This window comes from Lathyrus oleraceus, chromosome 5 (assembly GCF_024323335.1).
Source record: "Lathyrus oleraceus cultivar Zhongwan6 chromosome 5, CAAS_Psat_ZW6_1.0, whole genome shotgun sequence".
Classification (NCBI taxonomy): domain Eukaryota; kingdom Viridiplantae; phylum Streptophyta; class Magnoliopsida; order Fabales; family Fabaceae; genus Lathyrus; species Lathyrus oleraceus.
The window spans coordinates 404,025,163-404,097,251 of record NC_066583.1 but is presented as its reverse complement, the minus strand read 5'-3'; the positions used below and the strand labels follow the sequence as shown (position 1 = coordinate 404,097,251).

The following is a 72,089-nucleotide window of genomic DNA, read 5'->3' as shown; positions in this document are numbered from 1 at the left end:
GTTTATACTTCCTCAAACGCTGGAATAGCTTCAAAACATGCTCAACATGTTCCTCTTCATCAATTGATTTGGAAATCATATCATCGACATAAACTTCAATCTCTTTATGCATCATATCATGAAAAAGAGTAGTCATTGCTCTTTGGTAAGTTGCACCAGCATTCTTAAAACCAAAAGGCATCACTCTATAACAGAATGTTCCTCAAGGTTTAATGAATGTAGTCTTCTCCATATCTTCAGGTGCCATCTTGATCTGATTATATCCGGAAAACCCATCCATAAACAAAAAGACTTTGAATTTAGCAGTATTGTCTACCAACATATCAATGTGTGGCAGGGGAAATCATCTTTCGGACTGCCTTTATTCAAATCTCTATAATCATCACACATGCAGACTTTTCCATCTTTTTTTGGCACAAGCACAATATTGGCCACCCATTGTGGATACTCGGCGGTCACAAGGAAACCAGCATCAATCTGCTTTTGCACTTCTTCTTTGATCTTTACAGCCATATCAGGATGCGTTCTTCTTAACTCCTGTTTGACTGGCGGACATTCTGGCTTCAACGACAGTCTATGCTCCACAATATCAGAATCCAAACCAAGCATGTCTTGATAGGACCAAGCAAACACATCTGAATACTCTCGAAGAAGATCAACCAACCCCTTCTTCGCATCTGGACACAGTCGAGACCCAATCTTGACTTCCTTCACATCATCCTCGGAACCCAGGTTGACTAACTCAATCTGCTCTTCGAATGGCTGAATGGCTTTTCCTTCATTCTTAAGAAGACGAGACAATTCATCACCCACTTCTTCATCACTTTCCTTCTCGGCCTCAAATCACAGGGAATTCAAAATTTGGAGAAGGAGAAGGATCATTGTATTCAATGGGGTTAGAAACCAACCTACATAATGATTTGATATTTTGATTTTAGAGAAGTGAATTGTGACCAAATATTATGTAGATGGACAATTATATTGTTTATTTATGTTTTTTGTGATTACCATTTTCAAAATAAAGGAAAAAGTAAAACAAAACATCATAGATGTGGATGAATAGAACTGATTTTATTGATGATCAAATTTGAAATGCCTAACAATGTTCACTTCCCCCTTAGGCATATGAGAAGGATTTTTAAAACAAGTAAAAGCAATTGTTACAAGCCTTTCCATGCGTCACAAAATTGGTGCAGTCTTCTTCTTCGTCATCCTCTAGCACAACAGCTAAGTGTTGTTCATTATCATGAATGAACCCTCCGCTACGGAAGCTAAGTCGCATATCCTCTGATCTAGCAGTTGATGAACCTTTCTAAAAACCCAGGCCGGTTCTGTTCTTGTTGTCGGAGACCTCTACCAATCGCCCCCATTGGTCGACATTAGCTTCTTCAACAATCTTCCTTGCTTCTCTCAATGAGGACATATGTGCCCCAACTCTCTTTTCAGAAATAATAGATAAGGCTTAGAATAGAGTTCCAACCTCATCCTCAGCTTCAACGTAAGAGAAAGATGACAGGTGGCTAACCAACAACGCCTTTTCCCCGCCAACAATAACAAGCTTTCCATTTTTGACCAATTTGAGTTTTTGATGCAACGTGGAAGTAACAGCTCCCGCCTCTTGAATCCATGGCCTTCCCAACAGGAAACTATAGGCCGGGTGGATATCAATTACTTGAAAAGTAATTTGGAAGTCACTCCGACGTATCTTCAACGGAAGGTCCACTTCACCAATCATCGTTTTATGTGAACTGTCAAAAGCTTTGACGATTACACCATTATATCTCATGGGCGCTCCTTGATATGATAACTTTGAAAGAGTTTACTTTGGTAGCATGTTCAACGAAGACCCGATGTCAACTAATACATTGGATAAAGCGTCATCTTTGCAATTCATGGAGATATGCAAAGCCAAGTTATGATTCCTACCCTCCTCAGGGAGTTATTCATCGCAAAAGCTGAGATTATTGCAGGAAGTAATGTTAGCCACAATATGATCGAAATGATCTACCGTGACATCATGTTCCACAAATTCTTGCTCTAGAACTCTTTGCAATGCTTCTCTATGCACTTCTGAATTCATAAGCAGAGACAATACTGAAATCTTTGAGGGGGTTTGGAGCAACTGTTCCACCACATTGAACTCACTTTTCTTTATCAGCCTAAGTGCCTCATCATCATCATAAGTCTTCAAATTGCTGGATTCACGAGACTGACACTTTGAAGTGCTAATCGGATATACTACAGGAACTTCCACCTTCTTACCAACTGTTGAATCTTCTACATCTTTTGGGAACACCGACCCAAACACTCGACCGCTATGGGTCACCTTAGTAACACCAGTAATGCTCATGATAGAACTGGTTGTAGGTAACGGGACCTCTTGACCATCCTTCAACATAGTTGCATTATACTGATATGGAACAACCTTATTAGATGAATACGGGATTGGACCCGCTAACCGTATGATCAACGGCGATACTGATCTTTGACTGATACTGTTACTATTACTACTATCATACTGAATCACCACCCTCTTGGGGTTCTTAAACAATGGAACTATCACATTCACATCATCATCTACATGACGGGATTGAACAATCTGAATCATACCCTCATCCATCAACCGCTGGATGTCTCTTTTCACAATCATACAACCCCTCAGGTTGACACTGCAGATAGCACAACCATCATGGTCATGCTCACAATCGCTTACCATACAAATGTGCTTATGTATCATCACCAAAGACCTTCTAATGAAACGAACATCAAACACTTTGAACTCCCTAGGACAGTTGTCTACCATATTAACGGATGAATTCCCATGGGTTGGTAGTAGGTTTGCTTTCACATTAGGTGCACGGTCCTCAAAGGACACCATTCCATTTTTCACTAGCTTCTGAACTTCGTATTTGAGCGGATAGAAGTTCTCAATGTCATGTCCAGGTGCTCCTTGATGAAAAGCACAATGGAGGTCATGCTTGTACCACCATAGAAGTGGTTCAGGAATTTGTGGCGGATTTCTGGGTTGTAGCAAGTTCTTGAGAACCAGTGATGGATAAAGCTCTACATAGGTCATAAGAATTGGTTCGAAAGAGACCTTATTCCTCTCAAAAGTTTGTTGCTGATGATTATTGGTATTGTTATTGTTGTAGGTGTTTGCTCATTGTTGTGGTTGTTATTGTTGACGTTGTTGTTGTTGCATTGGTGTTGATTGATTTGTTTAAAATACAGAAATTACAGAAGATACTTGGTGATGATGTTGATGGGGTGGTTGACTTCTTTTGGTCTGAGGCCTCCTCTTCCTCCCACTAATGATTGTGTTGGCTTCACTGTCCTTCTTCTTACCAAAACTGTTGACGTATCTCTTGCTAGATGATACCTCCTTCTTCGGCAACCGTCCTTCACGGGCACCTTCTTCAAGCCTCATCCCCATATTTACCATTTCGGTAAAATCATTGGGGGCACTGGCGATCATATTCTCATAATAAAATGAGCTAAGGGTCTTCAAAAATATCTTAGTCATCTCCTTTTACTCTAAAGGAGGGTTGACCTGAGCAGCGAGTTCTCTCCATCTCTGTGCATACTCCTTAAACGTTTCCTTGTCCTTCTGAGATAGTGGTCTCAACTGATATCGGTCGAGAGCCATATCAATGTTATACTTGTACTTCTTAACAAATGCTTCTCCCAAATAGTTGAAAGTGCGGATGCTTGCACTATCCAATCCCATATACCATCTTAGCGCAGCACCTGCCAGACTATCTTGAAAGTAGTGGATTAACAGCTGATCATTGTCTGTTTGAGTAGACATCTTGCGGGCATACATCACCAAATAACTGAGCAGACATGTGTTCCCTTTGTATTTTTGAAAGTCAGGCACTTTGAAATTCACCAGAATCTTCACATTCGGCACCAGACATGATTCAGCAGCACTCTTTCCAAACAGGTCGTTACCTCTCAAAGTCTTCAACTCCTTGCGCAGCTCAAGAAATTGATCTTTCATTTCATCCATTTTTGTCATAAACGTTTGGGCCCTCAGATGACTCGGAATGATAAATGGTGTCCTCTACGTGAGGTAAGGTGTGTACTACAGGCGGTGGTACAAACATGACTAGACTAGATGCCGGCATAGAAGCAAATGTGGGTGCAAAGCCCTCAGGCATGAAGTTTGGAGGCATTCCCCACGGGAATCCGGCAGGCATGACAGGTGTGAAATGAGCGGTAGCAGCAGGCATGGTAGAGGTAGTTACCTCTGAAATAACAGTCCTCTTAGGAGGAGAAGTTGCGGGTGTTGGAGACGACTGGCTCTATGCAGCTAGAACTGACTCCATAATGACAGTCATGCGAGCGATCTCGTCCTTCAGCTCTCTATTCTCTTGCTCAATATGTTCCATAATTCTAGAGTGATTGACGCGAGTGTTGTACCGATGAGTCAGCTTGGCTAAAGCTCGGAAGAAACACCAATGAGACATCTGGCGAAAGAGAGTTATGCAAATTATGCATGAAATGCAATACTTGTTTATTTTTTTTTATTTTTTTCAAGGACCTTACTATATCATTGGCAAATATATATATTTTTAACAACAATTGCAATAATTTGATACGACTAAAAACCTCTTTTCATTTATATAATTGGAAGGATTACACTGAGTACAATTTCAGAAACCAAATGAAAAATACAAGAGGAAAGGAGACTAGTCATCCTAAGGATCCCTAACAACAATGTCAGAAGATCTGGCTGCAGGTGCGTACTTCCTTCGAATGCGTCGAATCTTGGTCTCAAAAGAAGCCTTCATCTGAGTCTTCTCGAGGACAAGCTGATCAACAATATTCTTCCAAGCAACGGAAGGTAGAGGCATGCTAAAATATGATTCCTCTGGCTCTCTCTGTCTCTTTGTCACTCGGTCTTCAAGTAGCTCAATAAGTGCATCTTTGTCCTTAGACTCATGTTGCAACCCCTCATTCTTTTTTCTCAAAGCATTAAAACGCTCTTCCCACATATCCTTCTCTTGCTTCATCTTGGCGATTACGTCTTCCATTCCTCTACATCTTGATTAGGGAGAGTTAATGGCTCAACCACAATCATAGACATAGGTCTCTCACAAGGATAAAGCATCTTCAACTACAAAGCTCTCATCTTTACCCAAAGAGTGTAAGCTTCCAAAGCTACACAATTGTACGGACCAAGCTCAGACCTTCCTTTCCTATGCACATTATACCAAGCATGCACAATATTTGCTTCAAATGTTGGGGATCTTTACCCTCTTGATAGAAAAGACCTTCTAACAAAGTGTTATTAGGTTTGTCTCTCAAGGGGAACCCAAGTTGACGACGAGCCAAAGCAGGGTTGTAGTTAATTCCTCCTTGTGTACCAATGAGAGGCACATTAGAGAATTCACCATAATAATCAATAATCTCCAAGATACTCAATGAAGAATCATACGAAACCATATCATCATTAGTGAGACACATAAGTCTCTGAGACCACCGTAGATATTGTTTGATCTCCATAAAAGCAGGTGTCTGAGGCAAGTGCGAAATAAACCACTTGTACAAAGGAGGAATGCAACAGACAATAGTTCATCCACCTTTATAATTCCTTAGATGCAAAGAGAAGTACATATCACCCAATAAAGTAGACACAGGATTCCCAAACAAGAAGATTTTAATGGCGTTAACATCAACAAAATCGTCAACGTTAGGGAATAAAGCTAATCCATAAATGAGCAACACAAAGATAACTTCAAAAGCGTCCACACTACCGGCTTGAGCAAAGGCAGTTGCTTCCTTGATGAGGAAATCAGATGGTAACCCAAACAATCCTCCTTTCTTCACCCAATGAGCCTCTATCTCAGACTTCTTCAAGTGAAGAGCTTCTGCAATAAGATGAGATATGGGAATCTCTTCCAACCCAATAAATGGTACTCTACTAGAAATAGGTATCCCCAAGAGATGGGCATACTCCTCCAACGTAGGCACAAGCTAATAATCCGGAAAAGTGAAGTAATGGTAGAGAGGGTCATAGAACTGCACCAATACACTCAGAAGTCCTTCAACCACATCAGCAGACAAGATAGACAGAAGTTTCCCACGACGTTGTTTGAAGTCCAAGGGATCTAATACAAAAGATTCTAGCTTCCTTAACTCTTTCAATTCAGGACACCTGAAAATGTACTTCTTAGTGTTCCTTTGTCCACAATCCATGGTCTGAAAAATATTTGCAAATAACATCTCAGTTCCTTGATATTCTCATGTGATAAATGTTATGATGCGTATGAATGCATGAATGCAACAATCATAAATAAGGAATCACACACAAGGCAAACAAACAATGGTCATGGGATGAATCAAGTCATTGTCAAGATCAATCATCCATTTTGGTGGATTATGATTTACACCTTATCAACACCCAAGTACCATTGATATTGACAAGACTTGATTGAATCAACCAAGAATCAAGGGTTTGTTGTGAATCACGAGCATGGAGTCTGAGTAAGAACCATCCCAGATGAGTGAAGTAAGGATAAAACCTGTAGATCATGTTCTAAAACGTTCTGAGAGTCTTAATTTCATCTATCGAATATTACAGGTTAAGATGACTGACTCATCGACCCATAATATTCACAAGAGAAACTTGTCTGAGTGTAGTATCGCGTAACAGCTGTGATCAAGTCTACACTTGAACAGTCTCCGCACTACATCCTAAAATAGGCCAAGAGGGGGTAAATGTTCTACGATCCTCAGCTTCTTGGACCCAAATTAGAGATAGTAATGCCTAATCACAAATACTTGTGTGACATTTCCAAATCCAAAAGGGTCTCCACTGAGCAGATGGATCTCAAGCCAACTTGTTAAGGACTACTCCCCATAAATCGAACATGACTATACCATCCTCCTATATTAATTGCACTCAAGTCCGGGTTAGAACTTATCTCACTACTCAGAGATCACCAAGCACAACAAGCAGATTCTATCATACAAATAAATATACATACATCACATACATACAATTATATACACACAAAAAAGTAGGATAAACCCACTGGAGACTACTCCCCAGCAAAGTCGCCACTTAATTTCTGTAGCGGTAAATTCATGAACATCAAGCTATGGATAAGCAAGACATCAAATAACAAGATTCACCGTTGCGCTTATATTGTTTCCAAGGGAAAAGGGAAAAGTACGAACAAAACCCAAAACTAAGAAGTTTCAAATCAAAACTAATAAAATGCCAGAGATTACAGGTAAGGGGGTTGGTTACACAGAGGAAAGGTGTTAGCACCCAAAGTGTCTTAGGTACTCCTAGGGAGCCCTTTCTTGTGTGCATATATATTTTGTACAAAATGATGTTTACAAACAAATAGAATGGGGGGATGAGAAAAGAATTCATTAATTATATTTTTGTGTTTGACAAGACCTTCGAACTTGTGTCTACGTACCAACATAAAAATGAGGGATCAAAACCTCGTAGTTCGTGATACAAATTTCAAAGTGGATGCATTGCTTTTAATCAAAAATTAAGTTTGAAAGGCAGAAGGGCCTAAAAATAGTTTGAATGAGTTAGTTTTTTTTGGCTTTTAAAATTTTAAGTCAAGTATAGTTAATTTTATTTACAAGTTTGATTAAGAAAATGTTTGAAAATGCAATGGCATAAGGCCAAAGTTTCTAATTTGCAAAGGGTCTAAGTTTTAAAAAAGACAAGTACAAACGAAGAAGTTTTTAAAAGGAGAGAGAGATTTTGAAATTAAAGAGATGGGTAGGAAATGAGGGACTAATCCTAAGAATAAATCTAAAAGTTAAGAGTTGAAAAGATCTAACCAATGGGGTGCAATCCAATAGACAAGAATGTCAAATAGAAACCCCAAATTCCCTTGGACATTAGAATCAGGAAACAAACAATGCACACAAAATTAACTTGAAGAGCAAGGCATCAAATAAATATAGCCACATCCAAGCTTTACCCACTCCATGATCTTCTTCAAATTTGCCCATGTAACAGATGAATTCCACAAAATCACAGGTTCAAGGTAACAACTTCACAATGATCATGTTGTAGATGAACTCATATGGATCTTCAATGATGTATTAGATGAAGTTTCAGATTACAAGTAGTTGGTTACATGAAAGTTGGCGTTAGCCAAGTCCTTTGCACAGGGAGTGTTTCCTAAATGCTAAGTCCAATTGTCTCAGATCAAACCAACAGTCCACACAAAATGTTTTTTAGGGTTTTTGTTCTTATTATGTACATTAATGGCCAAAGACCACACAAGCAAACACAATATACAGAATCACAATATATCACAAAATATGGTCCAAGTGGACAAAGTGAAAATGACATTAACATACTTATGTTGATTTTTCAATCAACTAGCCTTAGGATATTGAGATATCATAGGTCAAATGAAATGGATGCATAAAGAAGAGGAATTAGATGAAGTGGGAGGGGAATGGATCAAAACTCAAATTGGACAAAGGAGGACTTTTACCAAATTAAGATCATTCATTCATTTTGGAAGATGGAATGTACATTCCATCAATCCCCTAAATTTAATGATTTAACCTAACAAAGTCAAATCAACATTGACCAAGGCCCAAAAACACAAGTCAAACATACACAAACAATCAAAATGGCTCAACACAAGTATTTGGCATTTATTTAATTTTAAAATACTAAAAATAATTCATTAAATTAAATATGGTTTGTCAAATTCCTAAAACCTCATTAAAACACCAAACAAATGGCCATGAGATTTATCATAGGTCAAACAAGGTCAAAGGACCTTGGAGAAAAAATTACAGAATTTTTGGAAACTTAAGTATTTTTAAACAATTAAAAATATTCACAAAATCAATTAAATCATGAAAAATATTAATAATGATCCAAAAAATAATTTTAATTCAAAATATGGAAAAGGATTTTATTTAAATTTTTTTGGTGAAACTCTCATTTTTTTGAATCAATATTAAAATTAATATGAATTAATGAAAATAAAACAAATTAAATGAAATTCAAATAATCAAAAAAAATGTGGACCACTTGATCTCCCTCATTAATTGAGGTGGCAAATCAAGTGGTCTAAAATGTGCGTTCCATGGTGCACTTGAGTCAGCGCGCCACACCAATGGTATTCAAAAGCAACGCGCAAGATTAAAACAATTTAAACAAGATCAATGGCTCAGAACCTGTCTAGCACACCACCGGTGCTGGAACTCCGGTCACCTTCTCAAGCGAGGCTCACCGGACTGGTTCAGTCATCACCATCACATAAATGAAAAAGGAGGACATTATCTGAAAGAAGAAATGGTGTAGAGCACGAATCTAACCTCAATTTTAACTAACTCCACGTATATAGAAATATATGAGGAGTTGAGTTTTGAGGTGTATCAACTGAGTTGCTTCGATTTGACCTCAAAGCAACTCAATCTTCTTGCCTACATTGGTAGAACTTCAGACAACCAAAGATCCAAGAGAATTGAGTGAGAATCAAAGAGAAGAAGATTTCTGAAAAATACCTTCAATGTTAGGTAGAACTGGATCTTGCTTGCTTCAAACTTGACTTGATCACACTCGAGGAGCTTGCAGAAGTGGTTTCGCAATGGAACAAAGCTTTGGATCCTGGAGTTTTTGAATCTCTAAACAATGAGATTCAAACACAATTTTCAAGTTGAAAATTCTCAGGTTTTCCTTTGAATTGTGAGGGTTTGAAAAGAGGGGGCAAAGCTGGCGCACAAGGTCTGTTTGAAATGAGCTCAGAGGCCATGTATTTATAGCATTTGGGATAGATAATTGCACACTTGAAATTTTTTTAATTTGGCAATGTCATGCACAAGCTTGCATGGGCATGTACAGGCCCATGAAGCAATCCACTTTGATCCAATTCCAACTGTACTAAAGTTCAAATGATGCTTGAATGGCAAGGCAATGCAATGTGAAGTTTTGGACATTTGATTTTTCCACTTGATGTAGACCTGTTAAGACCATGCGCAGCCATAGTAAACCTCATCCAAAATACATGAAATATGACTCTTTGGAAAGCTTATATCAAGGGGAACAACTTTAATGTTGGACACCTTTCCATTTGGAACTTGGATCAAGTTGAATTTTGAGGTGGAAGTTTGGAAATTTCAACATGTTGAAAATTTTCTAAGTGTTAAGTCATCAATCTCAATATTCCACCTTTCTTAACTTTTCATGTGAGCTCCAAATGAGAAAAATGCCTTCATAAAAGTTGTATATCTTTCAAATACCTTCAAAATGGTCACCAATTTCATGTCATTTGGATTTATAATGATAGAGTTAGGCATTTTTGAAGTTGAGGAAAATCACTTGTTCAATGGTATAGGGCAAAAATGACCTATAATGTATCCTCATATCACATACTCTCATAAAAGTTTAATTAGATCCCACTCCAAAAATAAAAGTTGAATTAGACATCTTGAATTTGATTGTGCAACTTGGAAATCTTTCATCTCGTAAAAATTGTGCAAGTTATTGTCTTGGGAAGTTGACTTTCAAATTAGGGTTTAGACAAAATGAACTATAATGTTCCAACATAGAAAATGACTTTCCAAGAAAAACTAGTTCTAGGTCTAAACATTAAAGTTGTTTGTAATGTAATTTAGGGTAACATTTATCTTGGAGTAATTTTCATATGGTGAAAATTGTCGGAAATAGGGTCTACGGAGACCCAGTTTTGATTAGATGAATTCATCTGGCCAACCACCATCAACCAACTTGCTAACTTCCAATTCTCTTGACTTTTTAGGCTCATGGTAGATCATATATGCATAAGATGATGAATTTTGAAGTGTACCTTGATAAATTTGATCAATTGGTGAGGAAGCTTGTTGAAGAAGTTACTCAAGATACCCAGACAAACTAGGGTTTCCAAGGCAAACTACCTCCAAACTCTTGAAGAAATACTTGATCAAAGTAACATATGAAGATCATGGTGACTCATATCTGATGCTTTGAGACATTCTGGATCCATCCTTGGTTGTGCTTTTAGCCATGAGTGTCTTAAACCCTAGGTATGAGCTTGCTAGATCAATGAGGATCATGCCCTACCTACAAAAGAGTTAGGCAAATGCAAAGACATATTTTTGGTATTTTAGTTAGTAAAATAATAATATACAATTATGATACAATCACATAGTGCTTGGTGAACTCTCCCAAAACAAACCCAAAGAAAGAGGGGTAAGGAGGATGCCAAGGTATGATCCCAATGCTAATGCATATGATGAGGTTGCATGAGGGATCTTAGGGTCAAAATTGGGGTCTTATAGATAGTAACCTAAAGTCCATGAATTAAGAGAATCAGTTTTTAGGGGGTTTTTCCTTTATTAATGTCTTTAAAAGAAAAAGAAGTCCAAATGGGCAAAGGACAAAAGAGCATAAACATAAACAAAGGTCCAGTGGAGAAAGAGAAAATGATATGAGACGCTAACATAAAAGCATAAAGTGAATAACAAAAAATGACAAAAAATAAAGAGCATAAGATAAATGAAATAAAATAAAGTTAATACAATAATATGTTAGAAAGTTGTGTTAGTAATCAGAAATAGAAAGACAATTTGTCATTTTTGGGAGAACACTCAACTATTCACCAATAAGTATGAAAATATGGACCTTTATATCACCATGTGAAGGGCTACAACTTGGATAAAATCAACAATTATGCCACTAGCTCTCTTAGGTGAAATGGAAACAATATTTTTCACACAATACCATAACTAGTAGGAGACTTACAATCTCACTTATTAAAATGACTTACTTTTCGATTTGGGATCAATTTAGCGTTATGTTAACCAATCGTAATTAGACTTATGTAGAAGTCACAACTATCTGAGGCCGGTCAATAGTAATATTTGTGTTAATCCTCGCTAGAGAAATGATATGTAAATTATTCTTCTAAAGCTATAACACAAAAAAAGGATGGATCAAGCACAAAGGCTATGAGAATGGTCCATTACATCAATCAACACTTCATGATACTTAGGATAATCTTATGCATCAATCCGAAGTACCTTAAATGATCCATGATCAATTAGGAGGTAGATTTGAAATGATGAAAATTCATCAAGTACCAATCTACACATCATGAACAAGATGGACACAAACCATCCAATTGATTCAGAGAAAAAAGGGAGAGAAAAAGATGAAGAAGAAGAAGAAGAGGACTAGAGAAACCAAATCCAAATTGGATCAAAGAATTGATCAAGTCATCATCATCAAAATCAATCATGATTGGACTTATGTAGAAGTCACAACTATCTAAGACCGATCAATAATAATATTTGTGTTAATACATGCTAGAGAAATGATATGTAAATCATTCTCCTAAAGTTATGCCAAACAAAAAAAATAGAAAAGTGGATGGATCAAACACAAAGGCTAGAAGAATGGTCCATTGCATCAATCAAAACTTCATGATACTTAGGACAAACTTATGCATCAATCTAAAGTACCTTAAATGATCCAAGATCAATTAGGAGGTAGATTTGAATTGATGAAAGTTCATTAAGTACCAATCCACATATCATGAACAAGATGGACACAAACCATCCAATTAATCATAAGAAAAAAAAAGGAAGGGAAAGAGATGAAGAAGAAGACAAGTGAAACCAAATCCAAATTGGATCAAAGGATTGATCAAGTCATCATAAAAATCAACCATCCATCTTGGTGAATTAGGGTTTTCACCCACTCAACGCCCAAGATCCATTGAGTTTTATAAAACCTATGATCAAAATAGTCAAGATCCAAGGCCAAGAGAAGTCAACAAAGGTCAAACACGCATAAAATGCAAGAAAATAAAATAAAATGCATCAAAAATATTTTTTAAATGAATTTTAAAAGGGAAATAAAAGAGAAAATCCATAAAGCCCTTCAAAACATCAAATAAATGGCTAAGAAAATTATGGAATATTAGAGATAAAATAGGAAACATAAAATAAATTTTTTAGAATATTTTAATCCATAAAATTATTTTTAAACTAATTAAAACAAAGGAAAAAAGAGGAAATCCAAGAAAAATAGAAAACCAAGAAAATAAAATATCAAAAAATAAAAATCAGATGAAGAAAAAAAAGAATTTTTTTTTTAAATATCCAGAAATTTTAAAAAAATTTCAAAATTAACCATTTTTTCAAAAATATTACACAAATGGCCATTTTTGGCCAAAATTACTACATAGGCGCCACCCTAGTTGGCACCTACCCTTAATGGGTAGGGCAAGTCGCCACTAGGAGTGGCGCCTACACCCATTCCATTTTTTTTTATATGTTATATTTTTTTTTTAATTTTTTTTAATTTATAAATTTATATTTTTTATTAATTATATTATTTTATATTAACACATATATATAAATAAAATTATTTACAAGATATATATATATATATATATATATATATATATTAATTTATATATATATAATTTATTTATATATATATATATATATATATTAAATTAATTTATAAGTAATTAATATTATTTGTAAATTTTTGGAAAAAAAATTAATTTATATACGTGTAAATAAATATTTATACACATGTAAATTAATATATATATATATATATATATATATGTGTATATATATATATATATATATATGTGTGTGTGTGTATATATATATATATATATATATATATATATATATATATATATATATATATATATATATATATATATATATAAAGATATGATAGACAATATCTTTAAAGATAAAGATAAAGATATAAAGATAATAAAACAGAAAATATTTTTATTATAATAATAGACAAGACAAATATTACAAAGATATGATTAATCACATATGATGCGGTCCCTGGTACGATCCGCACGGGGGAGGTCTAATTACTCGCCTAGACGGTTCACGTGGTGGTGGTGCTTCCCTATTACCACCCCTTGCCCTAACGCGTCCCCTTGCCATTTGCCGTTATGGTTGGGTCGAAGTCCCTTCAGTGCTGTAGGAAAGACGGGTCCCCTCTGTGCCCTCAAAGCTTTGTCTCGGTGGGACAAACTGACTACTGCTGGGTGCGCCCTCGAATTGTGGTCTTTGGTAGTTTAGGGTTGAATCGGGTTGGCCAAAGTACAATGTTTGTTGTGGTGTGTAGTAGTCCTGTTGGTAGTCCTCTTGTATACCCGTGTCGGGGCTAGGTGGAGGACTGGAAGAGCTCGGGACATTGTCGTGATGGAAGTGTTGGGATTGGTGGAAGTGGGGGGATTGATATTGTGGTAGGTGTTGGGACTGTTGATGGTGGTGGGAATGTTGAGTTTGTTGTTGGTAGTCTTCATGGTATTGGGGTTGAGTTTGTGGTATGTATTGTTGATTTGGTTGGGGGGTGGACATGTGTTGTGGTGGTTGTTGTTGGTAATATGGTGGTGGTGGTTTTTGTTGGTAATAAGGTGGTGGTGGTTGTTGTTGGTAAAATGGTGGTGGTGGTTGTTGTTGGTAATAAGGTGGTGGTTGTTGTTGTTGGGAATACTGTGGTGGTTGTTGTTGTTGGAAATATGGCTGTTGCATCCGGGGATCGTCCAAATAGAACGGGTCAGACACAATCATTTCTGGATTTGTATTTGCTCTATACCAATCCACATATTCCCTTGTCGGCTTCATTTCGTTGGGCGCCACCGGAAATTGTAGAACATAGTGGGCACGGTCTTTCCACATTTTACGAAACTCCTTAGCAAATTCCTTCCAATTTTGGGCATACCACTGGTGGATGACTTTTTTTAGATGCCAAGGTTCCATAGACATTGGGGGGCCTGGGATTTCTTGATGCATTCCGAATTGAAGCTTGACACGGTCACTTTGGTGCATCTCCACAGTGGTGAACCGCATTATGGCCGTTTTTGCTGTCCAAACAGCTGCATCTTCGGGGTTGGGTTGATGTTCCAATCCCAAATATGGCCTCCAAATAAACTGCAAAGAAAAAAGTAAATATGTTATTTATCGAGAATGCATGATATTAATAAATCAGTTAGAAGCTGAGTGATTTAGTGATAATACATCTTGTGCTCGGAGACGATCCAAGAGTTGACGATAAAATATAATTTTATTTTTGGGGGTAAGACTGTAATCCAGTCCGGTTGTAATGAACCTAAACAAAAAAAGATAAATAATATTATTTAAAAATATTTATAAAATAAATATACAAAATGAAATAACGCGGGGTATTGCTCAAAATTTTATGCGGGAGTTCAAGGATAACTTCTTGAAGCAACATTTGATAAACGCGGGGTATGCATTAAACCAACCTGGATTCCAATACTACCGCTGGGAAATAGTGTTGGCAAATTCTGATGCAGGGAGGTGGATTGATAATATCGACAGAGCGAAGTGGACTAGATCATACGACGATGGGGTGAGGTGGGGCCACATGACAACAAATCTTGTGGAATCAATGAACGACGTCTTTAAGGGCATACGTAACCTCCCGGTAACCGCATTGGTGAGTGCGACCTATTTTCGGATGGCAACGTTGTTCGTAACAAGAGGCAGGCGCTGGCATGAAGTGTTGCAGACGAGTCAGGTATATAGTGATGCCTGCATGAAGTTTATGAGGCAGGAATCTGCCAAAGCCAGCAGCCATCGGGTTACGGAATTCGACCGTCATGGCCACACTTTTAGTGTCAAGGAAACAATTGACCACAACCAAGGGCTGCCCAGACAAGAGTATAGGGTCATAATACCAGACCGTTGGTGCGACTGTGGTCAATTTCAGGCCTATCGTATGCCTTGTTCCCATGTCATTGCAGCACGTTCACACAGCCACTTCGATGCATTATCGCTAGTGTCTCCCATCTACAAAGTTGCAACATTGCTCAATGTATACGACAATCCCTTTCCGGTGGTAGCATTGGAGGCGTATTGGCCAGAGTATGACGGGGAAATTGTTTGGCACAACGAATCGATGCGGCGGAATAAAAGTGGTCGCCCAAATAGCAGGCGCATTAGAATTGAAATGGATGTCGCAGAGAAAATGCAGAGGAAGTGTAGCATATGTAGACAGCTAGGGCATAATAAGAACAAATGTCCATATCGTGGATCTACTTCCACAACTTAGTTTTCATATTCATAAATCTGTGTGCCAATGCTATTTATCATTAAAGTTTACTTTTTATTCCAAATAGAAGATGACACTTGAACAACAAACACAAACATCTAACATTACAACACCAATTACCTGAGAAACAAAAACAAACACTGGAACAAAAACAAGTACTAAAACAAGAAAAAGTACTAGAACAATAACAAATACAACAACAACATGACAGACAACCATTAAAATCTAAGAAATTACAACAGTTAACACTATATCGTCTGATCCATGCATCATTTGGATGCAATCAATGTCGCTTTCAACTTCAACCCACCAACGTATTGTTTCTCCAGTTTCAAATGAGAACCTTGTTCTAAGCCTCTGAATCCTTCTAATGACTTCACCAGGTTGGTAATCTCCCTCTAACCAAGACATCAAGGACCTTTTTAGTTGGTCCAACGAACGGATGTTCCAAAATTTCATCTCCATTGGGGGTTTCAAAGGCGAAAAAATAACATGCCCATCCCTTTTTAAGATTACTTGTTCAGGATCCGGGCGCCTTGATGATGTTCGCTGCCATGACGACGGTCTTGGAGATGCCATGAACTCAACTTGATAGAGAAAGTGATAAGAAATAGTGGTGAAGAAAATGCAAGGAAATAACACTTTATTTATAGGAAAAGATCTGGGTTGTACACCAATCTACTTAACCCTAATTAGTGTCGCACTTGATTAATTAGGGTTTCAATTAGGTCATAACTAACAAACTCTGATTATAACCGATCAATAAACCCTAATTATAATTGATAAATTAACCTTAACATGATTAACCCTAATTCTCCCAACAATTTATAAATAATAATATTTACTTATAAATTAAATTAATATATATATAAATTTTATATATATATATATATATATATATATATATATATATATATATATATATATATATATCTTGTAAATAAATATTATATATATTAATTTACATGTGTATAATATTATTTGTTTATGAATTAAATTAATATATATATAAATTAATATATATATATATATCTTATAAATAATTTTATTTATATATTTGTGTTAATATAAATTAATATAATTTATAAAAAATATAAATTTATCAAATATCAAATATTTTTTTAAAAAAAATTAAAAACAAAAAATATAACATATAAAAAAAAATGGAATGGGTGTAGGCGCCACTCCTAGTGGCGACTTGCCCTACCCATTAAGGGTAGGCGCCAACTAGGGTGGCGCCTATGTAGTAATTTAGGGCAAAATTTGCCCATTTGTGTAATATTTTTGAAAAAATGGTTAATTTTGAAATTTTTTAAAAATTTCTGGATATTTAAAAAAAAATCGAAAAAAAAATTAGAAATTATTTTGAGATTTTTTGGATAAAAAAAGAATTTTCTATAAATTTTTAAAGAAAATGAAATTTAAAAGAAAAAAAGAAAAAGAAATAAAAAAACAGAAAAAAAATAGATGCGTTAGATTTGATCCCATTAATTGACGTGGCAAATCCAATAACTATCAGGCTAGGGCACATGGTGGAAAATACCCAGTATAAAACATGAAATTACATTCAAAATGGACTAATCAAAACATTCAATATGCCAACGTCAACTCAGATGGCCTGAAATAACTTTGGTCATCTTCTCCGGTGATCCCTCATCGGATCTTTATCGTTTGGCAAAGTAAGAACACGATAGTATCACCAATGTGATCGTCTCCTCATCATGAATTCAACCACATGCTCAAAATTCATTTATCTAAACTGAGCATGGAGAATTTCAAAGAAGTTTCGAGAACAAGCAAGTCACGAAAAGGAAAATTAAATGATGAACACTATCAATCAACACCAGATAAGTTAGGGGAAAGCATCAGAGAGTGAAGGACTACATCGTGGTAACTTGTTTGAGTTTAAATGATTCTCAGAACTACCTTGCCCAAATGATGATCAGAGGTTGAAGAAGATTGATATGATCAGGGTACTTCAGAAGGTCTTAGAGCTTGGAATTTGTTGCAAAAGCTTCAGAGGAGATCGAATGTGCTAATAGAATCAAGAAATTTAATTGAAACAAGCTAGAAATCAAAACACGATAGCTCATTTTTCTGGAAAAGTTTGAGAGTGAAGCAGAGGTTTTTTGGATCTCTGAAGCTTGGGATTAAAGCAAATATTTTTCTCTATTTATAGGGAAGTGGTTGGTGATCTCATACGTGCAAAATGGCGCTCAATTCATGCAGAACAAATTCGATCATGATGTGAGAAAAGTGTGAACTACAAAACCATCAAAACTCAGCTAAATCATGCATTTCATGAGTCAATTAACTTCTGGAGACTTGATTAAAGATGTTTAGGTCCAAAACGCATGGTAAATTGGCTTGTAATTGAGGATTAGTGAAGTTCAAAATCTTGATCATGATGATTTCTTCAGTTCCAAGTCACCATGTTTAACTCAATGGGGCATCTTGCTCAAGAGGCTTTTTGATCCCATACTTCTTGCAATTTGTTGCCATCATATCAAAGATCATAATGTTCCAAGAAAGATTACATTTAGATGATTGAGCACAAAGTTATGACATGTTGAAGTTGGCACAAAAATCTGGTAATGCAACTTTGAAAATTCTAAGTCCCAAATGGATGAAAATGACCTATAATGTCTCAAAGAATTCCATGGCCTTCCAAGCATAATTTGACTTTGATCCTCGAATCAAACTTGTAGAGGGCATCACAAATGATATTATGCAAAACGAATCAGCCTCAAATGTTGAAAGTTGAAGAAGTTATGAACCTGGAAAATTGAGAAAAAGTCACTTGAAAATAATTGGCTCTTGTCATATAAAGAGAAGTTGTAGAGGATATTGAGAAGAGTTATATGCAAAAATAAGCATTAAAAATGTTGAGGATTGGTCAAACCTCTTGGATTAAACTTGTGTAATTGGACTTTTCTTGCATTTCAAGGTACATGAATGATCATATGAACTCAAAATAATGTGTCCTTGAATGTTTTTTGATTAAATTGCTCAATGTTTGAGGTAACTTGTTGAAGAAGGCATGGACATAAACACATGAACCTTTGACTTTTCTTGAGAAACAAGCAACAAAAATTTGAGATACTCTTGATCAAAATGAGATTGAAAAATGATTAAGAACCTTAGAGATCATGTTTTGAGAGATAAGCCCCCTTGAGAATCAATGTATGAGCTTAGTTTGGCTTAAGGAATACAAAAAATCATAGTTGAAGAACCATGCTTGATGCTATTGATGAAAAGCCCTACTTTGCACAATAAACTTAAAGAAAACAAAACATATTTTTTCTATTTTTATTAGTTGTTAGATAAGCAATGAACATATAAGCACAAAGGTAAAACAAGAACAAAGAGGATCTTGATGATCCCTATAAAAGGCAAACCGAAAGATGAGAGGGAGAGGACAAAGATGTGACTTTGTTTGTATTCAAAGATGAAAATGATATGTGGGATCTTAGGGTTAAAAATTAGGGTATGACAAGCGCCATTTGAGCATTGGCAACATCCCTCGTCCTTTTCCTGTGCACGACGGTTGAGATCAAATAGAACTAAATATTAGGTTAAAGAAATGGAAAATAGAAGATGAAGAAGATGTTGAAGAGATTCTCTGCTTTCCTCGCCCTCGTGTATGGGGGTTTTGACCCTGATATGTCGAATGTCGACATGAATGTGGCCTTTGAAACTGATCTAGCTTAGTCAGAGTTACTCGTTGCGCAGGCTTCAGACTCTTGTTTTTGTGAACCTTCAGAAGTTTTGAACAAATGAACCACCATGGAAACGGAAGCGTGGAGGGAAAAGCCTTGTCGCTGGTTTGCAAATGGGGGAATCTCAGAGGATAAAATTTGAGGAAGAAGTCATATCTATCTTTTATGTATCCAGGAATTTTCAAATTGGGTAGTTTCTCCTTCATCTTTTTCTTCAGAGTCATAGTCGCCTCATAGATCTTCCGACTAAGTTCGTTTGGGTCATATACAGTCTCAAAGTATTTCTTGAAGGCATGAATCTCCTTGATGTGTTTAGATATACCTTTCTTGAATTTTTGCTGCAGGCAAGAAAAAGCATTAGTGAGATGTTGATTTATGGTTGCAGCATCCATAAGTTGTTTGGCATGATAGGCTCTCCACAGATTGTCAAAGTCTTGAGTACAATAGTAGGTGGGCTCAAAGCCAAAGAGGTTAAGAATAGGTTAACAATTAGCATGCCTAGATAGCCTCTGGAGGTAATCATATTTAGAATAATTTATGGTGCTAAGACATAAGTTGGATTGATAGCTGAGGATCCTCACACGATCCTTGGATGGTTCAAGACGGATAAAAAGGAGGCATGACGTTAGAAATGATGCACATATCTTCTTAGATTCTTTCTCCTTTTTGCCTTTACCTGGAAGTGATAGAGTAAACCAGTCTGGTCCATGGGTCCTCTTTGCAAAAGGGACCATGTTTTTCAGTAAAGCTATAATGGTTGGCGAACATCACGACAGAAGCATAAAGCGCCTCGATCTGACCTGCTCTTGTCGGTGGGAGTTAGGAGATGCAATCGGGTGCCTTTAACCCATCGATCGCTAATGATGGGATCCGTGTCGTTAGGGTGTTTAGTTTTTAACAAAGTTTCAAAGGTGGCATTAAGCCACAATTGAAGTAACCAAAATGGTCCAACAAGTAACAGACCATTCTTTGGTTTGATGTTTTTTATGGCTTCAGTGGCCTCTGCTATGGATGCATATAAAGATCCTAAGATCAGTTGGCTTAGGCATATATTATTTCCTTCGTGTAGTTGGTTGGCAAGGGTTAAATATCTCTTTGCCACCTTCAGGGATTTGCAAAAATAACATGCATCTAGAGAGCAATAAAGCCAAGAAGGTGATATGTTCTTCATCAGTGACTTCAGTGGTTTCAGTGACGTGGTAATCCTCAATGTACCTTATGAAGTCAACACGATTATTGTCGAATTCAATGTTATCTTCATCCTGCTCGTTAGGATTGAAGTTATCACCATCAGGACGAAGGCCTATAATAGCTGCCACGTCGAAAAGCGTAGGTGTCAACATTCTGCAAGGAAGTTGAAAGGTGTTAGTCGTACTCTCCCAATGGTAAAAGGAGGCGACCAGGATGTTTTGGAAATATGAAGGGTCAGTCTTGACACCTGGTTTAGGTCGAAGATACCAATTTCTTTCCAGGTTTCACACATTTTGGCTTCTATCTTATCTATCCATAAGATATAGTCATCATTTTTGGTCGGGGAAGCTGAACGAAAAACTTGTAGAGTATTGGTTTGGTACTCTAAGCTCACGGGTTCTTTCACATTAACTATAGGTTCGCCCTATGATAAGAAGGAAAAAAATTTGTAGACTTAGTAAGATCCTCTGCAGGGTCCAGCATTGGACCCATGAGAGCATAGTTTTTTCCAGAAATGGAAAAAGGAATGAGTACCTGAGATTTGTAGATTCGGAGTTTTTCTTCGAAGTTAGGAGGTTTTACAACATACTCTTTATTCCCAATCACGGTGATGTTGTGCAACATGTATGCTAGTGGAACAAGTTCCTTGGAGGCTTTGACATTCTTGTTCGGAGGTGCCATTGTTGGTGAATTGTGAATTTTTGGAAGATTTTGAGAAAAATCTTGTTCAAACGTTTTTCTAAGTGACGTTTGAGAAAAATGTCATAACTAATGTGACATCATTCCACTAGGTGACTAGCGTTCGGAATGATAAACAAATGTCCCTATATCCTAGAAACGTCGAAAGAGACCTTTTTAAGGGCAATTTGTTGGCTGAGATTTTTTTTGGATAGGAGAAAAAACTCAACAAACATAGGCAAAGTCGAAGATGTCTTGGCTCGACCAGGATATGGACTTAGCAAATTTTTCGGATGTTATAAGAGATATTTCGACCATGTGAAAATATTGACCGCTTAGTCTTTGCGACAACGACGAAGTGGTCGACATGGTGGTTATTTGGGTGCGTAATGTTACGTTCAAATAACAATAACTGCTTATAGGTTTCTTTCTGAAGAGACACGTGGAGAAAACACATAAATGCGCTACATGCAGGACTTCACGTGGCGAAGTCTGAAGATAGAAATGTTAGGAGCAGTTATTTCATACTTGTATATATAGGAATTCTTTATGTTGAATTCAGGGTGTTCATTATTTTACAGAAATCTCAATAAAAAACTCAAAGTATCAGCGTATAGAGAAACGAGCGAATTGTTAAGCGAATGTAAGATCAAATGAATTACCATTCTTTACTTTCAATGAAAAGTTTCTAAGTTTTACCTTCTCGATTCTTGTTTCATTTCATTTAATTTCAGTGTCATTTAAATCACTTTATTCAACATTTCTAGTTTCTTTTATCAATTCCTTTAAACATTCTATTTAGTCGAAGTCAACATTTTAATCGTTTATCATACAAGTGTTTGAAAACTCATTTCAACTAAGTCGAAAGCGAACACATGAAAACAAGAGAAACAAAAAGCTAAACGGTTATTTAGCACTGTGTTCTAGGAATCATGTGTTGATCCTGCAAGTAACCTGTAGTCGAAGAACATCGGTTGTTTACCATTTTTCAGCATAAACAATCACAAGCTAACTTTGACGGTCTGTGCTTATGGACTACTTTTTTGGTCCAGAATGATGTCCAATTCCCTTAGGTTCAGGAAACCCAAGTCCAAGACTAGAGAACGCGGCCTAAAAGGAGTATTTTTTCCACAAGGCATTAAGTTATCTAAGGGGCTGCTGAAAAACCTAGCTTTAAAGAAGATTCTAGAGTTTTCAAACTCTAAGGGGCTGCTGAAAAACCTAGAGGACATAAGTTATCTCAAGTACAAATAATTCTAACCAAAATATCACACATACTGTGTCATCTTTAATTTGAGCGTCAAAGTGTTTATAACTACTCTTTTCTCCTGCTGTTTGTCTTCATAGTTTGATCGTACCTTAACATCAACCCATGTAAACATTTTCTTAAATATTAATAGTTTATTATTGAAAAAGAGAGATTGAATTCTCCATTGTTAGAAGAATGAGAGACATTTGAATAACTTCTTACATCCTTACATGATTTTGTCTTGAAATTGAGTGAACTAAAAAAGCAACTTGAAGATTTGATGTGAAAGCAATTAATTCAGCCTAGTGAATCACCCTGAAGACTATCGACAACCGCAAGGCCGCAACAAACCAAATATCACTCTGTAATTAAAAAACTTTGATAACAAGAATAAAAAATGAACATTGTATTATTGAAGAATAACTACAAAAAAATATTAAACATCTGAATTTGAAGATCACATACATAGTGATAAACACATAATTCAAAAACCACAGAAAATATAGAAGAAGCAAAAGGAAGAAACAATTACAACACCTTCTACAACATAAATTATCTTGTAAACAACTGTGTCCACGATTGCCGTTCGTAGATGAAGTCGTTTCCATTGAAACACATTAGAGAATTTCCATGGTCGCAACTGCTCTTTCCTCATCTTCTTAAACGACCATCTTGTCTTCATCCTATGATAATAACTCAACTTGGTCTTGTTTTTCTTTGTTTTTGTCGTTAATTTCTAAGTAAGAAATATAGATAACTAATATGCACATAGAGAAAGGAAGTGTGAGATGCATTTATATATAATAGAAAAAGAATATTTTGTATGCTAGTTAGTGCTTTGGACGCTTCAAGTATAAGAGAAGTATTGGCTGGCTCTGGCTGTGTTTTCTTGCTGGCCTAAGATTACACGTAAAATAAGTACTTTAGTTCTGGACTGGTCCTTATGTAGATTCTGTACAATCAATGATAAAAGATGTTTTTTTATGTTGCGGAATGTTTTTCTACGAACGTCCAAATATGGGAAATTTAAAATTTAAAATATTCTTGTTTTATTTTCTATATATGTTTCAATATGTAGATTAATTAATTATTTTTTAAGATTTTAGTTTAATGTTTTGTTACGGATTAAAAGTTATGATATTATGTTTTTTATTAATTTAATGAGTTAAATTTCACCTTTTAAATAAATAAATAAATAATTGAAGTGAATCATATTCAAATTGAACTCACTAAAGAGTAGTATTCATTATTATATGTGAATTATTGTCAATTAGTTTACAATCAGGTATCATGTAATAACTATATGCAAATATAGTATCCATTTATATATAATTAATTAAGATTAGGCTTATTGGTCGAACCTATATGGATTAATCAATAAATTATAAATATTTTATTATAAGCATTTCTTATTTATTAATGAGCTATACCTTTAGGTATTGTTGTTTTTAGGCATTGTTTCAAAACATATCATAAATTTGTTCAAAAATATGATATAGTTATTACTTTGGTAAGTTTTACAGCTTGCATGTCTAAAGGAAAAAGAAATTTAAAAATATTTTAAACAAATACTTCTTCTCATTTGTATACATTGATTCCTAAAAAAAAAAATCAAACTATTTAGATTTTAGATACATTAATTATTTAACTATTTAGATTTTAGATACATTAAATAATTAATTTCCCCTTCAAGAACTTCATCAAAATTTGATAAGTTCCGAATTAAATCCTGATGAACAAGAATCAATTTTTCTAATTGATTACTCATCTTATTCTAAACTCTTCACTCGAGTCAATCAACCACACTTTGGTTGCAAGATTTCGCTGCACAATTGATAATTAAAAGAAACAAAATTGAATTGGGAAGAAAAGAAAATTAGGATTTTCGAGTAAAGGAAGAAGAAGAAGAAATTTCTGCAGAGTTTTTCTCTGCTCTCAAACAGAGAATTTATTCAACTTTGCAACTGCAAATTCTCTAATGTGTTACAACCAACTATAGGGTTACTTTCTATTTATAGATTTTGGGTTTGTTTGCTCATTAAGTAATGCCCAAAATACTTAATTCTGCTAATACTACAAAATTAGACCTGAGTCGAAATTTCTGTCGAGGTACACTACTTCGACGTTTCAACATTTATATAGTTCGAAACTTTACTTTTGTCGAACAACCTACTTCGGCACAAGGAATTACAATTCAACACACCACCTAATTCATTGTGTCTAAGTTTTATATATATATATATATATATATATATATATATATATATATATATATATATATATATATATATATATATATTCATCATAGATCTTAACTTAAACATTTCTACATGTACTCTTTTCGTCATGATGTCTGCAATCTGACTTTTAGTTTTGCAATGTTCCAAGTTCAGCTTCGTTTCTACTATATGCTCTCGTAGATAATGGAACCTCATTTCGATGTGCTTTCTTCGTCCATGCTCTATCGGATTCTTTGCTAGATTGATAGCAGACATGATGTCGTTCTTAATGGTAATCGTTCCATGATTCTTCCTTGAAATCTCTTCGACCAAATTCAACATCCATGTTTCTTGACTTGCAGAGAGAGAAGCAATTATGTATCTACTTCACACGACGACAATACTGCTACTGGTTCTTTTCTCGAACTCCAAGGAACTGGTGTATCACCTATCATAAACACATAACAAATTGTGAGTTTTCTATCCTCAGTATCACTACATCAACTTTATTCCATGTATCCCACTAACTTACTTTTTTCCTTCATCAACTGTAGGAAACAAAATGCCAAGAGTTTCTTTAAGATACCTTAGCATGCTTTTCGTCACGGCTAGTTGGGATACCTTTGGCTTTTGTATGAATCTGCTAAGCATACCTACACTGTATGCTAGATCAGGTCTTATGTAACAAAGGTATCGAAGTGATCCAATGAGTCTTCTGTACTGCGTTGGATCAGCATCATCTTCATCTATGTCTTTCGACAGTTGCAGTCTAGGCTAAGCTGGAGTCAAAGTTGAGTTACAATCTTGCATCTTAAATCTCTTAAGTATTTCGCCTGCATGTCTTCTTTGGTGCATCATCAAGCCTCTACTACTATTGTAGAATTTGATACCAAGAAAGCATAAGAGATTTCCCAAGTTTGACATTTCAAACTCCTCACTTAGGCCATGTTAGAAGTCTTCGATCTCCTTCTTGCAACTTCCTTTTTATCAACAGGTCATCGACATAAAGACATAGTATAAAAGATTCACCATTTCTTCTTCTTACATATACTTCATCCTCAGTTGTGCACTTCAACAATTCTTTCTCTCTTAGAAAACTATCTATCTTCTTATTCCAAGCTCTTGGAGCTTACATAAGTCCATACAGGGCTTTATGCAACATGTATACTTTTCTTTCTTCACCTTGTTTTACAAACCTAGCTAGTTGTGCAACATATAATTTTCCATCTATGCGACCATTCAGGAAATTCACATCCATTTGGTTCTAGCAACAGGTGCAAAAACTTCGTTGAAGTCAATTCCTTCCTTCTAAAGAAATCCTTTCGCCACAAGTCTTGCCTTGTGTCGTGTTACTTCACCTTTGGGATTCAAGTTCACCTTATATACCCACTTCATATCAATTTCCTTCTTTCCTTGAGGAGATTCGATAAGTGACCAAGTGTTGTTGACTTCAATGGACTTCAGTTCCTCATTCATTGCTTTGACCCAATTTGAATCCTTCAATGTTTCAGTTGCACTGACTAGTTCAACATCTGCATAGAAAGCATAATATATCCGCTCATGTTCATCATCGACTACATCATCTGATTTAATCACACATTCTTGCAACCTTGCAGGCGTGTGTCTGGTTCTTTGAGGTCTGCTTGTGATTGCTTGACCTCTGACTTCTTCTTATCGAACTTCTCTTTCGACTTTACTTGTTGGTTCTTCATATAAGATTCTCACTGAGTCCTTCTTTACATTTTTAGTTCAATAACATTCCTTAAGCTCATATATGATCACATCCCTGTTGATCACTACTTGCTTGTTCAATTTGTCGAACAACTTGTAACCTACAGCCGAATGATACCTTATTAGGATCATCTGACTCGTCTTGTCAGCAAGTTTTCTTCTTAATTGATCTGGCACATGTCTATGTGTTATAGATCCAAATAGTTTTATATGACTCAATCTAGGCTTGAAACCATATCAACATTCTTCTAGCGTGATTCCTTCTAGCTTCGTCGTTAGACATCTGTTTAAAATATATGTTGTCGTCGACACAACTTTTCCCAATAATTATTTGGGTAGATGTTTTCCTTTAAACATACTTATCACCATATTCATGATGGTTATATTCTTCCTTTTTGTAGTTCTATTTTGTTGCAGAGTGTAGGGTGGCACCACCTCATGCATAATCCCTTATTTTTCACATAATGTGTCGAAGTCTTTCGACACATATTCTCCACTACCGTCAGTTCTAAAAATCTTGAGCATTCGACCACTTTGTCTTTCAACCGTAGATTTAAACTTGGCAAATACCTCGTTCACTTCACTTCTCTTCTTGATTAGGAAAGTCCACGGTTTTTTTTTACTGAAATCATCTATGAATGTGACAAAGTACTCGTTACCTCCAATCAAATCCACCTGGATAGGTCCACACACATCTGAGTATATGACTTCAAGAATTTCCTTCGACTTGCTTCCTGCATCATTGCTGAATTTGTTCTTATGTTGCTTCGCCTACGCACATTCCTCACACACTTCATTTGGAATGCCGATTTCTGGTAACCCTGAAACCATATTTCTTATTTTCAGATCTCTGATGTATTTGAAGTTGAGATGGCTAAGTTTATAGTGTCATATCCATTCATCTCTGCTAGTTGTAGTTGCAAGGCACTTGTGCTACATCACATTAAGTTCAATCCTGAAGGTTCTATTTTGAGACATAAGTGCCTTCAAGATTATCGTTCCACTTGAGTCGAGAACTCTCATTATCTTGTCTTTGATCGAAACTTTGTAGTTCTTTTCTACCAACTTCCCTTATGCAAAGCAAATTACTTTTCATGCCTGGTATGTACAGAACATTGGAAATTACTAACCTTTTGCCATCTTTCCACATAATCAGAACATCATCATTGCTAGAGTATTACCATTTGAAAATTTTACCATGTTTTTCATTGAGGGTTTCATGTTGACAAACCAATCTTTCCTACCAGTCATGTGTGATGAGCATCCTGAGTCCAAGTACCATTGGTCCTAGAATCTTTCTTTATCTCTTGTTGTGACCATCAACAACATATCTTGTTTTTCATGTTTTGAAAACTTTGCATCAATTTCCTAATTCTTCTGTTTTTCAGAAAAATCACTTGAGTAGTGACCATACTTCTGACAATTGAAACATCGAATGTGACTTTTGTCAGGTTTTCGACCACCACCTATTCCTCTACCTGCAACACTACCTCTTTGGTTATTTTCGTATGAGGACTTTCTCTGATTCAACCAGCCTCTTTCTTGCTGATTTTGACCAGTCAAATTGTTGTAGCCTCTTATACTTTTATTGTCGAACCACTTCCCTTTACCTTTCTTTTCTCTTGTTGATTGTGCATGCAAAGCCATATCACTCTTCAACTTTCCCTACAACTCTTTCACCAATTATTTGTTTATGAGATTCAAGTGTCCCTTGAAGCTCTTCCTTTGTCAATGTTGACAAATATTTCGACTCTTTTATGGCTACTACCATGTGGTCAAACCTTAAAGACAATGACATGAAGATCTTTGCAACAACTAATCTTGATATCGACACTTCTCTATATGTTCTTTTGTGAGTTTGTAACCTCGCGTCTTTCACCTTCTCAGCTCCTCCAAATGATTTTTCATGAATTTCTCCTTCTTCTTTCGCTGATTTAATATCACTAACCTTTTCAAAATTATGAAATTAACACATTGATGAATTGTAAAGAGAGCCTTATAATATTTCTTCTTCAATTCTTTGTGTGCAACCTTTTCTTCATCTGTTATTTTTTCTACGAGCGTTCTTACTCCCTCCTTCATAAGATCTCAAAGATCTTGAAAGAATAAAACAACCTTCATCTATTTACACCAATTCTCATAATTCTGATTCTTAAGAATTAGGAGACTCGCCGAAAAATGTCTATTTGGATGATTCAATGTCATCGTGTTTTTCTTCCCACGAATTGCTAAGCCAGTGCTCTAGATACCATATATTGGAAATTATCTAATTTCCCCTTCAAGAACTTCACCAAAACTTGATAAGTTCCTATACAAAATCTTGATGAACAATAATCAATTTTTCTAATTGATTACTCCTCTTGTTCTTCATTCGAGTGAATCAACCAAACTTTGGTTGTAAGATTTCGCTACACAATTAATAATGAAAAGAAACAAAATATAATTGGAATAAAAATAAAATTAGAGTTTTCAAGTAAAGGAAGAAGAGGAAGAAGAAATTTTTGCAGAGTTTCTCTCTACTCTCAAATTGAGAATTTTTTCAACTTTGCAACTGCAAATTCTCTAATGTGTTACAACCAACCATAGGGTTACTCCCTATTTATAGATATTGGGATTTCTTTCTCTTTAAGCAAAGCCCAAAATACCTAATTATGCTAATACTAAAAAATTAGACCTGAATCGAAATTCCCGTCGAGGTACACTACTTCGACGATTCGACATTTTCATAGTTCGACACTCTCTTACTTCTGTCGAGCAATCTACTTCGACACAGGGAATTACAATTCAACAAAATAAAAATAAAAATCTTAAATTTATAATAATTTGTTTTTATAATAGAGATAAAAAAATTGTAACATTTGTTATCAGGTATTAATTAGTTGATGAATTGTTAATTTATATTATGAATTGTTAATTTATATGATATAATAAGTTAACAATTTACACTTTTTTTAGAGTTTTCTTTTTTGAATTACGGTTGACGTTTTTAAGGATATTTTGATCTATTAAAAATGTATTAATCGATTAACGCATTTATATGACACATAAATACTTTATTTTTTGAACAATTTTTTATATAAAAAAAGTTACTCCTCATTTCATTTTATACCAAAATGTTTAATTGAAATGTTTCTATTAGTTTCCTACTTTCTTTGTTTTTGAAATTTATTTTTCACTATTTTATTTATTTTATCTATTTTATTCAAGAGTGTGATTCTCTTGTATAATATCTTTTGTAATAAAATTGAAGGTTGCGCGTTAAATCTGAAAAATATTTGGGGTGAAGGTTCTTAAGTTAAGCCTGTGTAAAAGTTTTGTTTGTTGTTGAAGGTTTGTGGATTTATCTTACGTAAAAGTTCCAAGGTGTTGCGGAAGGTTGTTTGGATTGATCATGTAAAAACTCAAGTTTAATTTTAGTGAAACTCTCAAGAAGAAATTCTTGGAGACAAGAGTATGCCAAGTGGTTATATTAAACTTGTATAAATCTCTAGTGCATCCGCTCTATCATTTGTCTCTTTATTTTCTGTTGTTTATTTTCTTTATGTTGTGTATCTCTCTTCTTCTTCATATTCTTTCTATATTTCTATGGATATCTCTCTGTTTATTTATATATAATAAACATTTAATAAAATCCAAATTTTTATAAATTATCTCAAATTTTGAATATCACAATCCCCCCTCTGTTTGGAGTCACCTTGTCAACAAGTGACATCAAAGCCTAACTCATTTAATAAAACTAATTGTCTCAAGAGACTTTTCATGAACACACCTCCACCATTTAATGATGAAAAATGTACTATATTGAAAGAGAGAATAAAACTTGACCCAAAAAAAGAAAGAGATGATAAAAATGTTTTTTGACTATGTTGATTATAATCTATGGAATTATCTTTTAGAATTCCCTGTTATTCCAACTCATTTTGTTGATTATAAAGTAATGGACAAATCGATAAATATATGGACCGCAAAAGAAAAGAGAAAAACACAACAAGTGTTTCAAGCTAGGTACTTGATGGTAAGTGCATTAAGCACTAGAGAGTGATATTATTTTTTTCACTGTATCACTGCTTAAGAAGTGCGATACAAACCTAAAGAAATCTATGAAGTTATAACTAATATGGAAAAGGAAAACACGCATGTCCAAGAAATTAAGACACCAAATGAAGATGAAGACAAACTTCAAAGGCGGTTCTCAAATGTAAAAAAATGTTTGAAACAATTTCAAAAGATTGTATGTAACAAATACTTAAGATTCAAGAACAAGTACTAGAAATCAAATTTAGTACATGACTCAAAAGATTCAAAGGGTGTTGATAATCTACAAGAAAAATCAAAATAAGAAGGTGATCATCATGACGAGGCTTAAATAAATAATCTAAATTCAAACAATAAATGTCAAATGCTTCTAAAGAATCATCCAAATAAGAATTGTACGAAGAGTCTTATGAAGAATGTATACATGTCGCGTGATGCTTGTCGTGACTGTTAGACTATGGCACGGATCTAGAAGGGGGGGGGGGTTGAATAGATCCCAATTAAAAATTGAGTCGGCGCTACCAATTAAAAAATTGGTTTTGAAAATTTGTTTTAAGTGCGGAAGCGGCCGAGGAAAATATAGTCTAAAACGAACTGTTATTGGAAAATTGGATATGCGTCAAGCCTATGGATTAGTGATAATGAGGAATAAGAATCACTATACTAGTCACTCCTTCAATGATTTATTTCACTTGCTAGGATTCCTAGTTCCAATGATTCAAAGAGCAAACCAAACTAGATACGCAACTAAGATAATTTTGGTTTAGGCAAATTATCAAACACTTGGTGTGTAGAAACACTCCAAGTGATATTTATGTTGAGTAAGTGATTCCAATTAGTCTAGTACAGTATCTTATTGTACTTTTGATTCAAATACAAAGTTTTAACTTCTTACTCAATTAATATCAAGGTTTGATAAAAGTGCTTATACAAAAATCACTTAATTTTTAAGCTAAAATAGATATGCTGAAAAAATAGAGAAGACAAAGATTTGATGAGGCAGTTCCCCCGTCGTCCTCGCTTCGGGGTACGTCTGCCCTCAATTCTAAAACTACAATTGAGATAGCTTTAATAGATATCACCTGTTGAGTATAACAGTTTATACAAGGATTGCAAAGCAAATATACAACAGAACTCTCAAGACGTTGAATGTTGCTTCCACTCCTTGTTCCTTGATCCAAGGTGAATAAAGTCCTTCGATTGTTGTTGATAGACCTCTGATTCCAACCCCTTTGTTGAATAACCCTCAGTTCTTCAAACCCTCGGGCCGGCTGATCTCAACTACAACAAATCAAACCCGAAATCTTCCCTTCAATATCACTGAATCCGCTACTAGATTGATGAAGACTTCCTCTTCTCAATCACCTTCGCTCAGCTGAAAATTGATGAAGAATTCGTCCAAAAACCCCCAAAATCAAACCGGTCTTGGAGGACAAAACCCTAAAGGTTTTATTCAAGAAAAAACCTATCGCAAGCTTCAACCCGAACCGAATTCTCCAATCTCGGCTTCGAGCGTTATCACCTTTAACCAATCACAAAGCACTTCAAAAATGGTTGTGTGTAGTTGATATGTTGTGAGATGTTGAAGATGAAGATGAAGAATCTTGGACACCTATTTCACTTTTTCTTGTTCTTTGAACACTTGAATCGAATTATCAAAATGTTAGTTGATACAAGTAACTAAATATCTATTTATAGTAACAAACCAACCAACCCACTTAACAGCTTTTCAAACAGAGTGGGAAATACTTAAAAACTGAATTTGCACACGAACGGTCAACCATAGCAGGTCTATGCATCGACGCATAGCCTACAGTTTTGGACAGTCTGAAAAGCACAACAATATGCGTCGACCATAGGTCGGCGTGCGCTGACCCGTGGTTCATGTGCTGACCCTTGCGGTCGACTCAAGCCTTTTGTGGGCTGACCCGTGTGAAATGCACTATGTTATGCGCTGACCCGTGGGAAATGCACTATGTTATGCGCCAACCCTGTGGTCGACTCAAACCATGTAAATCAGCAAAAATTCATATTTTTGTGGTTTTCATGCATTTTGTCATGACCATATTTTATCCACATATGTTGTATGAAATATAACAGTTTAGATGAGCATAGAAAAGGATATGATAGGTGATATGTTGCATTTGTCTTGTAGAGGTGGAATCGACAATGTCGATTCATCCATGGTGGTCATTTGTCATCATCGAAACCTATGATCGTATGTTGTATGACAGTTTGCCCTTACATACTCCCCCTTTTTGGTGATGACAACCTGTGTGAAACCAAAGAGAAACAACATGCAATATTTACACACATTCCCTCTTTCTTTTGTAATCTAAGGTTGGTTGCAAAACAAACTGTTAGTTGTTGTGAATATCTTGGCTTGACTTTGGTTTGGTACATTCTCTTCTCCCCCTTTGACAACATCAAAAAGAGAAAGAGAACTATTATTCAACATAAGATGATATTCAACAGGAGATAACGAATCATATAATAATACCACACCAAATATTACTACTGAACAAATTGAAAATGAGATAACATTAAACTAGATTAACAAACAAGCATAACAGATAATAAGTTCAGTCAAACAACAAAAGTACATATGCACATGCAGTTCTATACCCTAATGGCCTCGTCCTCAATGGTAACCAATATCCGGGTTTCTGTCAGGATCTGCCAAAGAAGTCATTTGGTCAGCAACACTACTTAGATACTTGAGACCCACATCGACGGACCACTCCTGTCGTTCAAATGTTTCGGTGAATGTTGCATACCGTTCATTCATGCTGGTAGAGAGGTTATCGATCCTCTCATTTTGTGCTTGAAGCTGGCTGCTTATATGAGCATAGCGCTCATCCTGAGTTTGTATGAATGATTGTTGAGCCAGCTGCATATTTCACATCATATCTAAAAGTTCAGAAGAGTTTTCTTGCTGCGGAGGAGACGGTGGAGATTCTTTAGCACCATATTGATACGACTGATAAATTTGGCGTTGTGTTGACCAGCCCATATGTTGCCATTCACCCCAGCCACCATGGTTGGAGGCATCCTCTTCAGTTGAATATGTATCCTGAACCCAAGCGGTGTTTGTGTAGTCGTGAGTGTCTGCTTGTGGAGGACTATTATGCTGCTCAAATGCTTGTCCTGCTCCTTCTTCTTCGTTTTCCTCTTGGTCTTCTTCTTCACTTTCATAACTTTCATCATCTTCTTCAACAGTCGTAGGAATATACCCTCTGCGAACAAATTTGTATATTCTCCGCTTATCACACCAAAAATATCCCATCATAGACAAAGTTTTTGGGCTGAATTCTTTATCTGAGGAAATAGAGGTATACGGAAAGGACGGATAATCAACGTCGGCTGCAGTAAGAACCTCTTGAATAAAAGATCCATAGGCAAGAGTCGTTCCTCGTCCGGAGTCTCGTAAACTGAACATCCTACTAGCAATGTAGTAGGGCCAGTTGATTTTGCGCTGGTTTTTCAGAATGTATATGAGATGAACCTCAGCCTGTTCAACTCGGGAAAGGCCACCCTTCTTAGGTCGCAGGATGCGTGACACAATCCACTAGAGAATGCGCTCACCTGTTTTCAGCTTACCGGCAGTGACAGTTCGTGGGAACGCATCACTGTTCACAATATGGTCTGGGTAGGGTCGTTTCAGCATAGCGTTCAAAGCGCTCTTAAAATCATATCCTTCTATTGTGTGAGAATCAGTCACCTCAGCAAGAGGATTTTCATTAGCAGCCAATGTCATATCAAAATATTTATTCCAAACATTAGGCTTAAACGATACCTTTCTTGTGCCGATCCTGGAGTGAAACTTTTGCCCACGAAATTTTTCATGAAGGCAAGTGTAGAACACACGGACCAGGTCTTCGCTATATTTGGCATTGCATTCTAGGAATTTAACGATGCCGTGATATTGTAGCAGAGACATGATTTCTACGAGATGCATGCGTTCTGCTGTGAGTTTGTAGAAGACATGTTGCCTCACAACTCCTCTTTTACCAATGTCTTTGTTGAAGGTGTCGACAAGAGCCGGTGGAACTAATGATACAACGGTAATGGGTAAAGAGGCAGAGGATGATTCCCTTGATCTCTTACCGGTAGGTCTGCGGGATGAGGAAGCCATTGGTAATGATTTTGAAGCTTTTTGTGAGAGTAGAGAGTGAAGCTTGGTGAAGGTTTTTGAGAATGATTTGCAAGAAGGAGGTTTACCCTTTTTATAGATGAAGATTTAGGGTTTTGGGAAGAGGAGAGGCCAAGAGACAATAGGCACTAGGTAGATGCAACTCACAATGTAGTGGGTTGAATGCACACTTAATGAGAATTTGAAATGTAAATGCATGGGAAGTTTGAACGTTTTCTGCAGAGAAAAACTGAGTTTTCGTGCGATGCGTCGACCATACCCTCTGCATGCATCGACGCATACTGTTTGAATTTTGAAAAAGAGAAAAATTTTGAGGTGTGCGTCGACCATTGCCCTGTTATGGTCGACTCATACAGGCAAATTTTGCAATTTTTCACTGTTATGCACATATGCTCACATGTTTGATGCATAAATAGAATGCCACACAACAATAAACATCCAAACAGATATGGTATAAGAAACAAGTCATATATATATACAATATTATCATGTAATACAACTATTTAGCCATGAAGTTTGGGAGACAGAGAAGGGTAAAGGAACAATATCACCTCGATGCCGGAATAACTTGATGAACAATATAATTGTGCTTGCAACAAGATTAACTTGTTAGAAGTACAAGATTATAGTGTTAAATGAAATAAGAGAAAGAAAGAAATTTATAACGCCCGTTCAGAAATGTCGAGAATACAACATGTTCAAATACAACATCACCTTTCTCTACATGATCCCGAAGAAAGTGGTGTCGAATTTCGATATGTTTGGTGCGAGAATGCAACACAGGATTTTTGGTAAGATTAATGGCACTTGTATTGTCACAGAAAATGGGAATACGTTCGAGTTTGAGGTTAAAATCCAATAATTGTTGCTTAATCCATAGGATTTGAGCACAACAACTACCGGCGGCAACGTATTCCGCTTCGGCGGTTGACAAAGCAACTGAAACTTGTTTCTTGCTATGCCAACTGACCAAGGAATTTGAAAATAAGTGACAAGTACCACTGGTGCTTTTCCTATCCGATTTGCAACAGGCAAAATCGGAATCGGAGAAACCTACCAATGAGAAATCATTACCTTTGGAATACCATAGTCCATACTTCGGAGTACCGGATAGGTATCGAAGTATTCGTTTGACAGCTTTTAGATGGGATTCCTTGGGACATTATTGATATCTTGCGCACATACACACGCTAAACATAATGTCGGGACGAGAAGCAGTAAGATAGAGAAGTGATCCAATCATACCTCTATACCTTTTTACCTCTACATCCTTACCGTTTTCATCTTTATTCAAGTTTGTACATGTTGGCATGGGGGTGTCAATGGCCTTGGCTTTTGCCATGTCAAATCTCTTGATAAGGTCCAAACAATACTTTGTTTGACTCACGAAAGTTCCTTCTTTGAGCTATTTAATTTGCAAACCGAGAAAGCATGTGAGCTCCCCCATCATACTCATCTCGAATTCACCCTGCATAAGATCCAAAAACTCTCTCACGAGATTCATGTTAGTAGACCCAAATATAATATCGTCAACATAAATTTGTACTAATATCAAGTGTTTTCCTTGACGTTTAACGAAGAGAGTTGTGTCAACCTTTCCTCTTGAGTAACCTTGATCAAGTAAAAATTTACTTAGTCGCTCATACCAAGCTCTAGGAGCTTGTTTGAGACCATATAAAGCCCTTTTTAGTTTGTAAACATGATCGGGATACTCATGAGATTCAAAACCCGGAGGTTGTGCGACGTAGACCTCTTCATTTATGTAACCGTTAAGGAACGCACTCTTAACATCCATTTGGAATAGTTTAAAGTCTTTCGCACAAGCGAAGGCAAGGAGAAGGCGTATAGCCTCGAGTCGGGCAACCGGCGCATAAGTTTCCTCATAGTCGATGCCTTCCTCTTGGTTATACCCTTGCGCGACTAAACGCGCCTTGTTACGGGTTATTACCCCGTTTTCGTCCAACTTGTTCCTAAACACCCATCGGGCGCCGATTACTCGATGATCTCGCGGAGGAGGGAAAAGGTCCCAAACCTCATTTCTAGTGAACTGATTTAGTTCCTCCTGCATTGACAAAAACCAGTGTTCATCGAGTAGGGCTTCTTTAGGGTTTTTAGGTTCCATTTGTGAAACGAAAGCGAAGTGATAACAGAAATTACTTAGCTTCGATCGAGTTGTAACACCCTTTGAGATATCTCCGAGAATGTTGTCAATTGGATGGTCTTTGGGAGACTTCCAAGCTTGAGGGAGATCATCGTTTGAAGGCGGATGAGCTACCTCGGTTTCCTCATGGTGTACATCTTTATCCTCCTCAACTTTGACTTTGTCGGGTTGATCAATCCCCGGCTCGCCACCCTTGAGTATGTCTTCCGTAGATGTACCTGCACCATGAACAACACTACCCTTTCCGACGTTTCTCGGATAGGATTCGTCAAAAGTGACATGTACAGACTCTTCCACAGCAAGTAATTGTTTATTATATATTCTATATGCTTTACTCGATTGAGAGTATCCAAGGAATATACCTTCGTCGGTCTTGGAATCGAATTTGCCCAAGTTTTCCTTTCCATTATTTAATACAAAACATTTGCAAACGAAAACATGTAAGTGAGAAACATTTGGCTTTCGCCCTTTTAAAAGCTCATACGGTGTTTTATTTAGAATGGGGCGAATGAGCACCCTATTCAAAACATAACACGCCGTACTAATGGCGTCGGCCCAAAAATATTTCGGTAAACCACTTTCGTTAATCATTGTTCTTCCCAATTCTTCCAAAATTCGATTTTTATGCTCCACAACCCCATTTTGTTGAGGAGTATGTGGAGCGGAGAAGTTATGATCGATACCATGGTTACCGCAATATCTTCAAATGAGTGGTTTTCGAACTCACCCCCATGGTTGCTTATAATTGAAACAATGTTTGTATTTAATTTATTTTGGGAAAGCTTAGCAAATCTTTCAAAGGCGGCGAACGTATCGCTCTTGCTTACTATAAAGATAGTCCAACAAAATCTAGAACAGTCGTCCACTATTACGAAACCGTAATAATTTCCTCCTAGACTTTTAATCCTAGACGGCCCAAATAAGTCCATATGAAGAAGTTCGAGAGGTCTCATTGTTGAAACGATATTTTTGGATTTAAATGAGATCCTCGTTTGCTTCCCTTTTTGACAAGCATCACAAAGGTGATCCTTGGTGAACTTTATGTTGGGGAGACCTAAGACTAGATCTTTTGAGACTACTTTATTTAGTAAGTCAAAGTTAACATGTGCTAAACGCCTATGCCATAACCATGAATCTTCACTCATTGTTACAAGGCATTTGTCACTTGTTAACGATACTTCATTCAAGTCTAACATATAGACATTATTCACTCGCAGGCCATTAAACATACTCTTCTTATCATCATTATGTATAATTTTGCAAAAATCTTTTGAAAACGATACATTGTATCCTTTGTCACATAATTGACTGATGCTAAGTAGATTGTGTTTAAGACCTTCGACAAGCAATACATTAGAGATAGTAGTGGAAGAAGGGTTACCTACACTACCTTTACCTAGTATTGCTCCACGGTTGTTGTCACCATAGGTTACATATCCTTTCTTCTTAGCCACGAAGTCAATGAAGAGTGATATGTCTCCTGACATGTGCCTTGAGCATCCACTGTCGAGTACCCATCTTCTCTCGGTGGTCTCGAGACATTGTACCTATGGAAATGAAATTAACACAAGAAGGTACCCAATGGCTTATTGGGTCCCGAATGGTGAGTAACGAAATGGTTGCATTTGGGCAGCCATTGATAAATGCCTTTAGGAACTAAGGATCTCCTAAACCTGCATTTAGCAATGGAGTGGCCTTTCTTGCAACAATAAAGACAAGAGAAGTTAACATTTTGATTACCTTTGCTGTCTTCTTCTTTTATAACATATTTATATTTTTGATATGGATTAACCATACTTTTTCGAAAGTTTAATTTATCGATTGCAAAGGTAATCTTGGGCTCAAGAGCCTTGTCAAGTTTGGCCTTTAGGTTTCTTACTTCACCTTGCCAAATATAACAAGTGTCACACCCAAAGTTTATTATCCTATTTCTAAGGTCCTCACAACCTGCTTTTGTGCTTTCTACAATAGAAGCTTTGAGTGCCTCAAGTTTCCTTTCGGATTCTCGAATTTTTTGTTCCAAATGGATAAAAATTTGGTTATTTGAGGCAAGCCTTTTAAAGGCCTCTTTAGCTTCACAGTGTAAAGTATCAAATGCATCTGTTTCTTTTTGTTCTTTTGATGAGCAGAGAGGCATAGGTTTGCAATTTCATCTTCATCACTAGAACTTTCATCATCGGAGGAGTCGCTATCGCTTTCCCAAGCTACGTATGCTCTCCTTGGCTTTGATGATTTCTTGTGTGATTTGGATGATTCCTTTTACTTTGTCTTCTTTTTCATCGGACAGTCCGGTTTGTAATGACGAGACTTCCCATAAGTGTAGCACGACCCTCTAGTATTTTTACCTTTTGAGTCATCATTTTTAGAGTACCTCGATTGTTTCCGGAAGTTTACCAAGTTCTTCTCGGAATGTTGGATGCCGTTCTTTCTCACGTAACAATTGTAACGTTTAACGAACAACCCCATATCTTCGCTCTTGTCCTCTTCTTCTTCTTCGCTCGAGGAATAATCACTTTGCTCTTTTGCTTGAGACTTCGAGGAAGAAGTCTTAAGAGCTATTGATTTCTTTTCACTCACCTTTGTTTTGTCCTTCTTTTCTTTCTTTTCGTGTTGTTCTAGGCTCAAGAGTCTTGTTCGTGTTCTTGTAGTTTGCCAAATAATGTTGTCAAGTCTAATACGGTGAGATCATTTGCTTCTTTGATGGCGGTCACTTTCGGCTGCCATTCCCTGTTAAGACATCTCAAGATCTTATTAATAGCAACATCATTGGAAACCGGCCTACCTAATGAATGTAATCGATTGATGAGATGAGTAAATCTCTTTTGCATGTCAGTAATGGTTTCCCCTTGCTCCATGAAAAAGAGATCAAACTCTTGTGTTAGTGTGTTGATTCTTGCCAACTTAACAACGTTTGTCCCCTCATGGGAGATTTGTAGTTAATCCCACATGGACTTAGCAGTAGGACAATGGGATACACGATAGTATTCATCTATACCTAATGAGGAGATTAGGATATTTTTGGCTTTCCAATCATAATTTTATTTCTTTTCATCATCATCAGTCCATTGTGCTTCGGGCTTTGGCACTAATTCATCATTCTCATTGGTCATGGTTATTTCAATTGGACCATTGAGAATAACGTTCCATATTTTTCTATCTATGGAATTTATGTGCACCCGCATACAGTCTTTCCAATAATTATAATTTTCACCATTGAAAACGGGAGCTCTATTATAAGCCCCTTTAGGTTCGTTAGCCATTTTCTATCAAAGTTATATTTTAAAGAACGGAGTGAACCGGAGCTCCTGATACCACTTGGTAGACTATGGCACGAATCTAGAAGGGGGGAGGGGGGTTGAATAGATCCCAATTAAAAATTGAGTCGGCGCTACCAATTAAAAAATTGGTTTTGAAAATTTGTTTTAAGTGCGGAAGCGGCCGAGGAAAATATAGTCTAAAACGAATTGTTATTGGAAAACCGGATATGCGTCAAGCCTATGGATTAGTGATAATGTGGAATAAGAATCACTACACTAGTCACTCCTTCAATGATTTATTTCACTTGCTAGGATTCCTAGTTCCAATGATTCAAAGAGCAAACCAAACTAGATACGCAACTAAGATAATTTTGGTTTAGGCAAATTATCAAACACTTGGTGTGTAGAAACACTCCAAGTGATATTTATGTTGAGTAAGTGATTCCAATTAGTCTAGTACAGTATCTTATTGTACTTTGGATTCAAAAACAGAGTTTTAACTTCTTACTCAATTAATATCAAGGTTTGATAAAAGTGCTTATACAAAAATCACTTAATTTTTAAGCTAAAACAGATATGCTGAAAAAATAGAGAAGACAAAGATTTGATAAAGCAGTTCCCCCGTCGTCCTCGCTTCGGGGTACGTCTGCCCTCAATTCTAAAACTAGAATTGAGATAGTTTTAATAGATATCACCTGTTGAGTATAACAGTTTATACAAGGATTGCAAAGCAAATATACAACAGAACTCTCAAGACATTGAATGTTGCTTCCACTCCTTGTTCCTTGATCCAAGGTGAATAAAGTCCTTCGATTGTTGTTGATAGACCTCCGATTCCAGCCCCTTTGTTGAATAACCCTCAGTTCTTCAAACCCTCGGCCCGGATGATCTCAACTACAACAAATCGAACCCGAAATCTTCCCTTCAATATCATTGAATCCGCTACTAGATTGATGAAGACTTCCTCTTCTCAATCACCTTCGCTCAGCTGAAAATTGATGAAGAATTCGTCCCAAAACCCCCAAAATCAAACCTGTCTTGGAGGACAAAACCCTAAAGGTTTTATTCAAGAATAAACGTGTCACAAGCTTCAACCCGAACCGGCACAAAGCACTTCAAAATGTTATCACCTTTAACCAATCACAAAGCACTTCAAAAATGGTTGTGTGTAGTTGATGTGTTGTGAGATGTTAAAGATGAAGATGAAGAATCTTGGACACCTATTTCACTTTTTCTTGTTCTTTGAACACTTGAATCGAATTATCAAAATGTTAGTTGATACAAGTAACTAAACTTCTATTTCTAGTAACAAACCAACCAACCCACTTAACAACTTTTCAAACAGAGTGGGAAATACTTAAAAACTGAATTTGCGCACGAACGGTCGACCATAGCAGGTCTATGCGTCGACGCATAGCCTGCAGTTTTGGACAGTCTGAAAAGCACAACAGTATGCGTCGACCATAGGTCGGCGTGCGCTGACCCGTGGTTCATGCGCTGACCAATGCAGTCAACTCAAGCCTTTTGTGCGCTGACCCGTGGGAAATGCACTATGTTAGGCGCTGACCCGTGGGAAATGCACTATGTTATGCGCCGACCCTGTGGTCAACTCAAACCCTGTAAATCTTCAAAAATTCATATTTTTGTGGTTTTCATGCATTTTGTCATGACCATATTTTATCCACATATGTTGTATGAAATATAACAGTTTAGATGAGCATAGAAAAGGATATGATAGGTGATATGTTGCATTTGTTTTGTAGAGGTGGAATCGACAATGCCGATTCATCCATGGTGGTCATTTGTCATCATCGAAACCTATGATCGTATGTTGTATGATAGTTTGCTCTTACAGTGAGTATATATAAAATATAGTTTATCGGGTACTTGACTGCAAGTGCACAGTCCAATCGCTTTAGTTTTAAAAGATATTGATCCCACAGGGACCTATGGTCAAACTAGTGTTACTAACGTCACTATGTTTAGCTAAGGGAATGATTAGTAGAAGTTCGGGGGCAAAATAGTAAATCTAGAGGAAATTTGGTTTTAAGAAATAATTTATGGAAGGAATCAATATGCAACACATTAATTGTAAGGGAATCGATAAGTCACCGGTGAATAGTTTAAATGCCAAATATCTCTCAATAGAAAATATTTACTTAAAAAGCTTTATCTCACACTCTCGTGATTGTTGATTCAGCCTATAACTTTAAGTCAGAATGTACGCTCTCGCTGTCCCATTTGAAGTTAAAATTACTTTTTGAAAATAAATAAGTTATAATTGCTTTTAAAGTGCTCTCGTTGTTTTTAAACTCAATGCCTAATTTTTACTATCCAGCTCGAGCCTCACGCTCTCGCGATTGTTGGTTCTCACCTTAGTTAATTTCCCACTCTCGTGGCAAAATCGTATTAAATAGTTTTTCACGCTTTTGTGAAAAAGTTAATTAAATTTAGATTAAAAACTTCAGCCTAAAAGATTGTTTGAGAAAAAGAGTTTTCACCGATTATTATTAAATCCCATCTAATTAAATTGCTACATACCGATACTGGTAATTTAGCCGGACATGTTAAATAAGGCAAACACAGTGCATAAACAGATCAACATTGCGGCAAACATAATTATAATAATAATTGGGCAATAATAATAATAATTCAATAAAAACCTGACAATCGAAGTGACAAAGTATAGCGAATCTAGGAGATCTTGAGCAGACCTCCACAAGTCGGTAGGCTTCTGCTTCTTCAATACAAATTGTTTACTAAAATTAAATAAAGTGTAGTAGTTCCCCAGTGTAGGAAACTAGTACTATGGCTAACTGGAAAACGGAAAGAAAAAGGGAAAAAGGAATTTCTAAAAAGAATGGCAAATGAACTAAGGCAACGGAAACAAAGTTGCTGAAAAGAAAATAATTAAAAAGCTAGAAAGCTGTAAAAATTAATTGCAGAGCGTAAGTGTAAATGAAGGCGTCTCTAATTTTTCCCACTTTGGTCCTTTATATAGTGCTCCTTTAGGTCTTGGTGGTTGAGATATTTAAGGAAGACTTGGTTTGAATGAGGAATCTGGGGGAGTCATGCTGTTGGAGGGAATTTAGGCACGTTTGGGTGCCTGTGATTGACTGTTTCAAAGTGCAAATTCTGGCCGCGTGACACTCGTCATGGGCCTGTGACGGTCGTCACAGGTTGGGTCGTGATGGTCTTCATGAATCTGTGACAGTCGTCACATCAACAAATTTTGCATTCTGGTTTTCTGCTTTTTCCTGTGCTTTCTCATCTCTTTCTTCTTCTTTTTCTTCCTTTTCTTCATTTTGCTCATTAATGCTTGGAGATTTAAATACCTGCAAAAACAACTCGAATTTTTACAAAATAATCGGGATATTAATGAAAATGGTATGATCTTTGAGTGTAAATCAAGGCAAATATCTGATGTGTTTTCGTGTTATCAAACTCCCCTAAACTTGAATCTTTGCTTGTCCTCAAGCAAATACAATTTGAAAACAAAGTTAAACGCGAATACATTACCCATTCGTACGTGGTTGTCAGGTGGATTGTTAAGATGACCGATATTCAAGTAAAACACCAAAGATACTGTGACGACACGAGCTTTCAGCTTTAGCGTAGATCTCCCCTTTGCACAAGCCAGTTCGAATCATGCTATTATAGCTCAACCAAGTGTCTCTGTTTCTATTTCACCCGGTTTCATTCTAGCGTAATCACATTAAGCCTTTTGCCTCCACACGCACTTAGTGAAGTAGCCGGTTAGTGACTTTGATCCTTTTCTCAGCACGGGGGTCTGGTACACTAGCGCGGTACCCCTTTATATATCCCCTCTTTGAAGGTTGTGGGGGATCGAATCGTAGTTCGCCCTACCGAGTCCAGTACCAGGTACCTCTGGACCAACCAACTGGGGTTTCTGTTCCTTCTTTTTGTGTATCTTTGCAACCTTTTTGTATGGTTCGTTTTTCAATTTCTTGATAGCAACAGTATGAAGGAATTTCTTAATTTGTAGGCATCAAACACTTATATTCATCGGCTCTCCATGTGGTTTGCGCTTGAGACGATGCTGACTTCTAGTATAAACTACTAGGGGTTAATCTAGAATGGAGACTTAAGGTGTCGGTATAATGGTTATTCAAACTGATCTCGTAGAGGTGAGGGATCTAGGGTGTCGGGACGGTATCAATCTTGTTAGATCTTTCTCAGTTTTCCTAACAAAACCTCTGCAAGACAACCTATATACTCATAGGGTATGCATTTAATCTTAAGGAAAAAAATTTTGTTAAGCCAAAATATGTATAAATGATTGATAAGGACAAATAAAAAATTTTATATTGGCTGAAAATACTAGCAATAGAAACAAGTAGAGGAGTGATAAGGATTTCCTCCCACATTTAATCAATGCATTGTCCTCAATGCGATAGTGTACAGAATAAAAAGAAAGAAACAAAAATCACAGCTCGTCGTTACGCTGTTGGCTTCTGCGTGCTCTGGCTCTTGCTCTTGTGCGCTCACCTCTCCCTCGCTGGGTAGGATCCAATCCTACATGCTGAGTGTACTCCTGGATGGCATCTACGCGATATGTCAGGGCACTCATCTTGTCCGAAAGCTCCTCCATCCCCTGATCATGCTAGTTAGCATAATCGTGTTGATCCCGCTGTATTTGCTGGATCGCTTGCATCATTTCCATCTGGCGGTTTTCCATTCTTTGGTTGTTTTGCAGCATCTCGGTGTATATGTTTTCCATGGAGGCGGGTCTTTGTTCGCTTCTCTGCTGTCCTCGGGAAGAAGTCTCTACAGCGTGCTCTTGAGGTGGTTGAGGCATGCCTCAGTCATGCTCCTCCTCGACTTCATCTGCACCATTACCAGGATTTCCATCATTTGCCTCGGGGGAGTCCAGATCAAAAATCCAATTTTCCATATCCCTCGGATTTGTGCGCTTCCTGTTAGGCATGATGATGCTTCGAACTACCTTGTTTCTGACAACAGGATGGTACTTCCCATCGTCTCTTGCTTTGATCAGATGTGAAGCACGACAATAGTCGATGTCGAGGAATTCCGCCTGCAAGGCTGGTAAGTTTGCTAGCCTATCTCCCAAATTCAAGCCTAGTTCTATGGAGGTGATGATTCCCCCAAAACAAAACGCATGGCTGCCTCTCATGCATGCAACCTAGATATTGGCTAGTAGGAAGGGAGTGACATTGAACGCAATTTGGGAAAACACACAGTGAAGAAGGAAAAGTTCCTTGGAGTTTACCTTATGATTGCTGACTCTTCCAAAAACTGTGTGCCCTAGGACTCGGTGGAAGTATCTAATGGCTGGGTTGTGAATATATGTTGCGTTAAGCGTATCCCATCTCGTGGCGTCCATGTTGGTGAGGTTGTGCCAAACTTGAAATGCTATCTCTGACCATCCGTCAGGGATACAACAGTGAATTCCTTCTCCATGTCGGAAACCAAGCATTTGCGCTATCTGGGTTTGGTTTAGGGAATCCTCGGTGCCGAACATTCTAAATGTGGCGACTCCGGTGAGATATTGAGTAGCGCCAGGGGGTGTGATATAGGAGTAGGAACTCAGAAACTCCAGGGTCAGTGCTTCGTAGGTTGACTGCGGTGTGGTACACAATTGCGTCAAGCTGGAGTTTGTTAGCATCCACTCCACGCCCTCCAAAAGTCCTAGCTCCATCAAGCATTCATTATCAACATACCTCGTGGCTTGAACGGAGAGTTGGTAGAACTTGAGGTAGTTGTCTCTTTGGCGTTCGCCGACTTCTCCATTTCTGAATACGACGGTTGATAGGTCGGGAGTAGCTCTTTCTTGACGGGCCATTGATGAGGTTTATGAAACTTTTGGTGTTGGTGGGTGAGATGGAATATTTGTGAGTTACACGCTTGAAGAAAATGTAAAGAATTGAATAAATGGAGAGAAGAATGGCATGAGAGTGGTAATTGATGAGGAAGAAGAGAGGAAAAGCGCCTGCATTTATAGGCGAGCTCTTTGGAGTTTGTGACGGTCGTCACGCGCAACGGGTGCGTAACGGTCGTCTGCAATGGTCAGATGCTCGTAACGGTCATTTGCATGCCGTGTGATGATTGTGGTAGATCCGTGATGGTCGTCACATCTGTGAGTTAGGCGTCACATTATATGTGACGGTCGTCACACGCTGATTTTTAATTTTCTCATCACAGGTTGCAACAGTTTTAATTTCAGTAGCATATGATAACATCATAATATGATAACTAAGCAATTGAATTTAAAAGCATAAATGCAAAAATAAATAAATAAATGAATAAGCAGAAATAAATGAATAGAAATTAAATTAATAAATTGAAATTAAATATAACATAGAAATAATAACGATAACAGAGCAAACAAAAGTAGTAAAGTAATTAAACATAGGTAATAAAATAAATGTGCTCCCTCCCCACACAAAACAGAGCAGTGTCCTCATTGCTTAGTGCGAGTAGGAGAAATCAGTCGTCAGTAGTATTAGCCACGGTTTTGTCCCAATGCAGCTACAACTTCGTTCAGGTGATGAAACTGCTCGACGGCTATATCCATTAGGCCTAAGATATCAAGACGCATGATCTTTATCTCTTCTTTCACAATTGTGATGTCAACTTGGAAATCATTCAGACGGGTGAGAAGCATGGCATGATTATCAGCATATGATGGAGGAACCGGTTCATCAATGTTATAGTAGTTGGGAGGTGTTTCAGGGTCAGATTCTTCCATATGGATAGGGTCATTGATATACTCATATTTAGGCGGAGTCTCGGGAGGTGAAGCTGGATCAATAGGGTGTTCATCTAAGTCATAAAGCCAGTTATTGCGGTTGTGAACACTCGTTCTCTCATGGTTAGGCAAGGTAAATAATCTGACCACTTTGTTATTGATTAAATAATCAAAGGTATCCGTCCCAAGGTTTCCTATGATCATGCGATTAAAGAAAAAGTCGATATCCATGGGTCGGATGTTTCCAAATGGTACAAGCTCATAAAGTGGGCGTCTAAGTCCGATGGCGTCTGCTATCATGGTTACTAGGCCACCTATTATTATTGGGGTACGGTTGTTCTTAGCAAGGTGAACAAATCTTTCCATCATGAATGTCACGATATTGACATGTCGACCTTGATCGACACATAGCAAGATGAAAAGTTCATCGCGGGACACTATGGTGTTATTTTCTTCCTTACCAAATAAGGTGTGGGCTAGTATTTTATGAAAGTATCGGATAGCAGGGTTATGGATCTTTTGTGAGTGCATCTCATTCGGGTTAGGGTTGGATTCTCCAGTTAATCTACCCCAAGAGTCATCTAGGTCGATGTCATCGAGTAGGTCCTCCTGGCGGGTAGTAAAAACTAAAGGGCCACTAGGGAATCCTAGGAGGTCAGCAACGTCTCGACGGCTATAGGTGAAGTCCATGCTAAACAACCTAAAGGATATCAACCCTTTGTTAAGTCTGTAACCATGCTCGGGGTTGTATACAAGGGAGCTAAGGAATTCTAAGGTTAGTTCACGGTACGTGACAAACCGTCTCTTAATGGTTGCATTCTCCCACCCAAGCTGGTTAAACATAAATAGGATGTTATCTCGGATACCTAACTTATCCATGGTAGGTCCATCATAATATATGGTCAATGCCATATCCTTCCGAGCTAGATAATCATACCGCCTTCTTTGAACTCTGCCTCTGAAAACTGTTTCTACTTGTTGCATGATGAAAGTAAGTAACTAAATAGTTAGTAATTTTCCTGTTTATCATTATCCAATATGTCTAAGTCAGTAACTAGAAGCAACAAGAATGACTGCAAAGAATCAAGAAGAGGGGAGCAAACAAAATAAATAAGAAAATCAAAGAAGGAAAATAGGTTGTAACAAAGATCACAAAAAAAGGTGGGTTGTCTCCCACTAAGCACTTTGTTTAATGTCGTAAGTTCGACAGTAGCGTCGCGGTGTACTAGGTTTTGGGTTGAGCGGGCAGTTCTATGAGTCTGAGATTGTTCGAATAGTCTCTATTTTCAATATTATGATAATGCTTTAGCCGATGCCCGTTTACTAAAAAAGGGTCACTATTCCTACCTTTTATTTCTATTGCACCGCTATTGAGGACTTTGGTGATCTCGAAAGGGCCGGACCACCTAGATTTGAGTTTTCCTGGAAAAAGTTGAAGTCTTGAATTGAATAGTAGCACTATGTCGCCCACGTTAAACTCTTTCCTGGAAATGCGTTTGTCATGCCATCTTTTGGTTCGCTCTTTGTAGATCCTGGCATTTTCGTAGGCGTCCAGTCTCAGCTCTTCTAATTCGTGAATGTCTAGAATCGGTTTCTCGCCTGCGAAAGTATAGTTTAAATTTAGGGTCTTAATTGCCCAATATGCTTTGTGTTCTAATTCCACAGGGAGGTGACATGATTTACCATAGACTAGTTTGAAGGGTGTGGTTCCTATCGGGGTTTTGTAAGCCGTCCTGTAGGCCCATAGAGCTTCGTTTAGTTTGGATGACCAGTCTTTTCTGAATATTCCTACGGTCTTCTCTAGAATTTGTTTTATTTCTCGATTCGAGACTTCGACTTTCCCGCTAGTTTGTGGATGATACGGTGTTGCTACGCGGTGTCGGACTCCATACTTTAGAAGAAGTTTTCCAAAGATATTCGATATGAAGTGGGAGCCACCGTCACTAACTACTAGTTTTGGCACACCGAAAATAGGAAAGATAATGTTCTTGAATAACTTAATCACTACTCGTGTGTCGTTTATCGGAGAGGCTACAGCCTCGATCCATTTTGAAACATAGTCGACCCTAACGAGTATGTACTTATTACCAAAAGAAGTTGGGAATGGTCCCATGAAGTCAATCTCCCATACATCGAAGACTTCCACTTCTAAGATTCCTGTTTGTGGCATTTCATCGCGTCTTGATATGTTTCCAGTGCGTTGGCACCGGTCGCATTTTATAACCGCGTTATGGACATCTTTCCATAGAGTAGGCCAAAAGAGGCCTGATTGCAGGATCTTAGTACAGGTCTTTGAGGTACTTGCATGCCCTCCATAGGGAGCGGAATGGGAATGAGAGATTATATCATCTATTTCATCCTCAGGAACACATCGACAGAAAAAACTGTCGGTACCTCTTTTGAAGAGTAGAGGTTCATCCCAGTAGTATTGTTTAAGATCATGGAAGAATTTCTTCTTTTGTTGGTAAGATAGGTCCGGTGGAAGTACTCCGACAGCTAGGTAGTTGACAAAATCAGCATACCATGGCAGAGTTGCATTCACATGTATTTCTTCCACGGATTCTTCTTTTTCTGTATCGTTTAATGTTAGTTCAGACATATCACTTTCCATTTGGGCTATGAGTTGTTCGTAAGGGAAATCATCATTAATTGGGATTTGTTCAGGTTTATTCCCTTCGATTCGTGATAAGTGGTCTGCTACTACGTTTTCAGTACCTTTCTTATCTTTTATCTCTAAGTCAAATTCTTGTAAGAGAAGGATCCGTCCTAAAAGTCTTGGTTTGGCATCCTTCTTACTTAACAGATGTCCAAAGAGAACATGACGGCTAGAAGTTCTTTTTCAGTGGTGGCGTAGTTCATTTGGGCTAGATCTAGTGTTCTAATTGCATAGTAAATAGCATGAAGCTTCTTATCCTTTCTTTGTCCTAGTATTGCGCCTACTTCGTAATCACTCGCATCGCACATGATTTCAAAAGGTAATCTCCAGTCAGGTGGTTGCATTATGGGTGTGGTGATTAAGGATGTTTTCAGTTGGTTGAACGCTGTTAAAAAAAATTCATCAAAGATGAAATCGGCGTCTTTCATTAATAAACCTGTAAGTGGCTTGGTAATTTTCGAGAAATCTTTGATAAAACGTCGGTAGAAACCAGCGTGTCCTAGAAAGCTTCGTATTTCTCGTACGGTTTTCGGAGGTTGAAGGTTCTCTATCATTTTGATCTTTGCTTTGTCTACTTCAATTCCTCTGTCAGATACCACGTGACCTAACACGATTCCTTGTTGAACCATGAAATGGCATTTCTCCCAGTTTAAAATGAGGTTTACCTTTACACATCTTTCGAGTACCATTTCAAGGTTTGATAGACATCCTTCAAAACATTGCCCACACACAGAAAAGTCGTCCATAAAGACTTACATGATGTCGTCTATAAAATCGGCGAAGATTGCCATCATGCATCTTTGAAATGTTGCGGGAGCGTTACATAATCCAAATGGCATTCGTCGATAGGCGAATGTACCATAAGGGCATGTGAAGGTAGTCTTTTCTTGGTTGTCAGGATGGATTGGGATTTGAAAGAATCCTGAATAACCATCTAGATAGCAGAAGTGAGAATGCTTAGCCAATCGTTCAAGCATTTGGTGAATGAAGGGTAGAGGGAAATGATAATTCCGAGTGGCTTTGTTTAGTTTTCTATAGTCAGTGCACATTCTACTTCCGGTCACAACTCTTTGTGCTATAGATTCGCCCTTCTCGTTCTTAACGACTGTAACACCCCCTTTTTTGGGTACTACATGAACGGGGCTAACCCATTGACTATCGGAGATCGGGTATATGATTCCAGCATCTAGAAGTTTCTTTACTTCATCCTTGACTATCGTACTTAGGATTGGGTTGATCCTTCTCTGGTGTTCTCTAGAGGTTTTACAATCTTCCTCCAGCATAATGCGATGCATACAGATAGAAGGACTTATTCCTTTGAGATCGGTGATGTTATATCCTAACGTTGTTGGATATTTTCTTAGGACATCTAGTAATTTCTCAGTTTCCATCTGTCCCAAGTCAGCGTTGACTATTACTGGTCTTTTCAGTTCAGTGTCTAGGAATTCGTATCTTAGGTTCTTTGGTAGTGCTTTTAATTCCAAGTCAGGTTTCTTTGGGCATGGCATGTGGTTGGGTGTAAGTGCTAAGCATTCGCTTAGACTTTCGTTTTGGTATGGTTCATGCCAATTATCGTCTTCAAAGATTGGAGGGATTTGGATTTTCATTATATCAGAGTATGTAGTTTCTTGCATCTCCATCTCTCTCACGCACTCGTCTATGACATCAAGTAGATAACAAGTGTCGTCTATAGCTGGTGCTTGTAAGAATTGGGTCAAGATGAATTCGACCTTTTCCTCTCCAACTTCGAATGTCAGCTTACCTCTCTTTACGTCTATTATGGCTCCAGCAATAACCAAGAATGGCCTTCCTAGTATAATAGGTGTACCGGCATCTTCTTTGATGTCCATGATTATGAAGTCTGTAGGAATGTAAAACTGTCCTACACGTACTGGGACATTCTCTAGTATACCAACAGGATATTTGATTGAGCGGTCAGCTAATTAAACAGACATCTTGGTGTGTCTTAATTCTTCTATACTGAGCCTTTTACAAATGGTTAAGGGCATTACACTGATGTTGGCTCCTAGATTGCATAGAGCTTTGTCTATGATGAATTTTCCAATGACGCAGGGTATGGAAAAACTACCTGGGTCTTTTAGTTTGGGAGGCATGTTATTTTGGATTATGGCGCTACACTCGGCAGTAAGTGTAACTGTTTCGTTATCCTCAATCTTTTTCTTATTGGATAGGATTTCCTTAAGAAATTTGGCATAGGAGGGCATTTGTGTGATGGCTTCTGTAAAGGGTATCGTAATGTTTAGTTGCTTCAGGAGTTCAACAAATTTCCTAAATTGACTCGCAGTTTTAGAACTTTTGAGTCTTTGAGGATACAGAATTGGTGGTTTATAGGGAGGTGGAGGCACATAAGGTTTCTCTTTCTCTTCGACCTCTTGGGTATTATCTTCTGTTTCCTTTGGTTTATTCACCTGCTCAGTTGAGGTTTTATCTGGTGTTTGGTACATGGCAAGGTTTTGGAGTCTTGGATCTACGGGTCCGTCTATTTATTTTCCACTCCTCAGTATAACGGCATTTGCATGTCCTTTTGGATTAGGTTGCGGCTGTCCAGGAAATGTTCCAGCTGGAGCGGCTATAGATGCTTGATGTTGAGCCACTTGTGAAATCTGTGGTTCAAGCATTTTATTGTGGGTGGCTAAGGCGTCTACTTTGCTCGCTAGTTGTTTGAGTTGCTCGCTAGTATGTATGTTTTGGTTCAAGAAGTCATTGTTGGTCTGGGCTTAGGTAGCTATGAAGCTTTCCATCATCAATTCGAGATTTGACTTCCTAGGCATGTTAGGAGCATTATTAGCTGGCTTTTGATATCCAGGCGGAACAGCTGGTGCTTGGCCAGGTGCTTACAGGGCATTGTTATTCTTATACGAGAAATTAGAATGGTTTTTCGAACCTGGGTTGTAGGTATTCGAATAGGGATTTCCTTGTGTGTAATTCACTTGATTGGTTGGGACTCCTGCTAATATTTGACATTCTTGTGCAGTGTGTCCAGGGTTTCCACATAACTCACAGTTTGGAGTTACAACAACCACGGTGGCTGCGGGTGGTATGGCCAAGTTATCTAATTTTTGAACAAGGGCATCTACCTTTGCATGAACATGGTTAAGGCTACTGATTTCGTACATTCCACCCTTTGTTTGGGACTTTTCCATTGGAGTTCTTTTTACCTCCTCATTGGCAATGTTTTTGGGCCATGTTTTCAATGAGTTGATAGGCTTCGTTGTATGGCTTGTCCATAAGTGCACCATCCGCGGCAGCGTCTACTGTAAGTCTTGTGTTATACAGAAGCCCATTGTAAAATGTGTGAATGATCACCCAATCTTCGAGACCGTGATGTGGACATATCCTCATCATGTCCTTGTATCTCTCCCACGCTTCGTAGAGAGATTCAACATCTTTTTGCCTGGATCCGTTGATTTGAGCTCTCAGCATAACAGTTTTGCTCGTCGGATAATATCGGGATAAGAAAACGTTCTTCAGTTCTTCCCAGGTTGTAACTAAGTTGGAGGGAAAGGATTGCAACCAAGCGCAAGCTCTGTCTCTTAGTGAGAAAGGAAAGAGGCGCAGTCTTATCGCATCTTGAGATACACCATTCGCCTTTACAGTATATGCGTACTGCACAAACTTGGTCAGGTGCTCATTAGGATCGTCCGTAGGATTTCCAGCAAATTGATGTTGTTGGACGACTGATAATAGCGAGGGTTTCTGCTCAAAATCGTTTCGATTGATAGCGGGGGCAGCAATACTGTTGTGAGCTTCTTGTTGGGACGAGGTAGCGTAAAATATAAGAGGACGATTCTGGGGTCCTTCTTCAGCCATGTTCGGTTTTTCTTCTGATTTAGGAGGAGAGAAGATATCTGGAATATCGTACTTTTGTTGATATTCGTGTATTCGGCGTCTTACGTATAAGAAACGCTCTAATTCCGGGACTGGTGGTGCTAAGTTATCGCCTTGTGAGCAAGTACTTGGCATACAATCAGGGAAATAAGGGAGAGTAAATTAGTTTTTATTTTTACCTTAGTCTATAACGTGCAATGAAAGAATCGCACTATTCGACTAAAACAGGTCCCCGGCAACGGCGCCAAAAACTCGATGCTTGTCGTGACTATATATAAAATATAGTCTATCTGGTACTTGACTGCAAGTGCACAGTCCAATCGCTTTAGTTTTAAAAGTTATCGATCCCGCAGGGACCTATGGTCAAACTAGTGTTACTAACGTCACTATATTTAGCTAAGGGAATTATTAGTAGAAGTTCGGGGGCAAAATAGTAAATCTGGGGGAAATTTGGTTTTAAGAAAGTATTTATGGAAGGAATCAGTATGCAACGCATTAATTGTAAGGGAATCAATAAGTCACCGGTGAATAGTTTAAATGCCAAATATCTCTCAGTAGAAAATATTTACTTAAAAAGCTTTATCTCACACTCTCGTGATTGTTGATTCAGCCTATAGCTTTAAGTCAAAATGTACGCTCTCGCTGTCCCATTTGAAGTTAAAATTACTTTTTGAATATAAATAAGTTCTAATTTCTTTTAAAGTGCTCTCGCTGTTTTTAAACTCAATGCCTAATTTTTACTATCCAGCTCGAGCCTCACGCTCTCGCGATTGTTGGTTCTCACCTTAGTTAATTTCTCACTCTCGTGGCAAAATCGTACTAAATAGCTTTTCACGCTTTTGTGAAAAAGTTAATTAAATTTAGATTAAAAACTTCAGCCTAAAAGATTGTTTGAGAAAAAGAGTTTTCACCGATTATTATTAAATCTCATCTAATTAAATTGCTACATACTGATACCGGTAATTTAGCCGGACATGTTAAATAAGGCAAACACAATGCATAAACAGATCAACATTACGACAAACATAATTATAATAATAATTGGGCAATAATAATAATAATTCAATAAAAAATTGGCAATCGAAGTGACAGAGTATAGCGAATCTCGGAGTACTTGAGCAGTCCTCCACAAGTCGGTAGGCTTCTGCTTCTTCAATACAAATTGTTTACTAAAATTAAATAAAGTGTAGTAGTTCCTCAGTGTAGGAAACAACTACTATGACTAACTGGAAAACAGAAAGATAAAGGGAAAAAGGAAATTCTAAAAAGAATGGCAAATGAACTATGGCAACAGAAACAAAGTTGCTGAAAAGAAAATAACTAAAAAGCTAGAAAGCAATAAAAATTAATTGCAGAGCGTAAGTGTAAATGTAGGCGTCTCCAATTTTTCCCACTTTGGTCCTTTATATAGTGCTCCTTTAGGTCTTGGTGGTTGAGATATTTAAGGAAGACTTGGTTTGAATGAAGAATCCGGGGGAGTCATGCTGTTGGAGGGAATTTAGGCACGTTTGGGTGTCTGTGATTGACTGTTTCAAAGCGCAAATTCTGGCCGCGTGACGCTCGTCATGGGCCTGTGACGGTCGTCACAGGATGGGTCATGACGGTCGTCATGAATCTGTGACTGTCGTCACATCAACAAATTTTGCATTCTGGTTTTTTGCTTTTTCCTGTGCTTTCTCATCTCTTTCTTCTTCTTTTTCTTCCTTTTCTTCATTTTTCTCATTAATGCTTGGAGATTTAAATACCTGCAAAAACAACTCGAATACTTGCGGAATAATCGGGATATTAATTAAAATGGTATGATCTTTGAGTGTAAATCAAGGCAAATATCTTATGTGTTTTCGCGTTATCATCGCGACCCGAAAAATACCTAAGTGTAAGGAACGATTGAAATATAAACAAAATAGAGTCACAACCAAACTATGGTTGGTTGTAACCCGATGGAAAGGGAAAATATCAATAAAACCTAGGAAAAATAAAAAGAAACGGGTCATCGCAGCCAGATCGGGTTCGGGAGTCGGTTATGCAAGGGGAACGTATTAGCGCCCCTCACATTCGTTGTACTCAACATGACCATTTCGTTAGTATCGTGTAAGAGTGTTTGCGTGATATTAATTTGCGATCTTTTACCTATCTATTGTACCCCAAAGTTTGCCCTTCACTTTTTCATGTTCTCATCCAAATACTTGCATACATTAATAGCATTCGTATGTATCATTCATACATTAGTGGATCACCATGGACTCAAGAATCTTGGCTTTTAAGACTAGGTTTTAGGTATAGATCAAACTTCAAAAGCATGGTTCAACTATCCATCACAGCATAGGATAAGTCAAAACCTTAACTCCTGATGGTTTGGTGAGAGATCCTCTAGGGCTTCCCTAGGCTTTGCATTGGCCATTAAGACCCTAGTAAAGGCTCATACATTAGGAAACTTGTTGTTGAAGCGTATGGTTTGATTCAAGAGGTTTGATTGGGGAAGTAAGCCTCACCAAAACCCTAATCAAAGAGGTAATGAACCTGAGGGACTTGGTGGCTTGACTTTCTATCTAGTGACATCCAAAACCTTAATGTCATCCACTTTTCACCCATTGTCATAAATGTACATGGTCCAATCTTGGTGTGGTATCATTTGGTCATTGGTCTTGAATTTAACCCATCTTAGTCTCAAGGTCTTGTTGTTTTGTCCATTGATAGTTGGTATATTCATGGCCTTGTTTATCCAAACAACTAAAACCTATTGTGTTACAATCTAGTTGGAGGCTATGCCTATTAATTCATGGTTGGTGTTTCATTCAAGCCTTATCCTCCTTTCATCAAGTCATAGCTTTTTTCATAAACAATGCTAATGTGTTCATTCCATTTACAAGTCAAGTCATATTCATTTCATTTCAAAATCAAGCATACATGTACAAAACAAAACCAATTTGGAAACCAATTTCAATCCATTTCAAACCATTTTAAATCCACTACAAGCCATTACATTAGTTATTACATGAAAAAAATACATATTTTCACAACTTTGACCAAGGGTTGACTTTGGTCAACAATTGACTTTTTGGTCAACTTTGACCAAAGCCAACACACCCATTTTTTGACCACCTAAGACCTAATCTAGCCTTTCTTCATTGATTCATCATCAAAAATTCATGTTTGGGGTGTTTTGCTTTGTATCTTCATTTCCAAGTAATTTAACCCTTTTACAACTTCTTGTGCACCATGCCATGACTTGGACTTTGTTGCATTTCCAGCCATAGCTTCACATTGCTAAACATGGTCCTACATTCACCACAACCAAGCATCATAATCAAATAATCATATACTACACCTACATTGATTAATTGGACAAGACAATGCACACGATTTTGGTCTTGAACTCACCATGACAAACCTTGCACTAGCATCCTGCCATCATGATCCTGCAACAGCTAGAACCAAGCCTACAAAGCCAATTGGCACACTATCATGGACCTCAAATAGAAACAGGACAATGATGCACCATTATAATCCATCATCCAATAGCATGAATTAATGGTTAAGTGGAGAGGGTCTAGCTACTACCTGCCCAAGTCAGAATGAGATTCTCTTGCAACACAACATATCACTTTCCATGAAAATAAAGCCACAATTGGACTGCATCATGTCAGCATACCACAAACTTGTTTAAGATTCAAGCCAAACAAGGCAGTCCTGCAACATGACCATTATATGGATCAGTAGGAAACAAAATTACATGCATAATAGGTGATCCTGCAATAGCACACCACTGATCTACAATGTCATCATGCCAACTCCATGCCACAACAATCTCCTGCATACCATTAGCCAAACAACAACATTAATGCAGCTAAACATTACACCACAAAACTATATAAATTCCACACCACAGTTAAATTTGCAAAAGGTTAACATGGGCCATTCATAATGCATTCAGTCCACGAGCTTACCTAGAGAAAAACATTGCCAACCAACGCCATAACCAGCAGGAAAGGTCATCAATGTCAAGCCATGAACTGTTGACATACTATAAAACTGAAGCCACAAGCTGGTTGTCAATGTCCAAGCCAGAATCTGCCATGAGCATGAGCAAACGGGACCTAATGCAAACTTCATTGCTAAGCTGAAAGACAATCTTGTGATGCATCAGCCATAAGGCCATGATGTTCATGTTACAATAAAAAACCAAGAAGGCCAAACATGGCCACATTTATGCATCTGACCTGCATTCAACATCAAACAACAACATTCACAAGCCACAAAGGGCTATCATCATAGCATGTGAAGCAATTAATGCAAGGCAATGGCAACAAAGCTCATAACCATACCTGCAACCTTTTAAAACACCAACACATAACAACAACATTCATACCTTCATGGAAAAGTTAGCAAGCATGGGAAATTTAGGTTCTACAGTATATAGCAGGACTTAGCAGACCAAAACAAAGTAGAGTAGCAGCTTGATGCAAAACCTGAGCCAATAACATCCTGCAATCCAACATCAATGATCAATGACCAATCCAAGCAAGGCAGTCCTGCAGTAGATTATTCATTACATCCATCATCCAGTTTAGTTAACAAGGTTATACCATTGCATAGAAAACAAGGCAAAGCATGATCAATTCAAAGATGGATTCTAGACTGACCTGGTTTAACTCATTGAAGTTATTACTACAAGGAAAATTAAGTCAGAGTGTTGATAACTCACAATACAACAAGTCCATTTTAAGTTCTACTTCAAATGCATTTGCAAATTTGGATCTAAATTCAGGTCAAATTAACACCAATGCCTTACACCAACAGTCCAACACCATAGAGGTAATTACATGGAAGCATGCTTTATCCTACATTCCAACATCAATTAGTTTATAATAGCTAAACCAATGACATAACATTTCCAAATTCAGTCCACTAACTAAGCTGGCATTAAAAAAGGGAACCTGTTCAACAAGTCATCATTCAAACTTCAAGGCCAACACTACTTAAGTCACAACCTGCATTAGCTAGTTCCAGAATCACTCAATATCTAACTAATCAATGAACTAACTTGAATTGCACCAACTAACCACTAACTCAGTGAGTTAACCAACTAAACTCACTGAGTTCATTCTAACTAACTCCTAAGGTAGCTCCTAACCTGATAATAACTAACTCCAATCCACATCATTTCCAAACCTAACCTCTATAAATCTACATCTCCATCATCATTTCAGTTCCCTTGGCAATCATCACTCTCTACTCATTGCAATCATTTTCGAACTCTCTCTCTCTCTCTCTCTCTCTCTCTCTCTCTCTCTCACACACACACACACACACACACACACACACACACACACCCTCACTACACGCACTATTCAGAAGCCATTGAAGCTCATCATCAGAGCCTCAATATAGCTTATGCTTAGCCTCTTCACCAACTCTCTCAGTTCACTACTCTCGAGTCCAGAATAAGAATAAGAAAGAGGAGAATTTTAAAGCCAAGGAAAAAGAGAAAGATGCATAACCACGTACATGGAAGCTCATCATCGTCGTCACCAACTCCGGCAAGGTAATTCGGAAAACTTTGGCACTTCTTCAAATCCTGTTTACCAGTACGTAGAGAATGGTGAGAGTGTTAAAAGCCTTCATCCCTGGGGCTTTGAATCGTTAAGGTTAGAGTTTAATTTAACACTTTCACGTTAGGGTTCTTGGAATGAGCAGTTCTCGTTAGGTTTTTAGAACTCAAATTTCTTGAAATTGAATGAAGAACCGAATAGAGCGTGAGGATTTAAACATTGTAGTAGCTCCAGATGATGTTATGATGGCCACCGCCGCTGAGAGCGACATCCGACATAGTGGCCCATGGTGTGTCCGGCGAGACATTTTAGAGGGAATGGGTGTTTGACTCATTTTCGAATGAGTTTGACATGTTTTTGGTAGGCCTAATTTGGCCAGATCTAGTAAACACCTAGAGCTCTATTTGCACCTCCCTGGAAAGGATTCATTTCGTGTGGGCTTTGTGACTAGGCCCACACTTGAATTCCTGATGCACCCTGCACTTCCTTGTTGCACCCCCTAGCCAAAGCAACTCCATTGGACTTCCAGAACCAGGCCCATGCGCCTAATTTCATATTGCACCTCTAGATTCCTATTAGCACCTCCCTGGCCCATTTGTGGATTTAATGCATTTATTTATTTTTTTAATTGTTTTTTTAGATATTAAGATTAGATTTAGAGTTTAATTAGAATGTAGGAACTAATTGGAATTGTTTTATAGTTTTAATTGAATTTTAACCTAGTTTTAGTTAGTTTAGAAATTAAAATAGTTAGATTTTAACTAATTTTAGAATTTGTTTAATAATTGAACATTAGGTTAATTTTAGAATTTAGGAGTTAATCCAGTTTGTAGTTTTCTAATTAGATGTTAATTAGAGGTAAATTTGTGTTCATAATTGGCCATTTTGCAAAAAGACCATTTTGCCCCTTAAGGGTTATTTTGGTACTTTGATCATGAATTGCATGTTCCCTTAGATTTCTTTTGACCTAGATTTTTAATCAACTTTGATTAACTATAGCATGATCCCTTAGAATAATTTGATTAATTCTAACCATTAGATTAGGTTTTAACCTAGTTTTCTAATCAAACCCAAACCCTTCGATTTAAATCGATCAAAAGCAATTTTGATCGATTGAATCCTTTGAACTTGTATAATCCCAAAGTCTAATTTGAGTGACCAAAAGACCCTTGGTCACTTAATAAGACTTTTTATAAGCTGTGGAGCTCGAAGCCTCAAGTCAAGATCTTCAATCAAGGCATCCTCAATCACACCAAGCAGTGAATTATACAAGATAAATCAAAGGTCAACACTTGGTAAATATGACTGCAATTGTACGAAATGAGCCTTAAGTAAAAGGTAATGATGAGACGAAGTTTCTTTTATCCTTGTCTATAGAGACTTTGTGTATGGGGCGTAGGCCCCGTATGTTCAAAGCGTTCACCCTTATTCATAGACTTTAGTGCAATTCGAATCGAATAAACTACCAAGTCTTCTTCATACAAGACAATATTAATACAAGGATCAACAATGAAAATTATTCACTAACAACTTATCAGTTAAGAGAAGTATCATGCGCCATGAGCCTTAAGTAGTAAGGAATGATCAGACAAAGTTTCTCCTATCCTTGTCTAGAGTGACTTTGCATATGGGGCGTAGACCCCAAATATTCAAAGCGTTTGCCCTTATTCATAGACGTTAGTGTGATTCCTTTCAATCAACTGTCAAGTCTCTTATTAATTCATTCTTCATTCTAATCATTTCGATTCAATCATTCAATCACATTCTTTTACCTTCAATCACCTTATTTTCAGCCCTAATGGGTTGAACTACGAAAGCTCTAATTTCCTTATTGCATTATAAGGATACGTAGGTAGGAGAATTTAGATTCTTCACGAGCTACCCTATTTATCAATCAATCATTCTTCATTCATTCAATCAATACCATCTTTTTGAGATCAACCATACTTCTCCTTGGACTCCTTATACATCCTTTTAGGACGATTTAGTGATAACCCACCTCATCAATTGAGAGTTGTTTGGGACTACGCCCAAACACTTAATTTAGTCTTTCTTTTTTGCTTTACCCTATAGTGGCAGTCTTGCTAGCCCACGTACTGGTAAATGCCTACCTTGCTCTTCGATTCAGAGTCTATCTCCTTTTTGGATCCAAGATATTGTATCCTTCTTGATCTCGAACTATTTGTTCCCCATCCAGTGATACACTATTCCTTGTACTATGCAGTACTGCAATCATTCCTTGAATTGGTGTTTGTCTTATGAGTCCCCGTTGCTTAGACAAATCTCTCTCTCCTTGTTTCATGACAGTTAACCTCTGAAATTGGGTTTGTCTTATGAGTCCCTGTTGCTTGGACAAATACCTTTTGATACCATTTTGTTGGTACAATTCATACCTTGCATCACTGTATCTCTCTCTCTCTCTCTCTCTCTCTCTCTCTCTCTCTATATATATATATATATATATATATATATATATATATATATATATATATATATATATATATATATATATATATATATATATATATATATATATATATATATATATATTCCCATGGTTCGGCGAACTATGATTGCTCTGACTTCTCATTGTACAATGAGAATACGTAGGCATGAGGATGCGAATCCTTGGTGAGCATACTTCTAATTATTCCTCCTTCCGCCTTAGGGTACCATTTATATCTTCCATAATCCATTATCTACCTTCGATCATAAATCGTTCACCCAGTGACATATTATTCCTTTGAGATCAGAAATACCACTTTCTTTGGAATTCCATACACACCCTTTTAGGACGCCTAACATAAAGTCCGCATTTCTACCTAGAGTTGTTTAGGACTACGCCCAAACACTTAATTCCTTTCTTTTTTTGGATAATCACCCTATAATGCCAATCATTCTAGTCCACATATCGGTTAAATGTGTTTGCCTCTATGATATAAATCTCATTTCTCTTATGGATTCTAATACACTTTCACCTTTCGGTTTCAAACAATACTTCCTCAAGTCACTTATTTCCAAATATTCAATTTTTTGACTTTGGTCACTTCATTCCGTCCATTTCCATGATCATTTTCATATTCTACCTTCATTCACTCCATGTGATATACCAGTTATCTTTGAGCCAAATACACTACCTCTCTGTGTTCCTCCTTGCGTCACCTTGTGAACTAAGAGATGTTTGGGACTGTGCCCAAACACTTATTTATTTGTCTTTTCGGTGTTACCCTATAGCGGCAGCCCTGCTAGCCCACGTACTAGTAATAGCCACCTTACTCTTGGGTTCATCTTTTCACCCTTGTTGGAGTACAAAAGACTATTCTTTGGTTCAGACCATACTTTGATCGCATTTCTTTTCACCTCCCACCACTAGTTCTTCGAACTACATAACTCTTAATTCCTCATTGCACTATGAGGATACGTAGGCATGAAGGCCCTAATCCTTACCAAGCACTTGATCTATTTCTTTTCCTTTTCCCCCATTCTTTTGCGAGTAATCTTTAAATATTACACCAACTCGAGCGAGAATAATCAAAATGATTCCCATGGAGTACCATGGATGTTTGGGGTGCTAATATCTTCCTCTTGCATAACCGACTTCCTTACCCAGCATATCTCTTTCCCCCGAGTTTTATCGATGTTTTCTCTTTCCTTCGACAATAAATAAAGTTCGATGGCGACTCTGTTGTATGTTCGAGTGTGCGATACATTTGGGTATATTTCCGCTAGCTTCAGCTGGCGACTCTGTTGGGGATGCTTTGCTATTTGGAGTATTTCCTAGTCTCTAAAAGGAGTCGAGGCTAGTTTAATTTGTTTCCTAGCTAGTTTTTAGGTGTTTATATTTATGCCTTACTCGCTTTACATTATTCTCTATTTACTTTATTATTATATTCTCACGCCCTGGATATCTGTAGTTGTTATTGATTGGGTTGGGTTGATGACACATGAGAGAGAAGCTTTATACCCGAGCTTGAGTACACACATATGATAGTAACGTGACTAAAGTCGTGTTTGACCTCCGTGGAGTTATTCCGTGATTATGGTTGACACAAGACGTCACACCTAGAGTATATCCTTTTGGAAGCATCATTGTCCGACGAGTCATTCATCTAAGGCAATGGTATCTCAAATTAGGTCGTTGACCCTAGGGACCTTTTTGGACCACCCTTTGAGGATATTACATACATGTGAGGGGAATATGGGTTTTTCTTGTAGGAAACCAAGACCTATCATATCCGTGTTCTTGCGTATACGTCGAACCTCTAAACTTGCAAAAAACAGATTATACAGTTTATCCAGAGCATGACAGAATTCTGATTATGGGACACCTTGCCATCATTGCATCGCATAACATCATTGCATCATAATGTTAACCTTTCTTGTTACATTTGCATTTTTCAGGGGCCTACAGTGTTAGTTGCTATTGTTAATGCAGTAATGGAAAAGACAGACCAAAGTGTAAGACCCTAATTTTGATCCTAAGATCCCTCATGCTATCTCCTCATATGCATTAGCATTGGGATCATACCTTGGCATCCTCCTTACCCCTCTTTCATTGGGTTTGTTTTGAGAGAGATCACCAAGCCCCATGTGATTGTATCATACTTTATATTTTATCATTTACTAACCAAAATACCAAAAATATGTCTTTGTATTTGTCTAACTCTTTTGTAGGGAGGGCACATGATCACCTTTGATCTATCAAGTTCACATCTAGGGTTTAAGACCCTCATTGCTAAGAACTCAACCAAGGAATTATCCACAATGTATCTAAAGCATCATATATGAGTCCCCATGATCTCTACATGTTATTTTAATCAAGAATTCTTCAAGAGTTTTGAGTTGGTTTGCCTTGGAAACCCTAGTTCATCTGGGTATATTGTGTAACTTCTTCACCAAGCTTCTTCCCCAATTAATCAAATACTTCAAGGGAGACTTCAAATTTCATCATCTTATGCATATATGATCTCCCATGAGCCCAAAAGTCAAGAGAATGGCAAGTTAGCAAGTTGGTTCATGGTGGTTGACCAGAGGATTTCATCTGATCAAAACTAGGTTCCCCTAGACCCTATCTCCTACAATTTTCATCATATGAAAATGATTCCAAGAGTAACGTTACTCTAAATAACATTCCAAACAACTTTGATGTTCAGGTCTAGAGCTAGTTTTGCTTGGAAAGTCATTTCTTATGTTGAAAGATTATAGGTCATTTTGTCTAAACCCTAATTTGAAAATCAATTTCCCAAGGCCATAACTTGCTCAATTTTTATGAGATGAAAGATTTAAAAATTTCATAATGAAATTCAAGGTTCCTACTTCAACTTTGATGTTTAGAGGAAGAGCTAAATCAATGTTTATGAGCATGTGATATGAGGATACATTATAGGTCATTTTGGACCAATACCATTGAACAAGTGATTTTCCTCAACTTCAAAAATGCATAACTCATTCATCCCAAATCCAAATGATGTAAGATTGGTGACCATTTTGAAGGTTTTTTTTAAAGGGATACAACTTTGATGAAGACACTTTTCTCATTTGGAGCTCACATAAAGAGTTAGCCAAGGTGGAATAATTGAACATATGGCTTAACACTTAGAAAATATTTTGACATGTTGAAATTTACAAACTTCCACCTTAAAATTCAGCATGATACAAGTTCCAAATGGAAAAGTGTTTAACATAAGAGTTTTTCCTCTTGATCTAACCTTTCCAAAGAGTCCAAATTCATTCATTTTGGACAAGGTTTGAGGGATATGCACATGGCTTGAACATGGATGTATCAGTTGGCAAGAACCATTCTTCAAATATCAATACACTCTTGCCTTGCAATCCAATTCTCATTCAGACTCAATCTCACTTGCATTTGGACCTAATTGAGTTGCTTCATGGGCCTATATACATGCCCATGCAAGCGTACACTTCACATTGCCAAACTTTGAAGCATTTTCAAGTGTGCAAATATCACTTGCATTTTCTATAAATAGAGGTCTATTGCATCAGTTTTGAAGGACCTTGCGCACCAGCTTTGCCTCTAACCTTTGAAACCCTCACAATTGAAAGGAAAACCTGATAAGTTTCACTTAAAATTTGAGTTTGAATCTCACCGTTTGGAGATTCAAAAACTCCAGGATCCAAAGCCTTGTAGCACTTCTAATCTACTTATGCAAGCTCCATAAACAAGATCAAGCATGAATTAAAGCAAGAGAGATCAAGTTCTGCACAACCTTGAAGGTATTTTTCCAAATTTTTCTTCTCTTCGATTATCTCTCAATTCTCATCAATTCTCTTGGATCCATGGTTGTCTGAAGTCCTACCAATGTAGGCAAGAAGATTGAGTTGCTTTGAGGTCAAATCGAAGCAACTTAGTTCATACACCTCAAAATTCAACTCCATGTATCTCTCAATATACTTGGAGTTAGGTTAAATTGAGGTCATATTCGTGATCTACGCCATTTTTTCTTTAAGATCACGTCCTCTTTTATTTATTTATGTGATGATGATGAGAGAACCAGTTCGGCCAGGGTCATCGGAGAAGATCACCGGTAGTTTGCTCCGGCGATGTGCTGGACACGTTCTGAGCCACATGATCATTCCAAATTGTTTTAATCCTGAGCGCTCCTTTTGATTACCAGCTGTGTGGTACGCTGACTCAAGTGTACCATGGAACGCGCATTTTCCACCACTTGATCTGCCACCTCAATTAATGAGGGAGATCAAGTGGTCCATGCTTTTTCTGATTATTTGGTTTTCATTTTATTTCTTTTATTTTCATTAATTCATATTAAATTTAATATTGATCCACAAAATATGAGAGTTTCACCAAAAAAATTTAAATAAAATCCTCTTTCATTTTCTGAATTAAAATTATTTTTTGGGTCATTATTAATATTTTTCATGATTTAATTGATCTTGTGAATATTTTTAATTGTTTTAAAATACGTTTAAGTTTCCAAAAATTCTGAAAATTTTCCTCCAAGGTCCTTTGACCTTGTTTGACCTATGATAAATCTCATGGCCATTTCTTTGGTGTTTTGATGAGGTTTTAGGAAATTGACCAACCATATTTAATTTTATGCATTATTTTTGTTATTTTTAATTGTTTAAATGACAAATTAATTGGGTGGAGCCATTTTAATTGACTTTGTGAGTTTAACTTGTGTTTTTGGGCCTTGGTCAAGGTTGATTAGACTTTGTTAGGTTAAGATCATTGGATTTAGGGGATTGATGGAATGTACATTCCATCTCCCAAAATGAATGAATAATCTTAATTTGGTAAAAGTTCTCTTTTGTCCAATTTGTGTTTGACCCATTCCCCCTCCCTCTTCATCTCATTCCCCTTCTTTATGCATTCATGTCATGGACCTATAATATCTCTATATCTGAAGGCTAGTTGATTGCAAAATCAATATAAGTATGGATGAGATTAGGTCCCCCACTTTGCATATTCTTTTTGTGTGTGGTATGTTTTTTGAGCATAGTCAATTATACTATGTCTCTAACATGCATTAACACCAAAATTTTATTGCCCAACATCAAATAGTTGTGACTTCTACATAAGTCCAATTACGATTGCTTAACATAACACTAAATTTTGACACAAAAGGCATAGCATTCTAGTTAATAAGATTGTAAGTCTCCCCTCTTTCATGGTATTGTGTGGAAACTTGGCCTTTTTTCCTTCCTTTGGAAGATGTCTTGGTTCAAGGGTTCATGCTGGTGATAATTGGGTTGAGTGTTATCCAAAGAATGACTTAAACAAAATCAAAGCAAAAGCAATACTAACTTCCATTCATTAACAACTAACATTTAATTTCAAGTCATTTAATTTTAATGCACTTTAATTTTTAAGCCTTATTCATTTGCCATTATTCATACCATTCAATTTATTTACTTTATTGCCATTTTCACTTTGTCCATTTGGACCCTATTTTGTGATATTTTGTGTTTGTATATACTTGTTTGATTGTGTGGTATTTTGACCTTAATGTACATAATAAGAACAAAAACCCTAAAAAATATCTTGTGTGAACTGTTGGTTTGATCTGAGACTATTGGACTTAGAATTTAGGCAACTCTCCCTATGCAAAGGACTTGCCCAATGCCAACTTTCATGAAACCAAGTGCTTATGATTTGAAACTTCATCTGAAGGAATTATTGTGATCCCATCTGAGTTCATCTGCTACATGGTCTTATGGAAACTGTTACTTTGAACCTATGCCTAATGTCTATTTTTGGATCCATATGATGCATGAGAGATTATGAGGAAGATCATGGAGTTGCTAAGCTTGGATGTGGCTATCTTTATTTGATTCCTTGCTCTTCAACTTTCTATTTGTGTATTGATTGTTGTGTGATTCTAAAGTCCAAGGGAAATTAGGGTTTCTATATGACATTCTTGTCTATTGGATTGCAGCCCATTGGTCAGATCTTTTCATCCCTTAACTTTTAAATTTATGCTTAGGATTAGTCTATTCATCTCCTCCCCACTTCTTTAATTTCAAAATCTCTCCCTGCTTTTAAAATCTTCTTTGCTTGTGTTTGGTGATTTCTAAACTTTGACCATATTGCAAACTAGAAACTTTAGCCTTATTCCATTGCATTTTCAAACTTTTTCTTAATCAAACTTGTAAATAAATTTAATTATACTTGACTTAAAATTTCAAAAGTAAAAAAGAACTAACACTCATTCAAACCATTTTAGGCCTCTTGTGCCTTTGTTAAAACTTAAAATTTTGTTAAAAGCAATGCACCCACTTTGAAATTGTTACCACGAACTACGAGGTTTTCATCCCTCATTTTTATGTTGGTACGTAGGCACAAGTCTGAAGGTCTTGTCAAACACAAAAATATAATTAGTGAATTCTTTTCTCATCCCTCCACTCTATTTATTGCAAACCTCATTATAAAAAACACATATGCACACAAAACAAGGCTCCCTAGGAGTACCTAAGACACTTTGGGTGCTAACACCTTCCCTCTGTGTAACCAACCCCTTTACATGTAATCTCTGGAATTTTATTATTTTGATTTGAAAACTTCTTATCTTTTGGGTTTTGTTCGTACTTTTCCCTTTTCCCTTGGAAACAATAAAAGCGCGGCGACGACTCTGGTTTAATTGACGTCTAGCTTATCCATAGCTTGATGGTCATGAATTTACCGCTACACAAAGAAAAACCTATCAGTACAAATTAAGAGACTCCAAGGTCGATGAATTGAGGAATCTCAGCAAATTTCTAGTTGAAGATTACGGAGTAGACTTCAAGAAAGCCCATGGTAACCTGTTGAGATTCTTGTCTACTAAGGAAGACGCGAGGCTGATGTTCACATTTGCACAGTTCTATGACCCTACACTATACTGCTTCACTTTCTAGAACTTTCTTCGAGCCCCCATGCTAGAAGAGTTTGCTCACTTACTACAGTTGTCAGTTAAAGACCAAGTGCCCTACATGATTGAAGATAACTTCCTGGATTCTGCCGATATAGCTCAGGCCTTGTGCATGAAGAAGGATTTGATCGAGTCCACTCTCCGAATTAAGGGTAACATGTACGGCCTCTTGTCTAAGTTCCTATTTGAGAACGCCACTGTGTTTGCCAATAGTGGAAGTCGGGACGCCTTTTATGCCAACTTTGCACTACTCATTTTTGGTCTGGTACTATTCTCGAGTGTTGAAGGTTTCGTTGACAAGACCGTCATCACCATCTTCATCTCCCAGAACCCAGTTCCTACCTTACTAGTCGATGTTTTCTTCTCTTTCCATTGGATAAACATGAAGAAAGATGGAACTATCAATTGTTGCATTCCTCTACTTCAGAAGTGGATCATGTCCCACTTAACGAAGAAAGGGTCGTTTGTTGATAATGTGGGTGCTTTGAAATGGTCACAAAGGTTTCTATCATTAGATGCTGAAAACATATTCTAGTATAGTCATGATTACTTGAGGGTAGAGCTGATCTTCCAATGTGGGGAATTTCCAAATGTTCCGCTCGTCAACACAAAAGGGGGTTTGATCAACTATAACCCTATTCTCTCATTGCGTCAGTTGGGGTATCCACTCAAGGAGAAGCCTGAAGACCGTCTATTGGAAGAACTGCTTTTAGATGAAGGGGTTGAAAATCCAGAGCTGATAAAGAAGGTGCGCAAAGCTTGGGGCAAGATACAACATATTGGGAAGAAAGAACTGGGCACACAACTTTGTACCATAACAACACCATATGCTAATTGGGTAAAGTCAAGAGCCAAGATGATCAAACTACCGTACCAATGGGAACCTTCCATGTGTATCAAGACCATCAAACCACCTGCCGCCATCATTTCTGAGGTGGATCGCCTTAAAGAGACCATCAAGAAGTTGGAGAAGGAGAATGCCGACCTCCGTTCCAGCCTAGGAAACGTCACCTCAGAAAAGGATGCTCTAAAATCCAGCCTCAGTCAGAAGAGAGAAAGGTTCAACAAAGCAGATACTGACATTCATATTGAGCATAATAAGAGAAGGAATGTAGGAGACGCCTTGAAGTGATCTTTTGAGACCATTACAAACAAGAAAAATCAATTAGCTGAAGCCCAATACCGAGCATGCAAATTGGAGATTGACTACCAAAGCCATATCAAGACTCTACAAGACCAATTGGAGAAATGCCAGAAAGAGTTGAAGGAAGAGAAAACCTGTGCCAAGAAGATGGAAGTAACTATCTCGCAACTCCAGAGTGACGTCGGCAAAAGGTTTGAAGAGATACGATCATTGAATGGTCAGGCACATCGTAATTTGGAAGAAAGGAACCAACTGATAGAGGAAGCTACTCAGTGGGAAATCCAGAGTCGTTACTTGCAAGTTCTCCTGAACCAAAAAGAGGCATTTGTGCAGGATCTTCTAAGTGGGCCTAACCACTCCTTATTCTGCAACCTTATCAAGGATGCTCAGTATTGGACTAATAGGCATGCCTTCCTGGCCGAATTTGCTAATCAGTCACTCGAGGACCTTCCCGAATTCCTGAAGAAGGCTTATGCTGACATGTTCCCTCATAACACTCTGTGGGCCATTTTCCATTTTATATCAGTGTGTAGGGTAGTTATAGAAAGGATCAAGTCTGACCTTCATGCTAGTTCATTAAGATGATCTTGAGTTGTAATAATTTGTATTGTTTGATCTTCAAATGAATAAAAGATATTTTTTGAAATACTTCTGTTCTCTTATTCCTACTCACTGTATGACTATATATGCACACTGGCACCCTAGAAATATTTTCTTTTTGCTAACATGCATTTATTACATTCATACATTCATTGCACATAGCTAACCAGAAAACAAAATTCTTACCATCTCCATCTTTCCACAGCAAAAACAGAGACTCGTCATCACTATTTCACCCGTGCAAACAAATCGACGATAATGGCTGATTATGAATCCGAGAATGTTGTTGTCCACGAATCACTCGCCCAAGTCCAGGGAAGAATGAACCTCTTTCAAGGGAACATGGAGACTATCTTGGAGCTCCTCCAAACTCAGTGGACTTCTACCTCTGCTAACTCTGCGGCTGTCAACGTCACCCATGCTGTTGGGGTGACCAATCTTACTGCTGCTGCTGGTACTACCCTCAAAACTCTCGCGGACACTGTAGTACCAACTACTGGGAACTTTCAGTTGGTCTCTGCTAATTTTAATAGGGTTGATGCTTCCTATCCCTGGGGAATTCCCCAGAACTTTGCTGCTCATTTCGCTAATGGGGGTGCTTTCTTCCCTCATCCGACTCTCGTTATCCCTACTACTGCTGGAAATGTTGTTTTCCCCTGGGGTGTACCCACTGTCCAGACTCCTCCGGTTGATGTTGCCAACCGTGAGGATAATTAAGGTCAGGTTCCCATTGAAACTCTTGACATTGAAGACGGATACTGAGGTCCGCACCTCCACTTTCAGGTTGACACCCAAGCTGCTCAACCTGCAAATACGAACCATACTCAAGCTGCTCCACTTGGTTATCCTGGAGAAACTTTTGTGCCTATGCTGACCTATGCACCTAATAATCCTGCACTCCAGTATGTGCAGACTGGGGCACTTCAAACCCCTAATGCTCAGGGTTGAGGACAATATCCTCACCTGGTGCATGCTGCTCAAATAGTACCTCCTGATTTCTCCTACCCATCGCAAATGTTGTTTGCTCCTCGGAATGTGTTGGTTCAGGAAATAACTCCAGAAACTTCTCGACCAGTCGGTCAGGTCGTTATCTCTGTTGTTGATCCAGCCTGAACGGCGGATTATCAGTTGTTAGACGACAAAATAAGGGTTGTTGAGGGTTTCTCAGCTTTCGGTATGGATGCTCGAGACCTCTGTTTAGTTCCAAATGTGGTGCTTCCACAGAAACTCAAGGTGCCAAACCTACAAAAATACAAAGGTCTAAGTTGTCCTCAAAGTCACATCATGATGTATTGCATAAAAATGGCATCGTACATTGACAATGACGACTTGCTGATCCATTGCTTCCAAGACAGTCTGTATGGAGCTTCTCTAGACTGGTACATGAGTTTTGAACACCCTAGAATTAGGTCATGGAGAGATCTATCTGAGGCATTTCTGAAACAATATAAGTATAATCTTGATATGGCACCGGCAAGGCTGCAGTTACAGAATCAAGCGCAGAAACCCAATGAGACCTTTAAAGAGTATGCTCATCATTGGCGCGAGATGGCTTCCAGGGTCAGACCAACTTTGTCAGATAATGAACTTTTTGATATCTTCATGGGTAGAGTCCAAGGGTTGTATTGTGAGAAGATGATTGAGAATTCTTCTTCAAACTTTGCAGATATGGTAACTATCGGTGAAGGTGTAGAGAATGGGCTGAAATCA

The 72,089-nt window shown here is 37.5% G+C and overlaps 1 protein-coding gene, 1 long non-coding RNA gene and 1 other non-coding gene across 3 annotated transcripts in view; 2 read left to right on the top strand and 1 right to left on the bottom strand.

The window, feature by feature from the left end:
• Positions 1-22,511: 22,511 nt before the first annotated feature.
• Positions 22,512-23,757, bottom strand: LOC127080730 (uncharacterized). Its single transcript, XR_007788039.1, has 2 exons — positions 23,441-23,757; positions 22,512-23,265 (listed from the first exon to the last, which is right to left on the bottom strand). It is a non-coding gene; the product is annotated as an uncharacterized LOC127080730 (long non-coding RNA).
• A 29,425-nt stretch (positions 23,758-53,182) lies between these two features.
• Positions 53,183-53,289, top strand: LOC127088864 (small nucleolar RNA R71). The gene has a single exon (XR_007790676.1). It is a non-coding gene; the product is annotated as a small nucleolar RNA R71 (small nucleolar RNA).
• Positions 53,290-71,681: 18,392 nt separating this feature from the next.
• Positions 71,682-72,089, top strand: part of LOC127081056 (uncharacterized) — a 1,110-nt gene continuing 702 nt past the window's right edge. The window contains exon 1 of the mRNA XM_051021343.1: positions 71,682-72,089. This exon is cut by the window's right edge and continues 702 nt beyond it. Within this exon, the coding sequence (XP_050877300.1) occupies positions 71,682-72,089 (408 nt within the window).